Source organism: Dysidea avara, chromosome 14 (genome assembly GCF_963678975.1).
Source record: "Dysidea avara chromosome 14, odDysAvar1.4, whole genome shotgun sequence".
Taxonomy (NCBI): domain Eukaryota; kingdom Metazoa; phylum Porifera; class Demospongiae; order Dictyoceratida; family Dysideidae; genus Dysidea; species Dysidea avara.
This window is the reverse complement of record NC_089285.1, coordinates 845,323-917,411: the sequence shown is the minus strand read 5'-3', so window position 1 is coordinate 917,411 and position 72,089 is coordinate 845,323. Positions and strand designations below refer to the sequence as shown.

The 72,089-nt window shown below is 39.1% G+C and overlaps 2 protein-coding genes and 3 long non-coding RNA genes across 6 annotated transcripts; 2 read left to right on the top strand and 3 right to left on the bottom strand.

Moving 5' to 3' along the window:
• Positions 1–13,020: 13,020 nt before the first annotated feature.
• On the bottom strand, positions 13,021–13,653 carry LOC136243927 (uncharacterized). Its single transcript, XR_010695029.1, has 3 exons — positions 13,293–13,653; positions 13,174–13,242; positions 13,021–13,128 (listed from the first exon to the last, which is right to left on the bottom strand). It is a non-coding gene; the product is annotated as an uncharacterized lncRNA (long non-coding RNA).
• A 19,430-nt stretch (positions 13,654–33,083) lies between these two features.
• On the top strand, positions 33,084–33,758 carry LOC136244840 (uncharacterized). Its single transcript, XM_066036387.1, has one exon. It carries the CDS (start codon positions 33,084–33,086, stop codon positions 33,756–33,758), a length of 675 nt encoding a protein of 224 aa, XP_065892459.1.
• Positions 33,759–41,858: 8,100 nt separating this feature from the next.
• LOC136244839 (uncharacterized) lies at positions 41,859–43,637 on the bottom strand. The gene is made up of 3 exons (XM_066036386.1): positions 43,493–43,637; positions 43,161–43,430; positions 41,859–42,268 (listed from the first exon to the last, which is right to left on the bottom strand). The coding sequence occupies exons 1-3, from the start codon at positions 43,635–43,637 to the stop codon at positions 41,859–41,861; spliced, it is 825 nt and encodes a 274-aa protein (XP_065892458.1).
• Positions 43,638–52,550: 8,913 nt separating this feature from the next.
• On the bottom strand, positions 52,551–54,259 carry LOC136244514 (uncharacterized). Its single transcript, XR_010695365.1, has 3 exons — positions 54,107–54,259; positions 52,667–53,954; positions 52,551–52,606 (listed from the first exon to the last, which is right to left on the bottom strand). It is a non-coding gene; the product is annotated as an uncharacterized lncRNA (long non-coding RNA).
• Positions 54,260–62,125: 7,866 nt separating this feature from the next.
• Positions 62,126–67,979, top strand: LOC136245019 (uncharacterized). 2 transcript variants are annotated; one of them, XR_010695694.1, is made up of 5 exons: positions 62,126–62,261; positions 62,355–62,401; positions 63,512–63,783; positions 65,937–66,087; positions 67,527–67,979. It is a non-coding gene; the product is annotated as an uncharacterized lncRNA (long non-coding RNA). The 2 variants fall into 2 exon arrangements; XR_010695693.1 differs by having other exon boundaries at positions 62,164–62,401.
• Positions 67,980–72,089: the final 4,110 nt, after the last annotated feature.

The following is a 72,089-nucleotide window of genomic DNA, read 5'->3' as shown; positions in this document are numbered from 1 at the left end:
TCTACAGGGTGATTTGTTTGTAGCTGAATTCTCTACAGGGTGACTTGTTTCTAGCTGATCTCTGTACAGGGTGACTTGTTCCTAGCTGAACTCTCTACAGGTGATTTGTTTGCAGCTGAACTCTCTTACATGGTGGTTTCTTTGTAGCTGAACTCTCTACAAGGTGACTTCTAGCTGATCTCTCTACAAGATGACTTGTTTCTAACTGAACTCTCTACAGTGTGATCTGTTCATAGTGGAACTTTCTACTGGGTGATTTGTTTGCAGCTGAACTCTTTGCACGATTGTTTCTTTGTAACTGAACTCTCTACAAGGTAACTTCTTCTAGCTGATCTCTCTACAGGGCAATTTGTTTGAGCTGAACTCTCTATTAAGTACCTTCTTCTGGCTGATCTGACTACAGGGTGACTTATTTGTAGCTGAATTCCCTACAGAATAACTTACAATGTAATATAATTGAATAAATTATAAATGCAGCTGAATGCTTTATTAGGGTGACTGTTCTATTAGAGTATCTCGATCTCGCATTTGCTACACGTAGTTGCGTTTCGAATCATAACTCAGTGGTTTGTAATCCGATTCTTCTGTACTACTGCAAGGTCTTTCTATGATGATTATTCCAGCTACATACTGATTTTCAGCTCATTGCTCTAAGCGGTTTGCCTGATAGACACGAAAACTAATAGTATTTTTATTCATAAAAATCGATCGCGTAATTTTGACACAAGTTGAGTTTTGTGTCATATCTCTGTGGTCTTTATCCCGATTCCTTTCAAACCACAAAAATGCACTCCTACGATGGTTGCTCCATCTACATAGCAATTTTCAACTGATTCCTCAAAGGAGTTTACCCTGTAGGCGTGACAGACCTTCGACCTTATTTTACGCAAATAATCGGTCATAACTCCGTGAATGTTCATTGGATTCCTACCAAAATTGGTACAAAGATCCGCCTTAATGAGCCCTTTAAGTGTGCCAAATTTCAGCCCGATCCGAGCACGCATTTGTGTTTTATGGCGGATTTTGCGAAGTGTGCGAAATGAAGTAGAAGAAGAAAAAAACGAAGAAATTAAAACGAAATTTTGTTCGCTCGTATCTCGGAAATGAGCAATTTTCTTCAAATTTGGTGTGTAGACTCCCCTTGCTGGCCAGCACCTCTCTAGCAAATTTGGTTCCAATCGGATAAGAGATCACAGAGCTACATAAGTGTGAAAATTGCGTTTTCTTTCTTCCTGTTAATATACTCACGGGTGGCACGCCGGCTTCTTGGGCCGCACGACACACTACCGTGTGTCTTGATATTACGTAATATTAGATTCATTACAGTAACTATATTACTTAGGTAACGCGTTACATTTGCAAGTAAAGTAACTTGAGTTATATTACCTGTTTTTATAGCGTATTTCGTTATATTACTTTGTTACCACAAAAGTAATAATATTACGTAACGCGTTACTCCCAACACTGAATATCTCCTCATGACAATACTAAGAAGCCATTTATTGTGAGCCAAACGTCTATAGAAAACTATGGCCTCTTTCCCCATTCCCCAGTAGTGGGGGGTAAAAAAAGCCTGCTCTATTTCTCCAAAGAAGGGTATTCCCATTGTCAATATATATTGGCCGCAACATACATCAGCAAACTAGATGAGGAAAACTGATAATGCAGTTGTATCAAATGGGCATCAGCATTTCTTATGATCACTGGTGATTCTGGGGGAGGGGGGGGGATGGCCCCCTGCTGAAAAATTAACATTTATAATTTATTAGCATAAATTTTAAACTGCTTTCAAGCCTTTAAATTGCAAAATCCTGTAGCAGAAATTCTGCTTATATTACAGACAAACAATAATAGTTATGCAGTGCCATACTTGGCCCCCCTGTAGGTCAGGTCTAGAACCACCACTGCAAATGATAGGGTGATAGGCCCTGAGGACCTTAATGCTCATACGTAATCGATATGAACAGGATGGAGTTGTATTGCCTGCCTGTTTCAAGAAAGGATTATTTACTGTTGGTGCCATGGTGCCATTGATAATTTGGATTATAATCCTTCCTCGACCACTTCTCAATCTTCGTTTCATGAACTGGAATTAGTCTTTTCCAATGAAACATAACCCTGGCATTGATAAACCACGTACATCATTGATTGCCAGACTCTGCAATTAGGAAATATAGCCTCCCAGTTAGCTATGAAGTTGTTCCTGTTGTTGCTTTGAAACCTAACAACATTGTTGGATCAAGGCTTAGCTGTACTGCGGGAAAAATGCAGACCCATCTTGATGAAGCATTCACAAAACAGAAGTCATGGACTGATCATGCTCTAGGTCTATTAACAAAGGAAGGCCTTTATTAAAGATGACAAAATGGCTTGGGATGCATACCATGCCTTACACCAGCTTTCAGCAGAAGATCCTCCAAGTATGTGTGTACTTCTTCCATGAAAAAGCAGCTACTCCCTCAATGATTAAGCATGGAATGGATATTCAGAGACAGACAATTGCTTATCTAAATCTAGGTCAAATCCCTGTGACTACTTTTGACCAGCCTCTTTGCTATTGCTAAACATGTACAATGGAAATGGCCAACTACACAAGGTGAGAATATGCATGTTGTGATGCTTCTGGGACTACATACAGAAATGGCCCTTAGATGTTTTGGAAGGCCCTGGCTGGACAACAGCATTGACAGAAGCTGAAATAATCTCTATTTGATTCCCTTTTGAATGTAGCACACTTTGCACGAAACAGACACGCTCACCAGGTGACCATCAAAGCTCTTCAAAAACTTCCAACAATAAGCTTACTTACAATCAAACACTGATATTCCATTTTTAGCATGGAGACATAAAATGTGTGGAAGTAGTCCTATTGTTCCGGGACTTCATTATAACATATGAAATGCTAATTCTTAAAAGTGCAAGAAAAAATTAGGAATTTTCCATATGAGTAGGGACTGCAGCAATAAAAAGCACTGAAACAAGCCAATGAGACAAAACACAACTGAATGATTGCATTTTAATCCCTACTTTAACCCGGCAGGTTAAAGTTGCAATCATTACATTTTAATCCCTACATTAACCTGGCAGGTTAAAGTAGGGATTAAAATGCAATCATTCAGTTGTGTTTTGTCTCAGTGGCTTGTTTCAGTACTTTTTATTAGGTTAAAGTAGGGATTAAAATGCAATAATTCAGTTGTGTTTTGTCTCAGCGGCTTGTTTCAGTGCTTTTTATTGCTTCAGTCCCTACTCATATAGAAAATTCATAATTTTTTCTTGCACTTGTTTGTGTACTTTTTTTTGTAAATTTTATAGAATAACATATCAAAAATAGTTTGTACATTTATGACCTTTTTTATTTTTCCAACAATAACCAGTTATCCGCACATTTTCTCGTAGTCATATTACTGCAACTGGACTGGAAATGTCACTGAGGCCAAAGCGTTGTGTTTCTAGGCCAAACTACACTACACTAGTTGATGTAAAGATCCCTAAGAGGACGAGGATGAACTATGTCCATCGCGAGAGGGAAGTGGGGCATGACCTTGGGCATGATCGGCTGTACAGGCTTGAAATTGTAGAAGAGGATGTTGACGACCCATCTCGTGTAAAGGTATTGCCGATTGTTGAGAGTTTAAACAATAAATTAATGTAGACTCGGTATAAGTCTTGTGTGGAAAATACATATAACCACGTGTGGTCGTGGTATTGCAAATATTCAGAAATATCCGACTTGTCCTTAGTGTTAATGGCTTGTAAAAGACTTATTTCAATGGACATTAAATTATTGTTGCTTGCAGTGTGTATCTGTTTGTAACGACGATGAAGCATTTCGCATAGAGCACCTCCTCCAAAGCAGTAGTATACACCGTCCAGGGACATCATGACTGGTTTACTAGCTGCAACAGAACTACAGTGCTCCTTACAAAAGTGTATCCATTTTTGCCTGAGCTCCGTTAACACTGGGTGAACACTCTCTTCGAGATTGATATCTGTCAACAAGTACTGTTCTTCCAGCAAAAACGCGCTACAAAAGGATAACCATCTTAGTTGAAACTCAAGCTGGGAATTTTTCTCTTTCTTGCATTCAATGCCACAAATTTATCACGATGAAACTCTACTAACTCCTGTAGCAACTGCTGTTCATCACACAATTCTAATTGGTAAGCTAAAATGAGTTGTGAGAATTACTGTTAACTATGCACACGCTACAGGTAATTTTACGACCATACTGGCAGAAAGCTGGATGTGTATCAGGTCAAAGTTTGACAGTGGGAAGCAAATCAATAGAGTCCAGAGCAGTTCCTGGTAAGCCTGTTGTGCTGCAATTTGGGACCATCTTGGGGACCAGAGGCATGTGAGAAAGCTATTGGCACTCCACCTGATGTTTTCATGGTTACTGGACAGAATGATGTACAACACTGTGAGAAGGATAGGAAGTGGAAGGCAAAAGAATGGAGGAAACGAGCAAAATACAGTGCAGCATCTGTTGATAACAGTATAAGCTCACAAACAGCATACTCCAGGTAATGCAAAAGTTTACAGTTATTGCAATATCCTATCCTGAAGTGGAAGGCTAAAGAATGGAGAAAGTGGATGGCTAAAGAATGGAGGAAACAAGCAAAATACAGTACAGCATCTGTTGATAACAGTATAAGCTCAGGAAGAGCATACTCCAGGTAAAGCAAAAGTTTACAGTTATTGCAATATCCTATCCTAAAGGAAGTGGAAGGCTAAAGAATGGAGGAAACAAGCAAAATACAGTACAGCTGCTGTTGATAACAGTATAAATTCACGAAGAGCATACTCCAGGTAATGCAAAAGTTTACAGTTATTGCAGAATATACATACCAGTTAATGGGAACACACATTTTACCATGTACCATACTAATTCACGTAAAATATATAATAGTTATGCGGGCACAATGTGGAGTCTATGAAATTTATAAACCCGAAGGCCAGGGCTGTAGCGCATGAGCGAAGCGAGGGCGCTACTAAGGGCCTGAGGGTTTATAGATTTCATAGACTCCACATTGTGCCCGTGTAACTGCTTTAGACTCTATTTCACATTACACTCAGATTACTTACCTCATCCACGGCTGTTTCTGCTGTAGGCTCGGCAAAACAGGCTGGTTTTCTTGCGATAATACTAGCGCCACCGCAACTACGCGTACTCACGTGACAAAATAATTGCGCTCGTTAAACCACTACACGTGAACAATGCATAGTGATTGGATGAACCTAGATATTGAGCCCTGATGGCGTGAAGTATATTAGAAAACAAGGTGGAGTATATGAGATGTATTACCCACCCAAAACAGCCTAAATAGAGTCTAACTATTTGTTATCACTTTATTTATTACTGATACTTAACTTCTTCAAGAACCCTTGAACTGAAACAATGTCAACGTGGTGTTTCTAAATATAGATTTGCACACAAATTACGTAAAAAATATTTTCCTATTATATTCAGTAAGTAGCAGGTATCCCGTAACCTAAAGCGATAATGATTCAGAAGTTGATTTGATGGAGTTCCCTTCAGGATCAATTCAGCGACTTTATGGCGAGAATTGGTAGTCAGGATCAAAGAGGCTCTACATCCAGTAGAAAAGGTCTTGTTGTTAGAGATGCACTTCACTCCAAGGCTGGGAGTTCAAGGGTGCAAGTTTACACAATACTACACACTTTGACGACTTGCTTGGAGCCAAGCAAGTGAAGTTACAGGTGAAGTTTAGTTTACAAGTGACGAAGAGGAAAATAGACTATCAGCTTAAACGTGATGGCACAATGTAATAGGTCTGCAAAAGGTTTTCAGTTAGTATTTTAATTTGTACATGGCGATGGCACTTTAGAACAGTGGAGTGGCATCATTGGACATACACATAATTAGTGTACTTGTAATATACCTCTGTTGTAATAAAACAAAATACATAAACAAAAAAATCAGGTACAGTGTTAATTACAACACACATGTAATGTCTCTGTTACTATGGTTTTTGTTTACATGTTTTTGCATTGTGACTGATTTGCTTACAAATTCTACAAACATGACTTAACTTTTGTCAACCATAGCTATTGTTTTCCAATTTTTCTAATCTGTTCTGCTTAAGAATAATTTGCTTTAGACACTCTTTATCATGGTGATTAGTGCTACGAAAATAATATTTTGTAACATTGTAATTTAACTTCTCTAATCCCTGTTGGCATTGTCCCATGGACCACTAGAAACTCGGACAAGTAGATGTATATATGGGGTATTTGGTAAACTTCTTTATATAGTTTCAACCAGAGGTGGTATGAATTTGAAATATCACATGTGACATTTTTCCAGTTAATCGAACAGTTTGATACATATTGAAAAAGTTGGTCGGCAGCCTGAGGAACAGCTGGAAAAAGAGTTAGGATAGATATTTTAGAATACACTTTAACTTTCTCTGGACCTGTCAGATCTCTCCATTTTGTCTCTTTAGTGCAAAACTTTGGCGGATCGTCTAAAATAGGAGATTGGTGAGGAAAACATTAGCAAATTCATTTTTGTTGTCGTAGAAATCATCTGTATCAGCCAGAATACCATCGTTGCAATCAGGGCAGTAAATCTTTGGAAATCTGTGCACAGTGACACTATAAAGAACAGTTATCTTTATATTCCTGTGAAAAGAATTCATGTTGTATGTGCTTACTGTGAGCTTAATGTAGTAATAACAATTGTCCCTGAAGACGAGTTTATAGCGATACCACTTGCTGCAAAGTTTGGTTGATGTAATTATGCTTACTTAAACTATACACTATTAACATGACATAAACACTTTTAGTTAGTAATTGTAGCTGCAAAAGTGGTATAAAATTGTGTGTGTGTACCATTAACTCACATTATAGTTACTGGAATCAAGTTCAATTATTTCTTTGACAGTACCAAGATAAGTATAGCGCTAGGTCGGCTGAAAGCATGAGTTGATGTGCAGTTCGCAGCAAGGTTATCCATCCGTTCTGTCAATTCAGAATTATTTCAGCATGATCAAAACTTTTATGGAAAATGATACCCAGAGTTTATGTCACTCTGCTTAGATTGTGGTGAGCAAGACGTGGGTAATACTTGACATATTGTACTTTTTGATGTCATTTAGTGTATACTTACGTCCATCAGTTATGGGTGTGGCTTTTCCAAAGTCAAGCGACATTATTTGAACTTCAAATATATTAGAGCCATAACATTGTTACATTTTAAATCATAATGCAAGTACCGCATTGCTTCAACAAGTTGTACAAAAAGTAATACTACTGTATTCTGATTGTACATTACAGACTTTGTTAAAACATCATTGAGAGTGACAGACAATGTAGGCACCCTACCTGAGACTTTGGGCTACTCAGACCTAATCTTCTGTGACAGTAATGTAAGAGACTTTTTTGACAGCAACTTTATATCCTTGATACAATTGCAACTTGACAACGGCAAATGATCCTCTGCCAATATAGGTTTTGCTATAAATTCTCCATTTGGGTTGACTGGATCATTCAATAAGCTAAGGTCCATTTTGTACACTTTCACCTAAAACTATGGCAATCCTCCTGGTAGCCTGCACCTCTTCCCTGTTGCATACACTCTTTTCATTGTTGCAACTTCCAACGTCATCTTTCCCGGCATGATCTAACCATGTTCTTGTGCAGAGTCAATTTATTTTCCGCTTCTGCTCGTAATTTAGATTCCAGCTGCAGGGTATTAGCCATTAGAATCTTGCTTGACTCAGATTGCCGCTTTCTGTCCTTTTGTTCGTTCCTCATTCTTCGTTTCTCGTGGAGAGCATTATGCCTGGAACATTATGTTGATACTTGCGGATTGTCACTAGCTTTATCATCTCCATTAGCCAATTGCAAACTCTTTAACTGCACCATATATAGAAAATTCTATCTATAGTTAGCATTCTACAGTAGGGGACTTTACGTATGTTGTACAGGTATTGTTTTGCTAATTGACTGCTAAATGACAGCTACTAAGTTACAAATTTCACTGCCCTTGCTGTTATCAAACTTGTTGCCAGCTGGTAGTTACACATTTAATTTGTTCTTGCCCCTCTCTGTGTGGTTGTGCATGTAACTGGCAACTAGACTTGTTTTGTTTTAAACATGTAAACATGATAGTAATTACGATATGTTTGGTTTTTACCATTACAAAGGTCATCGTAAAACTATTACATTACAATGGTCTTTACAAAACCAAATGTAAACTTTTTAGTCACCTACTGTATATTGATATGCATCACTTAGTGCGGTTTGTATTTATGCGATACTTATACTAAGTGTAGTAAAAGATGAATGGTCCTGGTCCTGTGATCGCGGTACTACTGTACTTTCCATTCCACCTATGCACAGTGGATGCTCTGGAAGGTAAGGAATTTGGGTAAAATGTGTGAAAATTTGGCACACATAGCTTCAACCATTGGCGAGCTACAACACACTAAATACTTAAAACCGGCATTTCTCGATACTTTTAAATAGGCAATAAGCCCGGTTTTCTCAGACTGGGTCACATATATTGATTATGTGTGATCATAACTTAAATCTCCATTTAGTTCATATATACATGTATTTGTTGAGTATAAGGGTTTTCAATGTTTCAGGGTATTATGGTAGGTAGTTTTAAGTTGGAATTACAGCATTGCACACATTCTGTTGCTTCTATTCACCAGTTTATAGGCTTATCCTCACATTTTTATGCCCACAGGGGTACCATTTCTTGGATGACATAATCCTTCTAACACTATTGTTGGCTTAATATGAAGTATAAGCTTTGTCTTTGAGTTGATGATGATGTTTTGTATACTTTATTAAAATCGTAAGCTAATTAAGATAACAGCCTGTGCTATAGACTATATTTTGTGGTGAAGGCTAGCTAATTGTCGGTGTTTATGTTGTAGAGTGTTTGATCAATGCAATATAATAGGTAACGAAAAGCATTGTGAATTGGAGCAAGATAAGTTGGAAGATGAAGATGGAAAAGAAGGTAACCAGTCACCAATGACAAGAAGTTTTTGTTTGGCACTGGTGCTTTTGTAGATGATACTTTCGATGAAAATGCTAGGAAAAGACGAAAAGATACATGTATTCAGGGACCAGTGGAAAAGAAGTCTAGTTAGCCTATAATGCAATAACAAGGAATACTGGATTTGTATTTATTGTTTTTGTAGAAGGTGATAAGCAGTCTAAGGCACATGTACAAGAGAAGCAAAACAAAGCGTGTAAACTTTTAAAGGTGTGTTAGAATACTATATTGCATGGATTCACTTGTATTCTTTAGAATGCTAATGCAGATAAGCAATTAAAGGATAAGACAAATATTGAAGGGGTAGTCCAAACTATGCTGTAAAATGTTTTAATGCTATAAATTATAGGATGACGACTTCATAGTTTATGTAGGAGATAAGCCTAAAAGAACTACTCAAGTGAGATGGATATTGTTGAAACATCCCAGTGTTTATTGCATCATTGCTGATATAGAACTCAGACAAAGAAAATCTAATTAAGAGGTCAGACAAAAGTCTTCAAGATGAAAATTCAGAGAAAAGGGTTCAAGATGAAAAGGATGTTCCTCAAGATGAAAAGGATGCTTGTGACACCAATATATTGGTGAGTTTCATATGACATGCACTCAACGTGTTCTATGTCTGAACTACACTGCCTCAATAGTGTAGTTTCTGTGAGGTGTCATGTCTTGTTCCAGCTGCTTGGGAGCCTTCCCTGCTTTAGCATTTATTTTGTATTCAAAAACCTTTCAACATCTTTTGTATTGCATAGCTATTGCCAAGCATATCAGACAGTTGTTGTTTGTGGGTAGGACAGCTGTCTACATTAGGATTTCAGCATAGTTTATGTTGAGGCTTTTAATGCTAAATTTAATGGGAAAATGTGTTTTATTTAGGGGTGGTCGACTACTTTCAGATAAATGATTACAATTGAAATAGCATCTAGCTACACTGGTTGTTGCTTTTGTTTTGTACCTGCAGAAGATGTTGTTGTGGGTTAAGGAATACTATTGGGTATGGGAAGCTGGATAGTGTGGGTACTAATTTTTTTTTTACACTACAGAGTTGTGGTAGTTGTGGGTTGCCCTTTGTGAAAACCTGTCTCTGCAGAGTGTACCCAAATCTCCTGACTCCAGTCCGCACAGAATATAGTGAAAATACCCTACAGACTAGTACTGCTGTTGCCACTGCCAGTGGTATGGTTTTGTATGAACACATCAAAGATAGCCAAGGACAAGTTGTTTCTACACTACATTATATACGTGCATAATTTTATATACAAATTAAATAGAATGATTTGGTAGAGAAGGTGCCAAGGAAGCATTTCTAAAATACAAAGACATGAAAATTAATTCAATAGGGAACTAACTAATGAAATAATCTTGGGATGTGTTAAACTCACATTCAAGTAGTTATGAATAAATAAGTGTATGGAAGAAAGTGTAACAGCCAATGTGCCTAATAAAAGTGCAATCAAAAGCCAAAAAACAAAAAAAAAATCACCACTCCAGTGTTTGTACCTTCCCTGGAATAAAGGTTTGTGTTACATGACACAACCATAAACACAACCCACTGAGACACCAGAAATGCCCACAATTATCCCCAATGTTACCATAGAAATTAACAACAAATATTATTAATGCCTACTCACACAAATGTAATCATAGACTCAGTCTTAAATTGTTCACTAAGCCCTCTACCATTGTAAGTCCAGTCAAGCCTTATAGATGCATTGTTGCATTGTTGGCTACAATGCAAATAATGATTAGATAGCTTTCCAAACTGTCCATTACTCTAATCTTTAAATCATGTGTGGAATTCTGGATTTCAAATTGCATGATAACTACAGATTAAACCTACTGTTATTTACAGGTATTAGCTTTTCAACTCATTGTCATCATGGTATTCCAGGTTGTGATAAACTGTATAATTTTTTTTGCATTCTTGATTGCAACTCCAGATTCATATATTAAATCAGTAAAATCCTTGTGTATACTTGTGCACTATGGAAAATATAGCACTCAGGTGTGGTCTCTAGCTCAGTTGGCTTAACTTTCCATAGTGCACTTGCTGCCAGTGCTTTAATTAATATACATCCAAACAGAATTGTATGTTTATTTTCCATAATATGCCAAACTTGGGCTTTGTTCCAAGTGTGTTCCTTGTATGGTATATTGTGTGTGTGCATCCACAGCCATCTAGCCAGCCCACTGAGACTGGAGTGACCATATACCACTACTACCAACAGGCAATTGGAAACAGCGGAAATGGGAATTCGAATCTTCACATTAATGTATTATAGAGTAAAACCCTTGTTTTGTGGCCACCTCTTGAAAGACCACCTTCTTACAAAGTCCAGCAAGATCACATTGTAGTAGATGGCTAAGGTATACAGACTAGTGCTGAAATGATTATTTGGTTATTTGACTATTCGGTCAGTATGACATTATTTGATTCATTAGCACACTATTCATATAATTGTTAGCACTTTGTACACTGTATTCAGATGGAAAAACCAGCTGAAACTTAAGATTGTGAATGAAGTAATGTATATATGGGTTTTCAATACAGGTGGCTACTAAGACAGGTTTCTTGTATTGAAAGGGTCAGTGAAAAAAGGGGTAACCCACATTTGAATTTAAAAGTGGGCATTAATAGAAGTTGCAGTCAATGTTGAATCACCACCTGACACAAATTTTAATTTGAGATTTCTTGAAGCAATTCAATTGTTTTTATTTACAAAATGACAACTCAAAGTGTGGGTTACCTACTTGTTCCACTGACTACCTAAATTATAATACTAGCCACATCATGATCTAGCTAGTAACAAAAGCACATACTTTTACAATTGTGAATGGGTTTTGGAAAACCATCTTATGGGAACATGCAAAATTTGCAGGAAAGAAAGCCAAGTGATTTGTCACCATTTGATCACTCACAGAATTCAATGCATTACTACGTATGTGAAAGTTATATTAGATAGTAAATTGACCAAATCTCTGGAATTTGAACCCTTCATGATTATCAAACTGATATTTTAAAACATCAATAAATACCCACTACCTTATTTTAATGAAAATTGGCTATACATTCCAAAAAGTATGGTGTTTTACATTTATAAATTTACAAGACATAATTGTGGTAACTCTCATGCATGAAAAAACAATTTCACTTGGCTATGGTAGACTTCACCCTCATCAGAGTTGGGGAAGTTACTTCATGAAAGTAATATATTACATATTACTTTTATATCAGTATAATATATTACAGTTACATATTACTTAGAATAAATAGTAACTTAATAATATTACATATTGAGTTACTAACTTAATAATATTAGCTACAAATATTAAGTTACTAATGCTAAGTTACTTTTTTATTAAGATAGCTAAGTTAAAGTTAACATATAAACCACGTGCAGTCACGTGATGCACATCAGTCATGCGTACGTGCAACACCCACCATTATAGAAGAAAGGTTAATGGATTAAGGTGATTAATTAATAGTGGAATGGATGATTGGCAGTAAAATCCATTTATAATGCGTTACTTCTTCATCTTTACTCGTAGTATCACTCGTTACATCGCGGTAAAGTTACTCGTTACTTTTCGCTTCCAGCTACTTGTTACGTAATAATATTACTTGTTTCGTTACTAGTAACGAATTGTAGTTTCCAAAAGTAACTTAAAGTTATATTACTGCATTTCCAAAAGTAACGCATTATATTACTCAGAATCGTGAATTGTAATATATATTACGTAACGCGTTATATTATGTAACGCATTATATTACGTAACGCGTCACCCCATCTCTGACCCTCATCATCAAACACCTCGCAAATGAAAAGTACAGTGAAGATGGACATCAGGAACTTGAGTGTGTGACAACTGTACCATAACCATTTTGCACAGAATGCCCCAGCCCCATCCTTAATTTTCTTCCTTCCAAAATACTTCACTCTCTTTAGTGCCAAAGATTGTCGAACCCATATTATTATAGTTATCAATTTTTAATTTCATGAAAATCTACATTACAAGGCATCCAAACACAATAACAGTACATCATTGCAGTCCCAGATGGAGTGATCAAGACTGACGACAATCACATCACACTATATAGAGGAACAAATTAAACATAAAAATAGTTGTATGCTTACCTCCAAGCACTGATAGACTTGTGTAGATGTACACGTCTGTTGTGTATTGCTTCACTGATTATAACATGTCTAGAAAAATATTTATATTGCACTACTTCAATGTCAAATGATCAACATACGTATTTATTTTATTCAGTCCATCTGAAACAAGAAAGAGAAGATGTAGTGTAACCATATATGGTAGTTCCTGAGTGTTATGTACAACTGTACACACACTCATCCCTCTGGTGGAATTCAACTGCTAATGAAATAATACATTTATCTACACATATACTGCATGAACACTTAACAATGGCAGATCCAAGATGAAATGCCCCCCTCCTCCTTCAATCTCTCATCTTGTGGTGGAGCCAGGTACACTTCTGATATAATAGCTATTAACTTTATGCCAGGCCAAGAAGCTCATGAAAATCTGCACATTTTTCAACAAATTCACCTGAAACCAAAGTGAAACTAACTGTGAAATTGTCGGCACCTAGCACCTTCGTGTGTATTAAGTGCCTCTAAAATAGTTATCGTGTTGCAGTTGTTTAAGACATTTAAGCCTTTTAAACAGCTTTTAAGACTTCACAACCATCTGAAAAGAACAAAATGGCAAATATAAACAGCAAGACACGCTAAAAGGTGATAATTTGCTGCTTCAAAAATGCAGCACTGAACTAGAGAATTTGGCTCTCTCCAACTTAACCTGTTTGTGCCCCTCCTCTTGCCAACTCCTGGATCTGCCCCTGCATAATACACTGTACCTCATACTACCACTTAATCGATAGATTTTGCATTGATAACTAGTAAAAATGAATACTGATCATCATCTCTTACACTATGCTGCATTCCTGTGCCATGAGTACCAACTTCTGTAACTTTTTGTGGCATGGTTCAGTTGAGTCGGTCACAGCACAGCTGTCATAGTTGTCTTACCAGCATATAATATATCAGTGTAGCTAGCTTACTAACAACAGAAGAAAATGCAGGATTATACCATTTTGTATTCAAACCTCAATGTGTTGAGTGGCTGTCCAGTCCCAACAATAGCGCTTTGTACAACTTGAAACGGATAATGCCATTCCAGTACAGGCATCATCTTGTCACTGATTCAGCTTAGGTGTCAGCACATTATAGACTTCTCTTGACTTCTGTAAAGAATCCTCCTCTACATTCTGTGATACAAAGGGTAAGCAAAGGAATGCAGTCACATGCAAGCAAAGTAAACAGAACTCATGAATATTAATACATTATTTCACAGTGCATTGCTATTTGAAAAGGAGCATTAGCCATTATTGTGCACTGAATAAGCATAGTAGTAAACTTAGTCCCTTTCACATTACATTGACTGCACGCTGCATATCATACTTAATAAGTGCACAATCAATGTTACCGGGGCTCGCCACGGGGAGGCTGCTACCATGAACCCCATAAAAGGGACAAATTGCAGCAAGCTGGGTATCATCCCATAAAGGAGTCTTCAACCTTTACGAGTTGATAATGCCCAGGGCTGTTCCTAGATTAAACATTAAGAACAAAAATAAAACAAAAGTAAACAATAATTTCAAGCTTGAGATCAACTCTGAAGATTACTCATGTAAAACCTTAACAAAGCTGACCTCAAGGTTTGTGTAAGTAAATACAGCACCAAAAAAAAAATTAAGTATTAAATGCATTTCTATAGTAACGGCTGGTCTGACATAATTCACACAAACTAAACACACATTTAAGAGAAGCTATAAGAGGGCATGCTGTACTAGCATAATAAGAATGCAAAGAATTTTCAATGCCAAATAATTAGTTGATTCTTTTGAGTTTTTCCTTAGAGCAGTTAGTTTACATGTAATGCAGAATGACATGAAAGTTTGACACGTTGCACTCATGATCCTGGCCAGTCCTCAATCTGACTTGTACCAGCAGCTATGGCTGTACCCTCAAAAAGTGAAAGTTGTAGAAGTGATGGGTGCAAAGAAGGTTAAATCTTCCTTTGCAATTAGTCTACATCATACCTTTATTACCAACACACCATACATAATAAACTACAGCAATAATAATTTCAAGCTCTGAAGATTACAAAGTTGACCACAAGGTTTGCTAAAGTAAATACAGTAACAAAAAATATGTAAGTATTTAATACATTTGCATAGCAATGGTTGGTCTGAAATAATTCTCACAAACTAAACAACACATTTAAGAGAAGCTATGAGGGCATAGCATAATAAGAATGCAAAGAATTTTCAATATCAAATAATACAGGAGCTGCAATGTTACAGGAGCTGCACATAGATATTTCGACAGCGAATACATAATAATAGTCAGCCTGGTAGGTCCTCAAGAGCAAGGATAACAAAAAGAAACTCATAGAAAACAGAATAAATTTATTTATAAAGCTAAGTAAAATTGTCAAGCATCAGGCATATGCTACAAGGAGAAATTAGCTAAAGGATTAAATGGGTCCAGATAGATTATCGCTAAATGACAGAAAAAAGTTCAGGTGAAGATGACACAATTCATTGCCACAAGTTGCCTTGGCAAGCTGAAAGTATTTTATCATAGTTCATGTCAATATGCACATGTGCAGTCACCAACACGTAAGCCAAAATAAACATCCCCATCTTGCAGTGGTTACAGAACTAGATAGGCTGGTGAAGGAGGCAGACAATAAAAGGGCAAAGAAGAAAACTGACAAGCAATTTTCAGCTAGAGGAAGGGTAGAAAGCATTCCATCACAACTTCCCGTACCGGTTAGTGCACCAGATTGGGAATACAAAGCAGACTGGGTTATGCCTAGTAGTGATGATGTGGGCGATTCTCCATCAGCTTCAACTGCCCCAATAACAGAGTTGACATCCATCACATCACAAATACCAGTAAAAGCAGAAAACAATATGGAGACAGATTTTTTTCAGGTGATGAGTTTTCATCATCAGACCCTGAGTAATGCATGATTGACAGTTTTATAGGGATGGTCCACAATTTTCAGCCATTTCGCAAGCGTACAGTTGTACGCTAGGGGGAAGGGGTAAAATCACTTTTAAAAAATGCTGATCATGTGAGATGGTGAGAAATCCAATTGCAGTGAATGATAAGGCTCTAGTGAACCCCATACAGCTATTCAGTGTCCAAGTAAACAGTGGGCTAAGTGAGCTTATGCTGTTAATGCATGGGCCCAAGCCAACACATGTGCAGTGTAGGGCTAGCTACCAATGAAATGAGGCTTTTTAAGCTGAAAGAAAGACAAAGATAAAGCTCATTGAATCATGCTTCAAACTACAGATAAGACAGTTATCAGCGTCATAACATGTACTACAGGCTTATATACTTTTATAACAGCACTTACTTTCTCTTTAGTCTTAGTCTATAGCAATTAACACTGATAAACGATTACAATTGAATAACATGTAACCATGCTGCTTGTTGCTTTTGTTTATTACCTGCAGAAGTGTTGCTGTGGGTTTAGGAATACTGTAGGCTGGATTATGTGGGTACTAATTTGTTTACATTACATAGTTGTGGGTTGCCCATACAGAAAACCCGTCTCTGCAGTATATACCCTCATCTCCTGACTCCAGTCCACTTCAGGCTATGGTGAACAGGACACTTCCAATTATTCATGCAGAAGGTCAGAACATCCAGGCTTTGCCAATATAATACTGTTCTTCTATTTGCTGACTCCTGGTAAGCCATTACCCTCCATTGTACCCTTGTGAGTACTTGACATTGTACTCCATTATTATATTATGCAATGCATGTTTAGTATTAAATTTTGTTTATTTAAATATTGAGTTAATGTAGGAGTAGTGGCATGGAAACGAGCTTTGCTATAAATAAAATATACGAAATTATTTCACGTCTAACGTACACGTGCTTCTTAACGCAACATGCGGTGAACCAAGAGTTCAAAAGTCATGGCACCAACAGACCACATGCTTGTCAGCATGAGTGACAGCGATGATGTTTTGTATGTTGACGATCACCTGAATAGGAGAAGAGTATGAGTTAGAAGAGGAGTACGATTCGTAAGATGAGGATGAACTTCAAGGAGAAGGTGATAATACTACAGTACAGCCGAAAAGAAAACTTAACAAGCAGGAGAAGTTGAAACTGACATCAGCTATAAGTGCATTAGACAAATACAAAGTACACAGTGGCATAGTAAAGATTATATCAGGTATATATTATGGCTTGTTAGCCTTATGAGGTTTATGAACTCCTGCTTCCATAAAGCTATAGCTAGCTTTCTTTAACAATTTTTTCCGTTCTCCAGTGTGACCAAGATGCTAGAGACTTTAGATTTACAGAGTCTCCAAACCAGAAGGAACATAGCCAACTCATTATTATGTATAAAATAATCAATAGAAATTTACACATTCCCTCCATTCTCTGATCCCCAATCAACGCGATTCAAGAAGTGGATACTTTATCCAATTACAAACTAGAATACTCATATAAATTTTCCTTTTTCCCCTCTACTGTTAAGTAATGGAACTCCCTCCCCCCCACTGTAATTAACTCCACTGCACTTAATCAGTTTTGTAATATTATTAATACCTGTGTATTATAGAGAGTTTTCATCGCGTGAGTAAACTTACGTAATTTATGAAATTCGCCATATTGGAGCACCACAATTACAACTACGAGTAACCTCGAGAATAACAAGGGTTCAGTGTGTGGTATTCGGTTGTACAAACCGTACAGATCCTCGTCCTGGCAGTAACCAAGATAAAAATATATATTTTCATAGAATACCAGCAGTTCATGACAGAGAAGGAAAGGAAGACTACGAGTTGAGGAAACGACGGCGAGACGGTTATCTTGCCGCTATTCATAGAGAAGACCTTGATTTTCCTGCGCTACATAAGTACAGGATTTGTTCGAAACATTTTGTATCTGGAATGCCTGCAGATTTGTATGACCAAACAAGCCCCAGTTGGCTACCAACCTCATAAGGATAGTAACAGATATTACTTTGAGAGCAGTGGTTGAGAGGTATGAACGAGTACGGGAAAGAGACCAAAGACAAATTGTGAACATGGCTAATGAAATTAATACAATCATTAGTGGAGAGGTGGAGCTGATTGCAACTGAACAAATCGAAATTGCACACCAATATTTCAAGGCAAAGGAGACAAGTGATTGTGAGTGCTCCAGCAAAGTAACCTTGTTGGAGAAGGAGCTTGCTGATAGTAAAGAAGCTATCAAATCTTTAAGCGAGCAATTGGAACTAATGAATGAGAAACATTTACAAGGTCCTTTTACTGAAGAAATTCTGCTCAATGCAAATGATGACGCCATAAACTTGTACACCGCCTTACCTAACTTTACAATATTGAAGGCTGTGTTTGATCATGTGTTCAATCGACTTTTGAAATATTCATAGACCAGCCATTAAATTTATCAGCACGTGCTAGTACTTGGTCCAATTACAAACACCATAACACAGCCAAAGTGTTACTTGGAATTGCACCTCAGGATCAGAATGTTGGGGAGATCGAGTGAGCGACAAGCATCTCACTGAACACAGTGGCATTTTAAAGAAATTATTACATGGCGATATAGTTTTAGCAGATAGAGGGTTTAACATAGCTGAGTCAGTAGCTCTATCGTTGGGAGTGAAATACCTAAATGACAGCAACACAATAATACTACACACCCTTTCATTATACATGCGTTACAGTCTTGTGCAAGCAGCATTTCTCACCCTTCCAGTTGTAACAAATTTTCCAACAGCCTTGTATATCACTACTTCTTTTACCCAGCCACACACAAATTGATTGTATGCCTCGAGTCCCTTTCTTGCTACAAACTGTTCTGTTGTTATAAAACTAGTCCTAAGCACCAAATACAACAACAAGTAACAAGCGTTCACAGGAGGACAATCGTCACTCCGTTCTAGACGTTCAAGCGTAGTGGTACAGAAAGGATCGATTCCACCAATTATTCTGACCTTGTCTAAGTAACGAGACTTTGCTTCATCTGGTAAACTACTTGTATACGACGACAAAATAATACTTGCTGCTCCAGACATTATAAAAGCATTGTTCCACAAGTAAAGCGGCAGTGGTGCTCCAATATGGCGGATTAAACAAACTAAGGCATTGTTCCACGAGTAAAGTGGCAGTGGTGCTCCAATATGGCGGGTTAAACAAATTACGTAATTTTTGCTCACGCGATGAAAACTCTCTATAATCTAAACCAAAACAGCCAAACTGTAAAAAAAGAGTGCGTCCTTCAAAAAAAGGCCACGATGAAAAAAGATGTGAAATCCAAGGTGGCAGTCATGAAATGGCTGTGATGGTAGGTTAATGGCAAAAATTTTAATTACGACAATTGATATCACAGTATAATTCATACACAAATACATTCATACACAAATACTGACTGTATTTATTCCGTCAATGTTTAGGAGTTCGAACTAATAGTCCAAAAATTCTACTTTGGCTCAAACAAAATCAGACCACAGCCCTCAGTATTGAATACCATTTGAGTCATTTATAGATTTGAGGTTCGTTTTGTCTTGTTATAAGGAGTTTTTTAAAATAGTTGTTCCAATACTGAATAAAGATGGGGTTAGAATATGTAGTACTGGAACACTATTTTTGCTGTGTGAGGTGAATTTGGTGCCGCCTCAAAAATTTTAATTACAATTCAGCGTTGCCTCCTCCACTAGGATTCGGCACCAAATTCACCTAAATTGTAGTAATTAAAATTTTTGCCATTAACCTACCATCACAGCCATTTCTTGGCCGCCACCTTGGATTTCACATCTTTTTTCATCCTGGCCTTTTTGAGGGCCACTCTTTTTTTATAGCTTGGCTGTTTTAGTTTAGATATCAGGTTATTTGTTTGTAGCTGATCCCTATAGGGTAACTTGTATCTAGCTGATATCTCTACAGGGTGACTTGTTTGTAGCTGATCTCTCTACAGGGTGATTTGTTTGTAGCTGAATTCTCAACGGAGTGATTTGTTTCTCTACATGGTGGTTTCTTTGTAGCTGAACTCTCTACAAGTTGACTTCCTCTAATTGAACTCTCTACAGGGTGATCTTTCGTAGCTGAACTCTCTACAGGGTGACTTGCTTGCAGCTGAATTATCTATAAGATTAACTGTTTGTAGCTGAACTTCCTACAGAATAACTTGCAATGTTATATAATTCTATAATGAATTAAGTTATAAACGTAGCTGAATGCTCTATTAGGGTGACTGTTCTATTAGAGTATCTCTATCTCGCATTTGCTACACGTAGTTGGCTTTCGAATCATAACTCAGCAGTATGTAATCCGATTCTTCTGTACTACTGCAACGACTTTCTATGATGATTATTCCAGCTACACACCGATTTTCAATTCATTATTTATTCATAAAAATTGATCGTGTAATTGTAACACAAGTTGAGTTTTGTGTCATGTCTCGATGGCCTTTATCTCAATTCTTTTCAAACTACAAAAAGGCACTCCTACGATGACTACTCCATCTACATAGCAGTTTTCAGCTCATTCCTTCAAGGGGTTTACCATGTAGCCATGACAGACCTGTGACCTTTTTAACGTGAATAATCAGTCATAACTCCACGAATGTTCATTAGATTCCTACCAAAGTTTGTACTGAAATCCACCTTAATGAGCGCTTAAGTGTGCCAAATTGCAGCTTTTGCAAAGTGTGCGAAAAGAAGTAGAAAACCCAAATTTTGGATATTTGTATCTTAGCTTCTTCAAATTTGGAATGTAGACTCCCCTACCGTGCGGGCACTTGTGCAGCAAATTTAGTTTCAATCGGATAAGGGATCACAGAGCTACAAAGGTGTGAAAATCACGTTTACTTTCTTCCTGTTAATATACTCACGGTGATCTCCTTTGATTTCTGCACAGTAACAAATATAATGTAATAATAATGGCACTGAACAAGGCTGTGCTAGCTGACTTCAGGTAAATTATGGCCCTAGCAATCTGCTAACTCTTGTTAATACCAACTTAACAGTAAATTAGCCACAGTAATATATTTTCAGAATTTCATTTCAGGTAGATCATAACAAAATCATTCAGATTCTGTTTGTAGCTACTCAGTATACAAGCTAAAATGCCATTAGTTGGTCATTACCTGTGATCCTGTAGCTACTGTCTGCTCCATTTTGCAGCATGAAAGTTGTATAATGTCCGCAGTGTGTTAGTTCATCCTTGCTGTAGTGAGTGTCATATTGCAAGCCAATAAAAATTAATGCAGTTGCATTCTGTAAAGTTGTGCCATTAGCTAAGCTGATAATGAAATTATAATTTCTGCATTACAGTGTGATACACATGTAGCTATTGAATACAGCTGTTAAGCAACTATAAGTACATAAGTAACTAGAATATTTTTCATTCTAAAGTATCTACTGCTACCATCTAGTTGAAAACATAATACATTCCGACATTGTTACTTCGAAAATAGTCATCAGTGTGCAGTTACATGTAGTAACTTATGTGGCCTTATTTTGTTCTAGGGGGAATCAGAGGACAATGCAACACTGCAATTACTGCACTACAGCGAGTGAGAACAAACCTGAACATGCACAGGAATACTGGAATTGGAAGAGGATATAGCCTGTTGTTTTTAAAGAGGAAATGTTCTGACAGCTTGGGTCAAAAATGAAACTATCCAATAGATGGACACATTGATATCCTGTTCAAATTATGAGCAAGACGTGTTAGTGGAGGCTGGTCTAGGGGAGAAAAAGGTCACATTCCCCAATCTTGATAGTTTGAGTGAAGAGTTTCAATTGGCTCTGAATGAATCTTTTCCAAAGCTCAAGGATGCTGGGGGTTATACTTTTGGAAAATGCAAGGAAAATTCCAAGCACATTGAGAAATTATCGCTGTAGTCCTTGCAGTAGCCAAGATTAGTATGTGACACGAGTTGGAAATGCTAGGACATATATTATACCGATGCAAAGAAACCTTGACCTCAGTGCAATCATAATGAATGACTCAAAGCTAAATGTGAGCAGTGGCGAAGCTATCATTGAGACAACCAAGGCGTAGCTATCATTGAGGCAACCGAGGCAGCTGCCTCAGTAAAAATGCTCAACAACAGTCTTTGGCACACTGGATTTTCTACTCAAACATTGCATTACTGCACCACACATAACAGAATCTATGGCTGTAGTACTAAGCAGGGCTGGAGCCCATGATGACTCAACTCAGCGCTGGACCACTTTTCAGCTACTCTGTTGAGTTCAGTTGTAAAAAGATCGCGGATACTCTAATAGAGCAGTCGTCGTAATATACTCTAATTTCAAAAGTGCCAATGAGTCAACTGCATGGTATTGCATTGAGCTATTTGATCATGCATATGCTACTACAATCAAAAATATAGCCTCCTCACGCCATCTCAAAGCATATGTTTTCAAAATTTTCCTTGAGGGAGCATGCCTCCAGACTCCCTAGCTTGACATGCTTAACACATACAGTTGAGCATCACATGAAAGAAATAATCTCTGACTTAAACATCAGATCAATAAAAAGTATAGTGTGCATGGCTATGACCTCCATTGCAGTCCATGGATGACCTGACCACTCAAAATATCTCCAGAGTAAGCCGTGTTGAATGTAATTAAACTATGACATAAAACCCAACCTGTGTCACAATTACACAATCGATTTTTACGAATAAAAGGAACTATTAGTTTTCATGCCTACCAGGCAAACCGCTAAGAGCAATGAGCTGAACATCGGTGTGTAGCTGGAATAATCAACATAGAAAGTCCTTGCAGTAGTACAGAAGAATCGGATTACAAACCACTGAATTATGATTCGAAACCCAACTATGTGTAGCAAATGCGAGATAGAGATACTCTAATAGAACAGTCACTCTAATAGAGCATTCGGCTATTTACCATTAAAGTATTATATTACATTGCAAGTTATTCTGTAAGAAGTTCAGCTACAAACAGTTAATCTTATAGACAATTCAGCTACAAACAAGTCACCCTGTAGAGAGATCAGCTAGAAGAATTCATCTTGTAGAGAGTTCAGCTACAAAGAACCATCCTGTAGAGAGTTCAGCTGCAAACAATTCACCCTGTAGAGAGATCAGCTAGAAAAAAAGAATTTACCTTGTAGAGAGTTCAGATACAAATGTAGAGAGTTCAGATGCAGACAAATCACCCTGTAGAGAGTTCAGCTAGAAGAAGTCACCTTGTAGAGAGTTCAGCTACAAAGAAACCACCATGTAGAGAGTACAGCTGCAAACAAATCATTCTGTAGAGAGTTCAACTACAAACAAATCACTCTGATATACTTATAACTGTTTGGACGGGTAATCGGTAACAAGCAACTTACAACTTGGAGGATCCCACCGAGATAAACGAGCAGCGGCTGGCCAGCACACGCGCCGTCGGGAGGCACGTGATAGTGTGCGTAATTTGAGAGCAGACAAGGAACGTCTGCAAGCAGAGGTCGATGCTCTGCATGGGTTGTTGGGTGAGACGTGTAAAGACAAGGCGGGTCAAATAACTGCCGGGATAGCAAAGCTAGAATTAGCGTCAGCGAAAAATGCCTCGACGAAGAGTGAGACTGAGGTGAAGCCAAAACCTGTTGATATAGACACCCATGTCCAGTGATTCGTCGAGTTCAGAAGACGAAGAAGGGGTAGAGCAGTCTACACCAACTGGCTCAACCCATCCTAAAGGATTGAAGGAGCTGGGGTTTAGAGTTGACAAGTTTAGTGGAAATACAAGAGAAGCTGACTTTGAAGTCTGGCTTGAAGACTTCCTGGAGGCAACCGGTGATTGTGGTTAGACTGATGTAGACCGAGCTAAGTGGTTCTCCTGGTTCCTAACTGGTCCTGCAAAGTCAACTTGGCAGCGAACCCTGAAGTCAGAGCAGAAGGGGTCATGGAAACAGATAGTGAGGATCCGAGGACCACATATCAGCGATGTCACGAACTTCAATATGAGCAGTTCAATCTGTGCAAGGATTAGTAGATGCAATGAGGGACTATCAAAGGATGGCTCCCCAGAAGTTGACGGATGCAGCTTTAGAATCAATATTGTGGAATAAAGTCCCCCTCAAGCTGCAAAGAGAAGTGAAGAAAATCACTGACGGTTCCGTTCAAGAGTTGTTACAGAAGCTACTACGTGCTTGTAAGAAATGATTTTTCATTGAGCAGAACTTACCCTTGTGAAATGTCTCTGAAAGAAGTAACAGTCATTAAGGTTAGATTCACTATATTTATTAATCACATATATAGTACAAAAATAATTCTATATATATTTGTTTTGTAGAAGGAAGATTTCAAGTTGAGTGTAATTACGGATGAGCTGTGCCTTCCACCACAGGGTGTTGTCACGGTTTGAGAGTGGGATTGGATAGAAGATAGTAGCGATGCTGCAATCACTCATGTTTCAGAGACTGAAGCATCAATCACTCATGTTTCCGAGACTTCCTTGGCAGCAACAAGCTTAAGTGACTCTGATGAAACCAACTGTTCTACAGAGAACCTTCAACCTGGCCGTCAGACATCAACAGTAACTTTTAAATGTATTGGCACACAACATGATAAACATGCACAGGACACCCTTGAGGTAGTTAGCAACCACTTGGATGAAGGAAAAGAAGTACCCGTTAACATATACCCTGAACTGACCAACCCACGTGACACTAAGGCTGTAGCATTTAAATGTTGGATAGAAAATGATTGGCACAGGATAGGCTATGTGAGGCTCGAGATGAAGTAAATGATGCTCTCCAAAATGGAAAGATACTTGAAGTAAAATTTTCCTGGGAAAGATATCTATTAAACTGGGTACGATCTGGTCCAGGATGGTATGCTGGTATCAATATTACTATAGCAGGACAGTGGAGTACAACAGTTCACTGTTCCGCAATTTCAAGATGACATCGTTGATACTTTTTTGTTTTTAGTTTTGTGTTAATGTACTGCATGCATAAGAATGTTCAAATAATACAACAGAACTATGAGGTGGGGGAGGAAGTTCCAGTGGCACATTGTGGAACTGGGGCCTGACTGAGAGGCTACCTCTGACTGGCATGGTAGCACGCCTTGGCCCAAATGCAGCAGGTTGTTCTCGTCTAGGAACACGTTTCTTCTTTGGTGCCTTCTTTGGTGGTAAGTCAAAGTTAGGTAATGGTCCTTCATAAAAACGAGTATGAGAAGTATGATAAAAGAATGGAAGGTCAGGGTCAACTCGTTTCACGAACTCTGCAAAAACTATGAATTTCAAACTTGACTTCCTTGGTTGAAAATTTTCGTCCAATAGCATCTCTCATGGTACTGAAAAAACACTCAACGTCATCAGTGCTACTAGCCCGGGGATGTTCAGTTGGTCGCTTGGCATCATAACACTCTCGTCTATGTCGTTCCCTTCCTTCAATATTAGTGATCAATGCGATAGAGTATCCTTTTAAAATCCCAGTACATCTTTCAAGCTCCTGGACAAATAACAAACAGAATGAATACAATATAATATTATATAGAAAATATTTATTGGTACTGAGCAGTCAGTCAGTACTGTATGTTTAGGAAAAAAGACACATTTACATAAGACAATTCGTTTTACACATGCTTGATCAATGTTATATGTAAACAATCTGTGATTTTTTTCTTAAAATTCATACCTGTTGACTTCCAGCAAAGCAAAATTGTATGATTCTTTGTGCCAAGGCATTGAATCATCTAGAATCATATTCAACAGATTGTAGTTGTACTTTGAACGTGTCAAACTTGAGAGACCACGTTCATCACTAGCTCTTCTCCAATTACAGATAGTCTCTATGTAAGTTGCCTCTACATTATAACCTTTCTTCTTCATAAATTCTACCAACTGGGTGGAAAACAGATGCTCTGCATCTACTACAGACTGCTTCCGTGCTCCTGTAAGTGCTGGGTATGTCAAACCAGAAGTAGGATCACGGAGAGCTTCAGTATATCGTTCTAGTTTAATCTTCGCTGGTCCTCCACTTCTGGTGTGACTAGCAATACGCTGCGTTAAATAATACAGAAATGATGACTGCTAAATTAATTACACCAGTACCTTGATTAAATGAGCCTCATCTTCCCGCTCATAAAAGATGGTCTACCCAAAGGGCAGCCATCTATTGAAGAATCATTCGGAAAGATGATGCCTCTTGTACATAGTTCCACAAGATGGAAGAAATTGACTTCTGCTGTTTGCCAGTTTCTGGCAAGAGATCTTGTTCCAATTGATACAGTGAATGACACTGGTTTTCGGAACATGCTGAAGGTGTTTGAGCCCAGGTACACTCTTCCGGACCGAACCACGTTCAGTAGGCATTATTTGCCATCTTTATACCAGAAACAAAAAGCTATAGTAAGTGAACAAATGGCATCTGGGCTAAAATATTTTTCAATAACAACTGATTGCTGGACTTCCAGAGCACAGCACAGTTTTATGAGGTTGACAGTTCATTACATTTCTGCCGAATAGACTTTACAGTCTCACATGCTTGAGACAGGAGAAATTACTACTGAGCATACTGCAGTTAATTTATCAAGTTATTTAGAAGAATGTCTTGACCAGTGGAATTTGCAGTCCACACAAGTCAGTGCAGTTGTCACTGACAATGCCTCGAACATTAGTGCTGCTATCAGTAGATTGGAATGGCAACACTTTGGCTGTTTCAGCCGTACACTGCAGTTGGGTGTACAGAAGGCTATATCTTTGAGAGATGTATCTAGAGCTTTAGGTCGTGCAAGAAAACTTGTTGGACATTTTCACTCCTCAGTCAAATCTACTAACATTCTCAGGCAAAAGCAGCAGGACCTATGACATAATCAACACAAATTAATACAGGTAATTATATAGAAACAGTGTGACAATGGATGTTACACCCAAAAAAACTACAAATAACAATTTTAGCACTTCTGAAATGTTTTATTAGGGGACTTCTGCAATTTCAAGTCACACTATTCCTTAACAGTAGAGACCCTCGGTTCAAATCATAATCATTTTTACCAGAGGCAGAGAGGAGGTTTATCAGATCATTGGTGGAAGAGGAAGCAGTAGAATTAAGGCAGGCAAGCAGGGTTCTGCCCAGGAATTCCAGAGTGGTAGCCTAAAGTTAATGTGAACTGACATGGTGTGCGTTATATTAGAGTATATTGCTTGTGCACCAGTGATATATGTAAGAATTGTACTGGTCGGATTTAAGGAGGTACTGGTCGCTTTTGAGAGGTACTGGTCGTTTTGAACCACTGCCGACCAGTGTGGGCAGAACCCTGGGCAAGTAGTGAGGATGCATCTGAATCAAGTATAACAGAATGTGGAAAACAGAAAAAAAAGCCCAAGAAAGGTCTCTATTCTTTACTAGAAGATTTAATGGACTCGCCATCTGTGACATCAGATAATTCACAAGAGGCTGCCAAAAAGGAAACCCAACAATATCTCATTTTAGATGCCACCTCATCAGATAATCCAATTGATCCAGTTAAGTGGTGGAAAACCTACTCTGTGCAGCTACCTTTTTTATCTTCACTAGCACGGAAGTACTTATGTATTCCAGCTACTTCTGTACCCTCGGAGAGGGCATTCAGTGTTAGTGGTAACATCATCACCTCAAAACGGTCTTGCCTACATCCAGAAAATGCTGAGATGTTAACGTTTTTGGCCTCTAATCTAAAAAAAAACTTTACAATCATGTAGGACACACCATACTACTGTACACAATGTCACGTATGAAGTTTTTACTTTTAATTATTATCGTGATAATCGAGATAATTGGCCTTAGTATCGAGATAATGATTTTTTCATTATCGCACAGCTCTAGGTCTAACTATATGAGGCTAGCATACTTACAACCAGTTTCCCAAATATTTGATTTTAAAAGGGAGAATACCTAAGTCCAGTAGTCCAGTCCACCAGTCCAGTCCACTAGTCCAGTCCAGTCCACTAGTCCAGTCCAGTGATTGTATACAACCGCTTTATGCCTATCTTTGTGATGATTGTAGGTATCACTAATCCTTTCACTAGGTCCAAATCTGGCCTCTGCTCTGGCACGTGATATATTTCCCGCTGTTCACCTTCGTAACCAAGTCCATTCAAAGTTGATTAATGCTAGAAACACTTGTTTACTACTAAACAAAAAACTAGAAAGTCACATATTTTATAGATTTGAGCACCATAAACTATAAATATTTATCATGCGAGTACCATTCCTATATTGAGTTGACAAAAAGTTTTCGATTGTGGATTTGAGTTTTGTTTACAGGCAAAAACCTTGAGAACTCGATCCAGAGCGTGACCTTGAGAAATTAGCACCTGACTGTGAGACCTTGAGAAAAGGTCCAAAAACTTGAGTCTCACGGTGAAACTGTGAGAGTTGAGAGGTATGGTTTTCTAAACTCTCTGACACACTAAACTGTCGAATTAAGCATTACCAACATGGGACATGTGGAGAGACACTTTGAGAATATACTACAATCATATGGGATAAAAACTTTAATGTAACACTCCTGACCTGGTATCTTATTTTACTATAGGGTAAAAATTGTCTGCTACATAGTTATTTTTAAGGCATTGCAATGAAAATTAGTTAGTGTCAGTGATGTCATTTGGTTTTTCTCAATTTAATAGGTTTTGCTTTTTCTACGTATTTTTACATTGGCACGACTTCGTGATTGGGTCCTACAATGACGAAAGTAGTTAGCAGGTTTCTATACATATCACACAAAGGAGAGCCATTTCAGCAGTGTGTAACAGTAATAATTTGTTTGCAATGGTTTAAAGCGGTTTTTAATTAATTGTTTTTTTCTCTTAAATTAAAAAAAATTAGGTCAATAAAAATGACATGCTTTTGTATACATGCTCATACGTACGTACATTATTATGCTGTAAGCTCTACAGTATCTCACCATGAAATATCTTCGCTACTACACAAAGTTGCTTCACAACCGAAACACCCTAAACTATTAGAATAGAAACGTAAGTAGTCTAAATCAGACCAAATTAAAAAAACAGAACACAACAAAATATAAATATAAAGGGGGAATACATATTAAAATAGCCATGCTAACCAGTTGTAGGATCTATCAGACAACGTGGCATGTCACATGCATGGGCGGGCGGATAATTAATCTGACAGTCGGTGAATCACTAATGCTGGCTGATTGGACAATAAATACATGCACCATTAGTTAGAAAAATTGAGCTATTTCATAAACTTTAAGGCTGCTTAAATTAACAACATGGGCTTTCGCCCCACCCCTCCATCCCCACCCACACACCCCCACGGTCATCACTCCCTATATTCAGAAATAAAATTAAGGATTTTTAGATTAACTGTTGTGATGAAAAAAATAATATGCTTGCACACACACACTCACACACATACGTACCACTGCACAACACACAATATCAGTGGTTGCTACTTATAGTGCTTTAATAGTGTTAATAGCCTGTGGTTAATTAACGTGGTTAGCCGCAGAGCCTTAGCTGTGCTATGGAATGTAACTTAGGTTGGATATACAAATGGTAGAATAAAAACGAAATCATACTGTAATGGTGTGTGGCTTTATGAGGGTGTTTTGCGTACAAATGTACATGACCCTATTTATACAGAGTTGTTTGGTAATGGGTGGGTTACAATGCAGTTGTCATTAAGAGCTCTGAAGAATCTTTTGAGAAAAGGCTAATTGCAAATTCACAAAGGTAGAGTTGCAAAGTTCAATTAAGTCTAGGTTTTTGAGAAAGTATCGGGATAAGACAAAAGGTTCAAACTACCATGATAACATTTTAAGCCATAGTACTAACATGTTATTGTATGAGGAAGAGGCTGTGCAAAAACATTTAAAACACATTTGAATTATAAATAGTACATGCTTACACACAAAATAGTAAACCGATATAGTTTGTTACATTAACTCATTTTGATCACAGGAAACTTCTACACTGACATCCAGCTGCAGCATCATCAATAAAGGAGACACCAGGTGGACATCCGAGATGATCTGCAGTATAGCTTTAGTCCAGCTTTAGCTGGGATAGTGCTTTTCCTAAAATCTGTTGAATTTCTGAAGAGCCAACAGATACTTTCAAGTTACATGTCAACAAGGAAAACAATGAATTGAAGAAAGTCAACACCAAGATCAACCAACACATTGATACATTGACATACCTCCTGATAAAGCATGATGTATCCATGGAGTTTTATCATGAAATGTTCATGCAATTTAAAGACCTTCAAAGATCCTACAAGGTGAATGGGTGAAATATTATGACACAATTCTACAATTATTTACACGTTACAGTGAGTGCAGTTCAACTTCAAGGATATTCTTGAAACAATGGCCAAGAAAGAGGTGCAACATATTCAAAAACACATCACCTTTTAAACCATAATAGAAGCAGATAAATTCAAAATCCCATGCATAGATCGAGGAAAATAAGGATTACTACAATGATAACATCGTAATGGTCAAAGTGTCTGGCGATGTGGCAAAATACAGCCAAACCTCCAGCTTTTGCTTATTATCGTTTACTTTCATTCGGGATGGAGGCAACCTCAGTAGCTTAGGTAATCATCATACCTTGGTGAACATAAAAATAATTGTATGATGTTGAATAGACATGCATTCCATAGCAACTATAAAAGCTCACAAAAGCTATGAAGTCTTTCATGATGGATTTGCAGATGTATTTGCATCCATCAATCAACTGATTGCAAGTCCACAAATAACAGCCGATGGAAAGAATTACAGAGTGAAGATTGTATTCTGTGCTGACTACAAGGTGCATATAGGCCTGTAACAAAAAGTGTCATCACCTTTTCTTGTAGTTCTTATTTTGCTCATGATGGGAATGAAAGCAGCGAATTCCAAACATTCCTGCATATGGTGCACCATCTGTGAAAGTGATAGGTAAGCATAAATCCATGCCTATTTTGTGTATATACAGTAATATCTCACTGCTTATGTTCATTTGCTCACCCAAACTTTTGTAAGTAGGGTCAAAAGAAATACTGAAATACCCATAAGGTATTCAGATAGTAAAATTGGTGCTTGAGTACTTGTAAGATCACATGATTCATGTTTACATGATATACGTATTTACTACACATCACATCATTGCTGTTACCAAGTACTATAAATCCATGATTGTTTCAGTACTTTTAAAGCATAATTTTGCATAGCCATTACAAGGGCATGGAATTTTCTATTACTTACACATATATTTAACCCTTCACTCTCATGTTAACCCTTGCAGGCATAAAATTAGTAAAACAGCCAAGAAACGGATCTTACAGTCCATAAAAACTAGTGCCGCAAACGGAGAAGTAGGATGTAAAAATGCACCCCTACTCAATCTGGAGCCTAATGGCATTTGTGATGAGCTCCATCTATTGCTGAGGGTGATGGATATCCTCATCCAGGCTTTGATAAATACCGCTAAAGTTTATGATGCCAATGAAGCACACAGACTTGGGCAGTGCTTTATCAAAGCAATGGAGGGGCCACTGATCCAGAGTCTTGTGAAGACAATCAGTGAGTGTGGGGTGCATTTTTATGTTTGGGAGGAAAAATGGAAGATGAACTACAATGGCCATCTATAATGGGACCTGCTAAGAAAAAAAATTCTATAATGCTTGCCACCAGAGATGGACAAGTACCAGCCATCAGGTATGGTAACAGACATTAAAACTCTGGAATGTAAGTATCATCTGTTATATAATGCAAGTATCATCTTTTACATAATGATCAATTACCTTAATTGATTAGAATTTCAGCACTATCTACTCAAATATATCATCTCGAACACCATCTGTACTTCTGATCAGCTACAAGAAGAGGTAAGTGGACACTTGCAAATGTTTTTGACTGTGTGCACATTTTTTATTAGGGAATAAAATGGATACAATCATTTATAGACTTCAGTAAAAACTATCGATCTTCTGATGGCTATGACCCTGAAAAGGTTTTGCCATACATTCATCTGATGGTGAAACACTTCCCGACAATGATGGGAATATATGGCAATACAATTTTCATGCCAAGGTATACTACCTACTAATACAATTATATACATACCAGTAAATTACATAGATCGAAAAAAAGAATGACGATGCTAAGGAAGACATTTTTTCATGGCAGTAATAAATGGGATCCAGCCACTGATATGTCAAAAAGAGGATTCCAAAAGACATTGTGAAGGAGAAGGAAATGGCCTTTTGAGTAAGCATCTCTTCTCACAGAAGAAACAAAGCACAGTACCTTTGACAGGGAGCTATTAGCAATTTACCTATCTATCAAGCATTTTCAGTATTTCATAGAAGATCATGATTTTTACATCCTTACCGACCACAAGCCAGTAACATTTGCCTTATAGTCTAATCATAGTCACAGTCCATGCAACTCAGACACCTAGAGTTCATTTCTCAATTCACAAGTAATATTCGTCATATCATGGGCCCAGATAATAGTGTCACACTCATCAAGGGCCAGATAATAGTGTTGTCACGGGTGGAGACCAATGCAATCACACAGTACAGTCCTCAGTAGTAGACTTCAAGGACATCGCTGCTGAACAACAAAGCTTACTCAGCTGAGACAGACTTTGTCACTCATTAGAGCCATACCAATTCCTTGTACTGATTCCACATGATATGACAACAGGAGTACCACGCCCATATGTACCATGTAAGTTTCGAAGAAATGTGTTTTACTCTTTGCATTCTCTAGGACAGCCCAGCTACACAGAAGTTAGTCACGACACATTACGTACGGCCAGATGTTAACAACATTGTTTGTCAGTGGGCATGATCATGCCCAGAAGTCAAAAGTCCATCATCACACACACCACTAAACACATTCTCCATACCTGATATGCGATTTGACCATGTTCACATTGATACTGTTGGACCACTCCCAGTTTCTCAAGGTAACAGTTACATTCTTACTTGAATTAACCGCTTTACTAGATGGCCCCATTACAGACATTACAGCTAAAAAAAGTGGCACAGGAATTTATCCACATTTGGATCTCACGCTTTGGAGTTCCATCCTCAGTAACAACTGATAGGGAACAACAATGGGAGTCAGCATTGTGGTCATCACCGATGCAATTGCTGGGCTGTAAACGCATTCGCACCACTCCTTATCACCCAATAGCTAATGGTACGATTAAACATTTTCGTCAGTTGAAATGCATTTTAAAATCATACCCTAACTCAGCCAATTGGACAACAGAACTATCCATGGCCTTACTGGGTATTCGAACTACAGTGAAACAAGACTTTCATTGTACTCTATCAGAGCTTGTTTATGGTACCACTCTACGAATCCCAGGCGAATTTGTTGCCACCACTACAGTACTTTCAACTGATCAATTAAGCTATACCACCGAGTTGAAAACTGTGAAGCACCCATACCACCATGTCAGCAGCAGCATGCAACAATATGTCAATGTCAGTGAACTTCTTCAAACTTACACTCATGTGTTTGTGCAGCACGATGTCATTAGAAAACCTCCCCAAACACCATATGATGGCCCTTACGAAGTCCTTATTCGTAACAAGAAACATCAAAGGACAAAAGGAAGTAGTTTCCATGGATCAATTGAAGCCAGCTTTCATAGACCTCACTACATATCCTGAGTCAGCCTCACTAACTTCTACTATTTTAGAACCATCTTCTAATCTGAAAAGCCATCACACAACCACCTGCTCTGGCCGACAAGTGCGATGGCATGTTCATCTTTCACTTTGTTATTTGGGGGGGGGGGGGGGGGGGGCATTGTAGCAACTCATATGATTGAAATTTATTGATTATATTGGGACATTAATTAGAACTAATGTAAATGGACTTTTGTGTTTTACGTGATTTGTTGATTAATCATTCAATACTTACAGTGGTATGAAGTTGGCATTCAAGAATCATGAAGGAAGATTCCAAGGATTAGTCGTCAAAAACCTAGTACAGACATGCCAACTCTCACGCATTAGGCGTGAGTCTCACTCTTTGGCTAGTAATCACATGCTATCACGCCTAACCCTCTGTTTATCACTCTTTCACCTTAGTTCTCGCGCATTTCTCATGCCTGATCTGCTTCGTAAGTAGTCCTGTGCTTAAAATTGGACAGACCTGTGCTTATTTTTGTACTTTGAGCATGTAGTGACCTTTTTTTTTTGGTCTTCTTGCCAAAAATCCTGGAGCTGCACTTGAGTGTGGTCCACATTGCTGGTAGTGTTTGAGGTCACTCCTAAAATTGTTCAGAGGTTGGCATCTCTGCTAGTAGCATATAATACTATGTAACTGACTGATATTGTCATCCAGTTTACAACTACTACTGCGTGAATTGCAATGGTTTGATTTAAGTCACACGTTTGAGCACGTAGATTACAAATGGTATCTCTTTAAAGTTTAAAAAGTTTCATAGCAGTCACCATTATCCCTTTACTAAGGCCAAGCAAAGTTGATCACCAATTTCCCGTTTCTGCCTACATGCCTTAATAGACGTGCCACAAAAATTTCATTATATGGCTATTTCCTCTGCATAGATTTTCAAATATTCACAATAATTTCATTATTGTAATAGTGAGTTTATTATAGTGTTGTCTTCAAGGCTTTAGCCTTCCTCCCGCATGATGTTTTTAAAAAACTTGAAACGGGAAACCATTTAAGCTTCTATGGCCTAAACCCATAGAAGCTATAATATGTACATTGGAGCCATCAGAAAACATGGTTTTGTGGTTAAAATATAGGAAACCATAAACTTAATCTTTGAATACCTTCTTATTTAGAATGAATTATATACTCCTACAGTCGAGTTGTTAGAGAGCTCAGCTAGCTACCAACTAGTAGCTACATTGGTGAAACTGTTTTTGAATTAATTTACACCAGCATTCTGGTGATAAACCCAGAGGCTAAGGCACTTCCTTCCAAGTCGAAAGTAGCCTAAACTACCATAGATATTACATGCTACGTAACTACTATTGCATACTTACATACAGTGTATTCATCAAACAGTTACTGTCAAACTACTAGGCTAGTGGTAAAGTATACAGGCTGTGCTTTCAGGCGATGTTCACTGTTGAACACAATAGAATGTAACTGGATCTGCGAAAACAGGACATAATTGCATTGTTTTTCCTCGAATTCCTGTTTATTGAATATTTATAATGTACTTAGCCAAGTGTACCCACTGGCAAAGTTTCAGCTTCATTTGTCAATAACTTTGGGAGTTACAGCCTTAAAAAGTTGCGACAACAGAAAAATCAATTTGTACAGCAAGTATAGGGAAAATAAATTACAGGCACTTACAAAACTGTTGTAACTTACCAACAGATTGAGGTACGGAGTTAAAATTTTCACCATCGTGTTCGCCATGAACAGAGAATCAAGTACTGGGTACATTTTTCCTTTACTCATCCTTCTTCACTGCATACAAAGGTGAAATTAGTGAAGAAAAATTGAACGCATCCGATCACTTCAAAGTGACGTAAACAAACCCTCATAATGTACGTATGCTTGAGTCTACTGCAACAATGCAAACTCCTCTTGAGCAGGCGAATAAGATGACATCCAGCTTTTTATTGTTAGTCCCTTCCTTCACTAAGAGGGATTAAAAAAATTTGGAAATTTTTTCAGTGATACGCAAGTATTTCACCCAATGTATTCAATGCTTTATACTGTAAATTTAACTAGGCTTGTGCGATTATGTCCCTTTTTTGCAGATCCAGTCACAAATTATAACATACACTGATCAAACAAAGTTTTCGCTAATATTGTTGTCATAGTTAATAAAATCACTGATCATCCTCATGATCATCATTGTTTGTCCACCTCTGATGGTAGCATGTACGAATAAGTGCACATAGATGTATGATGAGTGGAGCACATCAAAACAGCCAAGCTGTAAAATAGAGTGCGGCCCCAAAAATGGCCAGGATGAAAAAAGGTGTAAAATCCAAGGTGGCATGCCATCAGTAACTAAAATAATCCTACAGCATCGATCGTTATCGGTGCAATATAGCATCGACTTGATGTAATATAGCATTGACTCGATGTAATATAACACCGAGTTGATGTAATATAGCATCGAGCTGCCATGTAATATAACACCGAGTCGATGTAATATAGCATCGAGCTGCCATGAAGTGCATTTATTTGCACAATATGTTTTCCTTGGCAGAATTAATTCAGCTTTGCAAGAGTTTGGTGGAGGTTGGAACAGTCATGGAATTAGAACTGAACATGGTATGACACCAAACCAGCTGTTTATTGTAGGAGTACTACAGCTTCGACAGATGAATCTTACAGCTTTTGATTTCTTCAAAAGTGTCAATGATAATTATGGGATTAAAGCAGATGATACAATTGATGATGATGATGATGAAGAAGGAGTATCAATTCCTCGTTCCTCGATACAGCTAAAATAAGAGGTTTGCGGTCACAGATAAATCTTCAAAGAGATGATGGCAAATATGGAATTAATCACTATCAACAAGTTGTACTCAGTTATTACAAACAACTTAAAATTGTCAATGCCTACAAATTGCCTAATATACTGTACTGCATGTATACTGAAAGTAGCCTAATGACAATGCCAAAAAAAGAAAAAAACCTGACGTTATCAAAATCAACATAGTTTATAAAGTATAGAGTTACTTGTTACATAACATCCATGATCCATGCGACATCACTTTGCAATATGGAATGAAAATCGTTGGTAAAATCTGGGTAGGTCACATATGTTGTAGGAATGGCTATTGTACAGGTATAAGTTTTACTGGAAATAGCTCGTCGAAGCCCTGTTGCTGCATTGAAAATCACAGTGATGTCATCGGGCAGCATAACACTACAGCCTGTCACAAATCGGAGAAAATCTTGCAGATCCTCAGACTTTAAACTTCCCGTGAACTTTATTAGGTAACCATACACCCTTTCTTCTGCTCTATTCATGGCATCTGGCTCTGCAAAGTGAATAGAGCTTTTCTACAGAATACCCTTCCCAAAATCTCCGGTGATTATGTGGCAATCCTCCATTCATAGCATATACAGCTCCAACAGCTTTTACGGTCAATTCATGTCGACCGACTTCAATTACTAGACGCCTTAAATTGTTAGGTGTAGGTGCATCACGACAACCAAACCGAGTCATTAAATTTATGAGTTTACTCTCCAATTCAGGATTAAAACGTTTGCTACCTGGATTAGCCTTGCATGCTATGAATGCTTCCTTTAGTACTTCACAATCATATGTAACAAGCTAGTCTAAAAATGCTTCCACAATCACTTTGTCGCTGATCTTTGTAGCTGGCCCTAACAAAACAGCTGTACTGGAAGTGTAGTTGCTTCCAGTTTGGTTGCCTTGTTTATCTTAGTTAGCAGTGAGGTAGTTTGGGTAGTAAGCTCTTTCTCCTAGAAAGATAACAAAAATGCATATTTCTACATGTGTACATTGCCACAGGCCCTAAGGTGAGGTATTAACAAATAATTAAGATGCAAACTGAATGGGTGTGTTATAACTGATTTGTGGTATCAGGAATGCACAGATCAAAGGTGCCCATTTGTAACATGCAAAGAACAAGAAAGCAAGGCTGTTGCTGAATACTGGGTTCAAGGAACAATTTTACATTATTCATGGAGTTAATATTGTTAGCTAGTTTAGTCATTGTTACCGCATTTCCCATAAACAAGCGTACAGTGTATCAACCACTACATACTGCTTTACATCATTTAGATAGGCTGACTCAATCCAGTGGTAGCACTGCTTCCCTTTCATTGAGATAAATACAAACTGAAGCTGTAGATCAGCTTGATGTATATATGGGCCAAATTCATTGAGTATTGTGATTTCCCTCTGTTGGTCTGGTGTATGGTTTTCTTTGAACTAATTAGTGGCTAGACTGTGGGCCAAAAAAGGGTCCTACCTCACCCAATACCTCCCTGTAAAAAATTCCCAGTGGCCATTTTATTTTTGAGATATAAACAAAAACATAATTGCAGATATCGTTCATGATGTAGCAACTCACCGAAGGTTCAGCTCCATTAGTCACTTCAGCTCCACCTCCCTTGGTCACTTCAACATTAATAATGGATTGTGACTCAATCTTCTCTTGTATATCCCACTCAGCACGTTTCACCTATGTATAAGCAGTTATTACGTTATAAACATATACAACTCATATAGCTGGTACACGAGTATGCAGCAAAGATTTTTACGAGAAAACAGAATGCAACCATACCTGGATAACAAGGTGGTCCTCATCATTAATTAGGTCTGAAAATGACTCTAGAATGCTGGCTCTTAACTGCTCCACGTCCAAAACTCCATCCTCTGAGCGAAAATAAATAGCCCTCCTGTTCACTCCAAGGCAAACCAAAACTGTTTTCTCTCCCATAGCTTAGCAGAGACTGAGAGTGATAACTGATGCGAAAACACTGCTGTTAACATGTACGGTTTACTCACATGAGAACGTAGCATGGCAGATTATCACGTGACAGGTATATGCTGTGTTGTCACCTTGGTTACCACTCTGATAACTGATTACTTGTAAAGTACTGTATCTATTGGGCGAGAAAATCTTGGTTTGCATTCAGTGTGTCGGATCATTTTGTTGTGTTCAGATTACGGACGTGGAGAAATTAAGAGCCAAACTTTAGAGTCGTTACCAGATCTAATTAATGCTTCTGCCAGCACAGGTTGTTGGCAGACCATCAGTAGAGCTACACTTGTATTGTAAAGCATTAATAATAGTCTCTGAATAATATAATGAAATGAGTCACATGATAATTCACTTAGTTACTTAATTCACTGTAAACTAACACATGAAACCTGATAAAATGCAGCTACCTAACTACGTAGTTGCTGCTCCTGACTACAACTACCATCCTCCAGTTTTATGGTGAGTCTCAGGTAATCTCCATCAATAACTTCATTAACATCTGTTACGTCAAGAAAAATATCCCATTCCTTTGACCATCTTTGCAAAATATAAATTCTTTTTCTCAATCCTAAACGTCTCTCACGAGGGCAAGAAAAGTATGCCAGCATCCCTTCATTTCCTGCCAGTAATCCGATTTCACACTCTACTGTGACCACCAGCTCATCCCGACTTAAACATAGTACTTTTCGCTGTCCTGAACTGTTAATCTCAAACAGTACCTCCATTTCCATGGTCTGACCATAGTCTATTATCTATGGTCTGACTCTAGCTCAATAGCACGTGCTGAATCCAGGCCAGCAGCTGCAAGCAGCTAATCTGCAATAGCAACGCAACTAACTGTTTATGTGCCAGAGAAAATAATTTAAGCAATGGTTATTTCCTTCGGAAATAAGCTTATTAGCGGAGGAAATAAAGCGGATTTTTGTTACAAACGGCATTCAACAATGGAAAGGAGCAATAATTGAAATAGACCACGTTCAGCAAAATGAGTCACGTGATTCAGGACTTATAATAGTATAGTATGCATTATACTAAAGTATAACATGAGTATAATACAGGGTTTATATTAAGGCTTATTTGTATTCAATAAGCCACTGGAAATACCATCTTATATCCCACATTTTTCACAGTGTAGGCTAAGCGAGTAGACAAATTGGGTAAGAAGCGACTGTAGTAGTTAACTATCCCAAGGATTAATCTTAACTCAGCTTGGTTCTGTGGAGCAGGTGAATCTTGAACAGCCTTCACCTTCTCCTGCGTTGGATGGAGACCAGACTCATCAATGATGTGTCCAAGGTACTCAACCTTTGGAAGCAGGAACACACATTTAGATTTGTTCAACTTAAAGCCTGAGTTTTCTAAAATTTGCAGCACTTTATAAAGGCGTTCTAAGTGTTCCTCCATAGTGCTTCCCTGTATGAGAAGATTGTCGAGGTATACTGAGACACCCTGACAACCTTGCAATAAAGTCTCCATGCATCGCTGGAAAATTGCAGGTGCAGCTGATACACCAAAGGGAAGTCTATTGTACTTAAACAGCCCCTTGTGGGTGTTCACTGTGACATATTGTTTGCAGGCTTCATCTAATGGCAATTGGAGGTAAGCTTGGGAAATGTCTAACTTAGAGAAATATTTTCCTCCTGCTAAAGCTGAAAACAAATCCTCCACTCTGGGTAGTGGGTATGAATCTACCTTGATTGCCTGATTTACCGTTACACGGTAGTCACCACAGATATGAATACGACCATTTTGCTTCATTACTGGCACTATGGGTGCAGCCCAGTCTGAGTGACTAACTGGAAAGATAATTCCAGGAGCTTCTAGGGATTCCAGCTCAGCGTCAACTTTGCCTTTTAAAGCAAAAGGAATGCTTCTGGCTTTGAAAAACTTGGGTGGGACACTTTGGTCAACTTGTAATTTGACTTTCACATCTGTTAGCATACCAAGCCCATCCTTAAATAGTAACGCATGTTTGTCTAACACTTTATCTAATTTGCTTGGTGCCACTATGGTGTGAATGTCTAATTGGTTAATATTAAGCTTACTTAGCCAGTCTCTACCTAACAAGTTTGGTCCCTTCCCTTCCACAACATGAACAGTTAGGTGTAGCATTTCTCACCATACTTCACTTCTACAGTGGTGCTCCCCAACATCTTCACAGCTTCACCAGTGTAGGTTCTCAAATTGACTAACCAGCGATCGACTTGCCAGTTGACAACATCTTTCAAGATATCCTTAGTGTGAGCTAGCATGGACGAACTTGTTTTCAGTGCCGCGGGACGCAATAATTATAATTAAGCACACGCTGAAAAAAATTCTAATCGGTAAGCCTTTCTCCAGAAGTAAAGGTCTTGCCACAAAAGACTATACTATAAATAGATTACTCCTTGAATTCACACTAAGGATATCTTGTCAACTGGCGAGTTGATCACTGGTTAACTATTGCTGATATACATTCCCTACAGCATTACTATACTCCAGGGTATGGAATAAGTGTTGTAAATTAATAAATTACAACGAAATTATTAAGACAGTTATCGCATACTCCACTGCTCATATTCAGCATTTAGTAGTGGGCTTAGGACCTTTGGCTTGCGAGACTCAATAAATTTAACCACAGAATGTGCAAAAACCAAAAATATGCCATTCCAGTCCAGTGAATGGACACACCCTTGCTGAATGGCGGTGGTGCTGATGCCTTTGCTGCAGCTTCCAAAATTGCTGCTAGTTCGTGGACCTTCTTGTACGTGACATCCTTTTCAGCCAGGAGTCGGTGTTGAATTCCTTCGTGATTTATGCCATAAACAAAGCGATCTCGTAGCATAGTAGATAAGGAATCTCCAAAGTCGCAGTACTCTGATAATGTGCGTAGCACAACTACGTACGCAGTGATGGTCTCTCCCTTCACCTGGGCGCGATTGTAGAACTTGAATCTCTGCTCTATAGGTGACGGTTTCGGGTCAAAGTGAGCTGTTAGGATAGCAATTAAGTCTTTATATTTGATTCCCTTCCTTGCTTCAGCGTCTACCAAACTTCGAATAGTCCCATACACTGTAGGTCCACTGTTAGACATCAATATCGCGACCTTCTTGGCGTCATCCTCAACGCCATTTGCCACTAGATAATAGTCGAGACGCTCAACATAGCTGCTCCACTCTTCTTTCTCTGGGTCGAAAGGTGAAACAGAACCATGAGTAGCCATTCTTCCAGTTTACCTCGTTGCCAATATGTCGTGTATCACTATCTGATAATCTAATAGATATCTACCTAACAAGTTCGGTCCCTTCCCTTCCACCACATGAACAGTCAGGTGTAGCATTTTTTATTCTCACCATACTTCACTTCTACAGTGGTGCTCCCCAACATCTTCACAGCTTCACCAGTGTAGGTTCTCAAATTGACTACAGGTTGCTCAAGGGCAGCTTGCCCATTCTGTGCAATGAGATCATAGGAAGCCTCATTGATCAAAGTCAGTGATGCTCCAGTATCTAGTTCCATCCTGACAGGAACATTGTTTAGCTCAAGCTGTATCAGTATTGGGTCATGGGTTTCACTTTTTAGAGTGAACAATCCATATGAAGAGTCCTCTGTGTCTGGGAGGTCTGGGATTTCCTCCAAGTAGTGGTGAGATTTCTTGCCACTGTGGTGAGAATTTTCTTCTGGTTTGGACTTACACACCTTTGCAATGTGTCCAGTCTTGTGACATCGGTGGAATTCTGCAGTCCAGAACTTGCACTAGGATGCTAAGTGTCTGTCTCCACAAAGGTAGCAAGTTTTGATCTGGGGCCCATCTGGTGGCTTGGCCCGTGTTGAGTTGGTCATGTAATTTACAAATGGCTCTATTTGCTGAGTGGGTGTATCCATTCACTGGACTGGACTAATGGACTGGTATATTTTTGGTTTTTACACATTCTGTGGTTAAAATTTATTGAGTCTCACAAGTCAAGGGTCCTGAAGGAACCTACAGCCCACTACTAAATGTTGAATATGAGTATGAATAGAGTATGCGATAACTGTCTTTTAATATTTTTGTGGTGATTTATTGTGTCCTACAACACTTATTCCCTACCCTGGTGTACAGTAATGCTGTAGGGAATGTATATCAATAATAATTAACCAGCAATCGACTTGCCAGTTGACAGCATCTTTCAAGATATCCTTAGTGTGAGCTCAGGAATTGAGCTAGCATGGACGAACTTGTTTTCAGTGCCGCGGAACGCAATAATTATAATTAAGCACACGCTGAAAAAAATTCTAATTGGTAAGCCTTTCTCCAGAAGTAAAGGTCTTGCCACAAAAGACTATACTATATATAACTTGCTCCTTGAATTCACACTAAGGATATCTTGTCAACTGGCGAGTTGATCACTGGTTAACTATTGCTGATATACATTCCCTACAGCATTAGTATACTCCAGGGTATGGAATAAGTGTTGTAAATTAATAAATTACAACGAAATTATTAAGACAGTTATCGCATACTCTACTGCTCATATTCAGCATTTAGTAGTGGGCTTAGGACCTTTGGCTTGCGAGACTCTATAAATTTTAACCACAGAATGTGCAAAAACCAAAAATATGCCATTCCAGTCCAGTGAATGGATACACCCTTGCTGAATGGCGGTGGTGCTGATGTCTTTGCTGCAGCTTCCAAAATTACTGCTAGTTCGTGGACCTTCTTGTACGTGACATCCTTTTCAGCCAGGAGTCGGCGTTGAATTCCTTCGTGATTTATGCCATAAACAAAGCGATCTCGTAGCATAGTAGATAAGGAATCTCCAAAGTCGCAGTACTCAGATAACGTGCGTAGCACAGCTACGTACGCAGTGATGGTCTCTCCCTTCACATGGGCGCGATTGTAGAACTTGAATCTCTGCACTATAGGATAGCAATTAAGTCTTTATATTTGATTCCCTTCCTTGCTTCAGCGTCTACCAAACTTCGAATAGTCCCATACACTGTAGGTACACTGTTAGACATCAATATCGCGACCTTCTTGGCGTCATCCTCAACGCCATTTGCCACTAGATAATAGCACTCTTCTTTCTCTGGGTCAAAAGGTGAAACAGAACCATGAGTAGCCATTCTTCCAGTTTATCTCGTCGCCAATATGTCGTGTATCACTATCTGATAATCTAATAGCTGTCGCTTGCACGCGAACGACCACAGTTAATATAGTTAATAACTCAATAGATATATCAGGAATAACATAGACTACAACTCTCTACAGGGTGATTTGTTTGTAGCTGAATTCTCTACAAGATGGTGTGTTTCTAGCTGTCTCTCTACAGGGTGACTTGTTTGCAGCTGAAATCTCTACATGGTGGTTTCTTTGCAGCTGAACTCTCTACAAGGTGACTTCTTCTAGCTGATCTCTCTACAGGGTGATTTGTTTGTAGCTGAACTATCCACAGGGTGATTTGTTTGTACCTGAACTCTCTACAAGGTGATGTCTTCTAGCTGATCTTTCTACTGGATGACTTGTTTCTACTACAGGGTGACTTTTTTCTAGCTGAAATCTCTAGAGTGTGATCTGTTAAGTTTGTAGCAGAGCTCTCTCTTGTTTCTAGCTGATCTCTCTATAGAGTTATAACTTGTTTGTATAGCTGAACTCTTTACAGGGTGGTTTTTTGATTGGTTGCTGTACTGACTTGTTTGAACTACAGAGTGACTTGTTAGTAGCTGAACTCTTTACAGACTGACTTACTTGTAACTGTGGAATAATCATCATAGAAAGTCCTTGCAGTAGTACAGAAGAATTGGATTACAAACCACTGAGTTATGATTCCAAAGCGAACTACATGTAGCAAATGCGAGATCGAAATACTCTAATAGAACAGTCACCCTAATAGAGCATTCAGCTATGTTTATAACCTACTCCATTATAGAATTGTATTACATTGCAAGTTATTCTGTAGGGAATTCAGCTACAAACAGTTAATTTTATACACAATTCAGCTACAACTTTGATAGATGCATTAGTTATAGCTAATAGTGCTTTAAAGTTGTTCATTAGTTGTTTTTTTGGTTTATGGCTGTGGGGCGTCTCACGTCCGGGGGGAGGGGCTGGGGCCCCGCGTGTTGATTTATCAGAAGATTATGAAGCTGGTGTTAGTGCTGAAAATTTAACACCCCATCAGCTGTTAATAGAGAGGGTCATTATCAAAACGTTTAAACACTACCATACACCACTTGATATCAGTGATACCATTAGAGACAGTTTTCGCTTAAAGCTATGGAAAATGGGCAAACTGTTCAGGGGTCTAAAGGTCAGCAAGCCCAACTAGCAAAATGGAAAGGAGATGACGATATTTGGAAGTTGACGGTTGGTGAAGTTGAAATAAATGACCAAATCCTTCGTAGAAAATGCTCTCTTAAAGACTTTGAAGAGGAGACATCAAAGCAAATGTGCCTAGAAAGGAAAGTTAAAGTACTTGAGACTACGGTAAAGCAGCAAAGTTCCATCATTAGTAGGAGTGGACTTCAAGTAAGAACAGCAAGGAGAAAGCTTTTTACTGAATGCTCACGTCAGCAACAGCACAATCGTAAAAAACAGATGGTTGACAGAGTTAGCAATTCTGTAAATATCTGTCAAGCTGAAGGGTATGATTTGTGGTCCATTGAAATAAAATCTAGAGACACTGGTGAGTGTGATACATTCGCCATAAGAGAACAAACCATAGTGCCCAAAAGGAAGAGTATTGCAGAAAGTGATAAGTTACATGCATCACTCTTGGTTAAGGACAAATATGCTGTGTCCAATGAAGCTTACCATGAGCTAAGCATAATGTAGGACCTTCCATCCTTGAGTGAAGTTAGAAAATTAACAAAATCCATGAACTCTACATTAAAAATTACCAATTACCCAAACAGTGTGTGTGGTGTGCAGCAAAGCATCCGAGAATGGATTTTACAACGTTTAAAATATTTCATCCATAAAAATTCTGATCAAGGTGTCAGTACTCCAGACACTATTAGAATTAAGCTCACCGGTGATGGTACCCAGATTGGGAGAGAATCGAAAGTAGTTAATATTGCTTTCACTATTCTTGACGAAGGTGAAAATGCACAATCGGTTAATGGTAATTATAGCGTTGCAATAGTGAAAATAGAGGAATCATATGAAGACCTAGCTAATGCTCTCCAAGATATTAGCAGAGAAGCAAAAGACTTGGAAATGTTAGCAGTTGATGACAGGGTGTATAAAATACAATTTTTTCTCGGTGGTGATTTGAAGTTCTTGGCTATTGTATTGACGCTGCTAATGCAGACCATGCTTGCGTGTGGTGCGAGTGCCCAAAAAGCAGCAGGTCAAGCATGGAAGAACGGTGGTCACTAATAAATAAAGAAAAAGGGGCCAGAACCATTCAGAGAATAACAGAAAAATCTAAACTAGGAAAAAGGAATAAAAACCGACATAACTGTAGCCACGAGCCCTTATTCCATTTATACCCATCGAAAGAGTGGTTGTAGACTCACTCCATATGTTTCTTCGCATATCCGACCACTTGCTGATACGCGATTTAAGAATCCATGACACAGAGAATACATTTGAGGAGACGTATGAGAAGTTTTAAAATGCAAAGTTTGTTTCTAATGGAAGCAATCCAAGGATAATAAAGAATCCCAGTATCGTGATTTAACCGGTCCAGAAAAAATCTGTGTTTTTGAAAATATCAACATTCCTTTGTTATTTCCAATGCTACCTAATAAAGAGAAACTTCAAGCACTATGGGTTACTTTTCAAGCACTATGGGTTACTTTCTTTGATCTTATGAAAGACATTGATAAAAAGGATTGTGATGCTGATAAAATTGATGTTGAAACAAAATCTTGGATGTCTTCATTTCCTTATATCAAAAAAAAAAGATGTTACTCCCTACATGCATTGTTTTGCAATGTACACTTGTGAATTTGTTCGGCTTTATGGTAATATCGTTACTTTTACACAACAAGATCAGATGGAAGCGTACATTCTATATTATATAACAGTATGGACAAGTGTATGTAAAAAAGACCAGGTCATACCTGTACATTTTTCGTCATGTAAATTTTGAGCAGAGACCATAAAATGTGTGTACACAAATTTAACAGTTAAATATGTCACTATCTTTACCAAATGTTGTACTGTTACCATACCCCTCTGTAAAATTGAAGTGAAGATAGTAGTAACCTGTATCAATCTTCAACTTAGAGATGGTTATCGTATCGTCACTATTGCCACTAGAAGTAGGCACATGTTCTCTTGACATAGAACACCACAGAGTTTAGATTAACGTACCCGTAATCACCTTGGCTATTTAGTCCACGAAAAAGCCAATTTTTACCTAGCAGTGAATCTAAATCTCTGTAGTGGTGAATCCTATAGTACTGAACTCCACCAACTCTGCTCTTAGGATATCCAGCTACCTTCAATCCCCCATTAAACATCAAAATGTCAATTGGTATCTTTATCTCTTGGGGGATCTGGTTCGGCTGCAAATCAAAGATTTTTTGACTTGGATCCTTAGGTTATCATAAAAGGAATACGGACGGTAAACCTCAGTTGGCGGTTGCTCTTCGCTATGACAAGGCTCTAATGATTCCGCACTTCTTGTTGCTGTAGTAGTAGGTGCAATGTCTTCAACTTCCGCAATATCTTTCCACTCGTCATATCTTGTGGCGTAGCCAATATAGTGCACCTTCACCCTACGCTGGTCTTGAGACATCTCCATAATCCGTATTGGATACAACTTATCGATGTCAGTTCCTGCTATCGATGTCAGTTCCTGCTACCCTATATCTAATTTCAACAAATCTCTGTAAATAGCAATGTTTCCTTTCAATTTCCTAGATCTTTTTACCACACCGGCCATTTTCCCTACGAAGTACACAGAGTCAATTACGATAGTATATGAAGTTGCACTTAAACGGCTTCATTTGACAAAATGTACAAGGGAGTTTTGATATGGGTATCAAAACACCACACACTCATGATCATTCAATGTGAAACTTGCTACTAACTATCAAACTACAGCTGTATATTAGTTATACATCAAGACAGTAAAATGCTGACTGTTGTTTCACTTCTTTCCTCCTGCTGTGTAGTTTCAGCATGTTCAGTAAGAGACTCAGAAGATGTTATGGTTGGTGGCTAAAAGTTTAAAAGCAATGTTACATTGGACACAGTATTCATTGATAACAATATTAGCCTAGATTTCTTGCTCCTTCTCATGTAACTATGGCATATCAACTATATTATATTCCCAGATGTAATGCCTTTGATGTGTCTGCCCATACAACAATTCAGCACACCTTGTATCTAATTTATAAACACTTCATCCACAGGACTGTGGCGCTCAGGTGTCATGTTTACAAATCAGAAACAAACCTCAAGTAACATGTGTCAGAGTAACATTTGTACGTAACTGCAAGAATTAGCATCAAGACACATGGTAGTGTCAAGGAATTAACATGCCATATATTGATAGGAACTAAGAAAAAAGATGATTTTTACACTTATGTGGATTGCATCATACCTTTTTTTAACAATTGTGTATTACTAGCACCCCAGTGCTCAATATAACATCGCTTACATGATCTGTCAAAATGACAGACCAACCTGCAACATGCATGGTCGGTCATTGGTACATAATAATATGTATTTTACATTTTTCACATTTTTTTCACATTGGCTTATATTTGATAGGTCATAATGTCAGACCATTTTTAATTTGGTCAGTCATTGTGGGTTTTGGGTCAGAAAATGACAGGTGACAGGCTGTTATTTTGAGCTCTGCACCCTTCACCTTTGGTGTACAGATTAATTGTCTTGAAATTTGGCATGCTTTAAGGTCACTAATTAAGATGGCATACTTCAGGGTCATTATTTAATATACCAAGTTTTGTGCAAAGTTGATAATAGCCATAAGCACTATAGACGATTAAAGGGTTGACCTACTTGTTGTGCTTACAGTGTAAACCACTTACAGGAATAACTTGAAAATCCTTTTGTGCATAAGTTAGCCATCACAGCTCAAATCTTTTGTAGTTTATAAGAAATTGCAGGAACTGCTTATGTATCCACATGTTTACGTAGAAAATCTACCTAGACCAAACTTAAGGATCGAAGTACTCTAATAGAATATATAGTTATCCATGTTTTTCTTTATGATGAAAATGCTTTTCCAGGGCTTGAACCAGTAATGTACTTACAACTCTTTTATCCCTGACATTGTGGTCAAATCAGTTTAACTCTACTTAACGATAAAAGTTTATTCTCAACTAATGGAAAATCTTAAATGATAATTGCTGGTATATAATTGCAGAATAATCAGCTAAATTCTGATATGAATATTAATGGAGTGAAACCTTTGAGATGTACACCCTCAGATAGCATGCAGAGTATTGGTAATAAGTGCTGGTAATAAGTGCAACAATAACAGGTCTCTTGGAATAATGGAGGTTTGCACATTTTCAATAATAATATTGACCAGAAATCAGCCTCACAATACTGGAAAGAAGATGTTTTACATACATATGTACACCTTGTAACTTTAACGTATTGTAGTCTCCACGATGGATGCATATATAGTGTTAATTGAGTGTGAAAATACATAAATTCATTAAACAAGTAAACCTCCCACCATTACCTTGAGCATCAGCTGTAGTGTATGCTTCTGCTGATTCAGGAAGAAGTACACCTACTTGTGACAGGAGGTCCTCAAGAGCTTTGTGTGCACTAGCATCAAGGTTTTTATCAAGGTTTGAAATCTTATCTATATGCATATAAAAGATTGCTTAAATCTTCTGGAAAGAACTTTTGTCATCCATGGCATTCCATGCATAAGTATCATGACTAACATAAATATCATCATTGCATAAGTTTATTATAGTGGCAATACAAAGTTACATATTTGATTGTTTGTTCAATTCTTTTTTGCAGGTCAGAATCACCATCATTTGTGTTCCTAGTAAATTTTCTGCGCACAAGGCTTGAAGGAATTCCTCCGGAGAAATGATCTGATGTGTTCATCGCATATGACAACATCTGCAACATTGAGAAGATGAAAGTAACAATAAAAGAGCTTCCATTCCCAGAACCATACAGTGAAATGTGGCATAAAGTTTCAAAGATAATAGATACATTTCACCTAAAACATCATAAGAGAGAATAGAGCCATCACTTATGCAATCCTAAAAGGCTCAAAGAAACACATCCATCCTATAACACCCATGCATGTGAGCATGGCTTGGTAAATTTCACAAGATATTGTCTTCTATGCCAAAGGCGCATAACAACTTCTTTCTTCATCATTTGGTGAAGCGAAGAAATGAGTACAATGCACACTGCTAACTTACTGGAAGAAAGCCGGTGCTGCCTAATTGTAAACATGCTGCAACATAGAATTGAACATTAGAATTAGATACTCAAACCATGCACATTATTTAACTTATAACTAATGATTTTACTGCTGTATCTGCATATTTCTTCAGTTAATTTAGAGCATAATTATGAAACATATATGTGACCGAATTTGACAAAACAAGGCTTCGACGCACAAGCCATAAATTCGAGATGAACAAAACAAAAATCGTACTTTAAAAAAAAAAATTATTTTATTCCATATAAGCAAAGGTATATATAAAACACGTCTTTCTGTGATGTTTCATAGCGTTTAGATACACACAGTGATAGTTATAAGCGTATAATCATTAACTCACACGGAAGAAATCGGATGAAGAACAAATCGGCCGATTTGTTGCTGAAGGCGGGAAAGAACAGCCATGGCTGCCAAGGAGATTGTATCCCTTCTCCATACGCTCACCAGCGACGAGTTTATTCGTTGCGACTCTTCTGACAACAGGGAGATGGAGGCGATTGTCGCCGAGTATTTCACCGGAAATGACGTTTACACCGATAATGAATCTAGTACTGACACCTCTGACAGTAAGCGGAAATGATTTGCATTGTGGATGTAGTTAATATACACAGGTAGTGAAGAAGATAGCGAGGCCAATGAAGATTTTGCAGAAAAGTCTGAAGATGCTGCGTTGTCCTCTCAGTATGAAGAACATAGAGAAGATCCCAGCACAGACTATGGTGAAGGTCCTAGCTACAATGAAGAATGGAATGTCGATGACACTAACTTATGTGATCCAGGTCTGAATTAACATGCACGCAATAACAAATTGTAGAGTTCTAATTAATGCATGTGCAATTCAGTTAAACAATCATGCACATTACTACGTCACAGCAAGTATACAATGTTGGTTTGTAAGTCAGCATGACACTGCATGTGCCCCAGTTTCTGTCTTAGCATGAAGCTTAACACGTACAGTGGAACCTCTCTATTCTGGGCACCCTAGGATTGTGCTACAGTGTCTCTTGTCGTAATTTAGAGCCAAAATGTACACTGTTGTACATTTAAAATAAAAGTAAGTTACAATGTCCTGACTATCAAGGTGTCCATGTCCCTTTTTGAGAGGTTCCACAGTATACCACTCTTGTGTATTAAAAAATTTATTGTGACAAAAACCTATCAACAAAACCTTACTCCTTTTTTCCTAAATAACACACTTTGACCAACGTATTGTGCTTTAAAACACAAACGCATGGTGAATGGAATGCTTATTAAAAGCCCCTGTGCTGTGCACTACACTAGGACAGAAATATTTTCTGGGTAATTTAACATTCTCATTGTTTTAACAGTGTTATTTGAGGGAGACTTTATGGAGCCAGAGACATTCCAGGATGGGATGGCTCAATCTTCTGCTGCACACACCCACGGCCAGTCACCTGCACAACAGTTTCCAGTAGTTCAGGTGAACCAACTCCAAGCTGAGGTTTCTACAGTACATGACATCACTGAATCACGTGACGTTCAAAAGAGTAGGCTGTTTGTACTACATACCTGTGGATGCAAGTTGGTGAAGCCTGATTCCAGCCCATGCAGTAGTCTGTTTCCTGTAGAGGAGTATGTCCAAACAAGCTTAAGCTAGCTTCCTGACACATCAAGAACTTGATATGTTTCTGATGGGGTTTATCGAGTCTTCTGCACTGATCCAGGATAGTATCATAGATGGTCGCCATAGCAATCCTACAAAAAAGAGGAAAAGAATTACCATGAAGTACAAACACCATGGTATAGATGTTTGTCAAAAAACTTTTCTATTTTTGCACTCAGTTGGAAAAGATAAGCTACACAGAGTGAAGAAACATTACATCAACAATGGACTAGAGCCCCGTGTTCATAAAAACACGAAACGTGCACCAAAACATGCTGCCCCATATTCTGCAAAGGTACATGTGGTCAAGTTCCTTCAAAATTATGCTGAGGAGAATGCTCTCTTGCTCCCTGGGAGGATACCAGGATACATAAGGGACGACATCAAACTCCTGCCGTCAATTGTATGACATGTTATAGTTTACATTCCAATTAGTACACATTGAAATGCTAATGTAGTTAAAGGACTTGTATTGGGCAATGTGTGTATTCAAAATTAGCACTGTACACCTAGAAAGTTTTGCAGTATGTAGATTTCACGGCTATGCGCCATATCATTTTTCACACTTTAATTTCACGGATGTATGTTAACTGCATTTTAAACATCATGTAAAAATCGATTACCTGTCAGTCAAAGACGATTTGAAACATTTTGTCCTAGGCCACATGGCTATAAAGAAACTGGATTGAGGCTTACTTCAAGCATCACAGTACCACCAGAAAGCCAAAACAAGAGAAGCAGTGTCATAGCGGCAATCCCTGTGAGGATGCATTAATGTGAGAATGATAAGTTCAAACATCCCTGTAGAGTGTGATATCAGTAGCATCAAGTTATGTTGCGGCCATTGTTTCACTACATGTGTTGCGAATCACATAGAGTGAATGTGTATATGTCAGACTACAAATTTTCACATGATAAAATTCACAGTAGCTTTCCTTACTATGACCTGACAATTACATACCATCAAAATTTCCAGGTACACAGTAACAATTAACCTGTCACCTTAAAAATTTCCAAGTGATATCTTAGTAAATGGGAAGGTGTAAGCCCAGCAGTGCAGCGTATTTCTACACATAACACCATAAACACATGTACAGTGTATTTACATAATTATCATTGCTGCATACCATATAACAGACGATCTGGAAGCATTATAAGAAGTCCTGCTCATCCGTTGGGGTACAAGGCATGGCCTACCCAACGCTCTGCAAATACTGGCGATCTCTTGTCCCACACATTGTGGTAGGCCGACCAATGAGTGATCTGTGTTGGACTTGTCAGCAAAATAATTCCAGTATTTTAAAAACAGTCAATAGACCAGCAAATGAGAAAACTATGGTGAGTAGTGACACAGAAATGAAAATCTTGCATAAACATGTATCCTATTCACAGGCCATTACAGCAGCAGAGAATCACTTAACTGCCGTGGCATTAGAAAGAACCTTCTACCGAGACATTTCTAAGAAGAGCCATACAAATTTAAAAGCCTACTACACTGTTGAAGATAAATTTCAGCCTCCACCATTTGGCACTATCAGCCGGCCAATGCTACTTCCTACAACAGTTCACTACAGCTTTGATATGGCTCAGCAAGTTTGTGTGTAACAGCTTAGTTTTGGTTACATTTACATTGGCACTTAAATCCACTACCCTTGTGATCCGATGCAGCCCGGTCCAATCTATTTCCTTACACCAAGGAAATGTGCAATCTTTGGAGTTTGCTGCGAGGCGGCACCCAGACAAGTAAGTGCTAATTATTCTACACAGCAGAAGCCATTAATCTCTTTAACAGGTGAACTATCTGATAGATGAAGCATGCAATGTTGGGAAGGGGTCAAATGCCATTATATCAATGTTGCACCATTTTTTTGAGTACCACAGTTTTGGTGAGACCCACCTACATCTGCATGCAGATAACTGCTTTGGCCAAAACAAGAACAGATACGTCATGGCATACTTAATGTGGAGGGTATTGACCGGGCTGCATAAAGAAATCACAATTTCCTTTTTACTTGTTGGCCACACAAAATTTGCACCAGACTGGTGCTTTGGCCTTTTTAAACGACTATTTAAGAGGACAAAAGTTAGTAGCCTGGAGGAAATTGCAGCAGTTGTTAACCAGTCTTCTACAGTCAACTATCCTCAGCTTGTCGGAGGCTACAATGATACCACGGCTGTTACTTTTTATAATTGGAGTGGTCTTTTTGATTCAAATCAATGGCCCTGAAGGGTATTACAAAGTACCACCATTTTCGGTTTGCCGCTGGTCAACCTGGATCTGTGTTTATAAAGGCTTCCAGTGATGATACTGAAAAAGAGATCAATCTACTCTCGGATAAATCTTGGAGACCATCACAGCATAATCTACCACCAGTCATTGATCCACCTGGTCTCTCGTTAGAGCGACAGTGGTACCTGTATAACAAAATAAGAGACTTTTGTTCAGAGGACACTAAAGACATGGTGTGTCCACAACCATCTACCCCTTTACAATAATTAACTGTTTGTACTATTGACATGTTTGTACTATCACTTTATGGTGAATTGTTACAATGTATTCTACTCACCTTTTTGATTTAGCCACTGCTTGAGGTCGCTGTAGCCTTGTGAGATGGGTGCACGTGTTCACACAATCTTGTTAACAGTGACGGTTGTTTAATAAAGAATACACGTCATAAATCACTTCATTCTAGGCATGTCTAAAAGAAGTATAAGCAATAATATAATTAATGCACACCACATCATAAACAAGCATGCTACATGTAATATGATCCACAGCACTTATAGGGTAACACTATCTCACCTTTTACACGATAAAGGATGGAACATGAAGGTATTAGTACAAGAATCAGTAACACAGCCTTGTGAGATGGGTGCACGTGTTCACACAATCTTGGTTAACAGTGATGGTTGTTTAATAAAGAATACACGTCATAAATCGCTTCATTCTAGGCATGTCTGAAAGAAGTAAGTATAAGCAATAATAAATTAATGCACACCACATCATAAACAAGCATGCTACGTGTAATATGGCCCACAGCACTTATAGGGTAACACTATCTCACCTTTTACACGATTAAAGGATGGAGCACGAAGGTATTAGTACAAGAATCAGTAACACGTGTACGGATGACTCTTTTCTCTGATCATTAACGTGATTATGTACTCCATATAGTCACGTTTATTATCGGTGATATTTACTGGTGATTTGTTGCTGTGATGGGTGCCGATTTGTTAACAACGAATGTACGGGAATGGATAGAAATCACTTTTAGTCATAATACAAATTACGAGAATCCTCCTAGCGGGACAACGGAAAGTTGCATCGTCTTGAAACTTGGAACATAGGTGCGTAGTGTTATTTACAACTGTTTTGTGCAATAAAAAAAATTTTATCTTTGTGCGTCGAAGCCTTGTGTTGTCAAATTCGGTCACATATCAAGACACACGGTAGTGTGTCGTGCAGCCCAAGAAGCCGGCGCGTAACACCCGTGAGCATATTGACAGGAAGAAAGAAAACGCAATTTTCGCACCTCCGTAGCTCTGTGCTTCCTTTATGAAACAAGACGATTTTTGCTGTGGACATGCCCCCAAACTGCAGCACTCCACATTCCAAATTTGAGCAAAATCGCTTCACGCGTTCCCGAGATATGCGACTTCAAAAATTGGCTAAGTTTCTTCGTTTTTTTTCTTCTTATTTTTCTTTTTCTTGTTGCACACTTATAAAAACTGCTATAAAACGTGAACGCCACATCCGATTGCCTTGAAATTTGGCACACAGAAGGGGGATATAAAGGCACATCTCGGTACCAACTTTGGCTGGAATACGATAAACAGGCAAAGAGTTATGCGCGATTATTCACGAAAAATAGCACCAATATGTTGTCACGCCTACAGGGTAAACCGCGTATGGGAAGAAGCTGAAAATCGGTGGGTGAATAGGTTAACTATTGAACCTCAAACCTTTTGTGGTTTGAAAGAAATCGAGCTAATAACCAGGAAGATACAACGAAAAAACCCAACACTGTGTAACAATTAAGCAATCGAGATTAGCTAATTAAAAAACGATTGCTTGCCATGCCTACCAGATAAACCGCTTGGGGTAATGCTTTGAAAATCGTTGTACAGATGGAGTAATCATCTTAGAAAGGCTCATCAATGGTGTAGAAGAATCAGACTTAAAACCACGGAGTTATAACACGAAATCCAACTTGCTGCAGCAAGTGCAAGATCGAGATACTCTAATAGAGCAGTCATCCTAATAGAGCAGTCACCCTGAAGAGAATTCAAGAGATCAGCTAGAAACAAGAAACCTGTATAGAGATCAGCTACACACAAGTCACGCTGTAGAGAGATCAGCTAGAAGAAGTTACCATGTAGGGAGTTCATGCAACTATGGAAAGAGATAGTTTAGCTAGAAGAAATCACCTTGCAGAGAGTTCAGCTACAAAGAAACCATCATGTAGAGAGTTCAGCTACAAACAAATCTCCCTGTAGAGAGATCAGCTAGAAGAAGTTAACTTGTAGAGAGTTCAGCTTCAAACAAATCACCCTGTAGAAAGATCAGCTAGAAGAAGTCACCTTGTAGAGAGTTCAGTTACAAAGAAACCACCATGTAGAGAACTCAGCTACAAACTAGTGACCTTGTAGAGACATCAGCTAGAAGAAGTTACCTTGTAGAGAGTTCAGCTACAAAGAAACCATCATGTAGAGAGTTCAGCTACAAACAAATCTCCCTGTAGAGAGATTAGCTAGAAGTTACCTTGTAGAGAGTTCAGCTACAAAGAAACCATCATGTAGAGAGTTCAGCTACAAACAAATCTCCCTGTAGAGAGATTAGCTAGAAGTTACCTTGTAGAGAGTTCAGCTACAAAGAAACCATCATGTAGAGAGTTCAGCTACAAACAAATCTCCCTGTAGAGAGATCAGCTAGAAGAAGTTACCTTGTAGAGAGTTCAGCTTCAAACAAATCACCCTGTAGAAAGATCAGCTAGAAGAGGTCACCTTGTAGAGAGTTCAGTTACAAAGAAACCACCATGTAGCTCAGCTACAAACTAGTGACATTGTAGAGACATCAGTTATAAGAAGTTACCTTTTAGAGAGTTCAGCTACAAAGAGACCATTCTGTAAAGAGTTCAGCTGCAAACAAATCACCTGTACAGAATTCAGCTACGAACAAATCACCCTGTAGAGAGAGATCAGCTAGAAGAAGTTTCCTTGTAGAGAGTTAGCTACAAGCAAATCACTCTGTAGAAAGATTAGCTAGAAGAAGTCACCTTGTAGAGAGTTCAGCTACAAAGAAACCACCATGTAGAGAGTTCAGCTGCAAAGAAATCACCCTGTAGAAAATGCAGCCACAAACAAATTGCCCTGTAGAAAGATCAGTTAGAAGAAGTTACCTTTTAGAGAGTTCAGCTACAAAGAAACCACCCTGTAGAGAGATCAGCTAGAAGAAGTTACCTTGTAGATCGTTCAGCTACAAACAAATCTCCCTGTAGAGAGATCAGCTAGAAGAAGTTACCTTGTAGATAGTTCAGCTGCAAAGAAACCATCATTTAGAAAGTTCAGCTTCAAACAAATCTCCCTGTAGAGAGATCAGCTAGAAGAAGTTACCTTGTAGAGAGTGAAGCTACAAACAAATCATCCTATTGAAAGATCAGCTAGAAGTCACCTTGTAGAAAGTTCAGTTACAAAGAAACCACCATGTAGAGAGTTCAGCTACAAACTAGTCACCTTGTAGAGACATCAGCTAGAAAAGTTACCTTGTAGAGAGTTCAGCTACAAAGATACCATTCTGTAAAGAGCTCAGCTGCAAACAAATCACCTGTACAGAATTCAGCTACAAACAAATCACCCTGTAGAGAGATCAGCTAGAAGAAATTACCTTGTAGATAGTTCAGCTATAAACAAATCACCCTGTAGAAAGATCAGTTACTTTGTAGAGAGTTCAGCTACAAAGAAACAGTAAAGAGCTCAGCTGCAAACAAACCACCTGTACAGAATTCAGCTACAAACAAATCTCCCTGTAGAGAGATCAGCTAGAAGAAATTACCTCGTAGAGAGTTCAGCTAAAAACAAATCACCTGTAGAGAGTTCAGCTACAAACAAATCTCCCTGTAGAGAGATCAGCTAGAAGAAGTTACCTTGTAGAGAGTGAATCTACAAACAAATCACCCTATTGAAAAATCAGCTAGAAGAAGTCACCTTGTAGAAAGTTCAGTTACAAAAAGAAACCACCATGTAGAGAGTTCGGCTACAAACTAGTCACCTTGTAGAGACATCAGCTAGAAAAGTTACCTTGTAGAGAGTTCAGCTACAAAGAAACCATTCTGTAAAGAGTTCAGCTACAAACAAACCATCATGTAGAGAGTTCAGCTGCAAACAAATCACCCTGTAGTGAGTTCAGCTACGAAAGGATCACCCTGTAGAGAGTTCAGCTAGAAACAAGTCATCCTGTAGAGAGATCAGCTAGAAGAAGCTACCTTGTAGAGAGTTCAGCTACAAAGAAAGCACCATGTAGAGAGTTCAGCTGCAAACAAAATCGAATTGTAGAGTTTAGCTACCAAGAAATCACCCTGTAGAGAGTTCAGCTAGAAACAAGTTATCCTGTAAAGAGATCAGCTAGAAGAGGTTACCTTGTAGAGTGTTCAGCTTTGAACAAACCATCATGTAGAAAGTTCAGCTGCAAACAAATCACCCTACAGAGAGTGCAGCTATGAGAAGATCGCCCTATAGAGAGTTCAGCTAGAAGAAGTCACCTTGTAGAGAATTCAGCTGCAAAGAAACCACCATGTAGATAGTTCAGCTGTAAACAAATCATCCTGTAGAGAGTTCAGCTACAAACAGATCACCCAGTAGAGTTCAGCTAGAAACAAGTCACCCTGCAGAGAGATCAGCTAGAAACAAGTCATCCTGTAGAGAGACCAGCTAGAACAAATCACTTTGTATGTAGAAAGTTCAGCTCCAAAAAAAATCACCCTGTAGATACGTCAGCTACAAACAAATCTCCCTGTAGAGAGATCAGCTAGAAGAAGTTACCTTGTGGAGAGTTCAGCTACTAAGAAACCATCATGTAGAGAGTTCAGCTGCAAACAGATCACCTGTAGAGAGTTCAGCTACAAACAAATCTCCCTGTAGAAAGGTCAGCTAGAAGAAGTCACCTTGTAGAGAGTTCAACAATTCTCCCTGTAGAGAGATCAGCTAGAAGAAGTTACCTTGTGGAGAGTTCAGCTACAAAGAAACTATCATGTAGAGAGTTCAGCTGCAAACAAATCACCTGTAGAGAGTTCAGCTACAAACAAATCTCTCTGTAGAGAGATCAGCTAGAAGAAGTTACCTTGTAGAGAGTTCAGCTACAAAGAAACCATCATGTAGAGAGTTCAGCTACAAACAAATCTCCCTGTAGAAAGGTCAGCTAGAAGCAGTCACCTTGTAGAGAATTCAGCTACAAAGTACCATCATGTAGAGAGTTCAGCTGCAAACAAATCACCTGTATAGAGTTCAGCTACAAACAAATCTCCCTGTAGAGAGATCAGCTAGAAGAAGTTACCTTGTAGAGAGTTCAGCTACAAAGAAACCATCATGTAGAGAGTTCAGCTACAAAGTACCATCATGTAGAGAATTCAGCTGCAAACAAATCACCTTGTAGAGTGTTCAGCTACAAACAATTCTCCCTGTAGAGAGATCAGCTAGAAGAAGTTACCTTGTGGAGAGTTCAGCTACAAAGAAACTATCATGTAGAGAGTTCAGCTGCAAACAAATCACCTGTAGAGAGTTCAGCTACAAACAAATCTCTCTGTAGAGAGATCAGCTAGAAGAAGTTACCTTGTAGAGAGTTCAGCTACAAAGAAACCATCATGTAGAGAGTTCAGCTACAAACAAATCTCCCTGTAGAAAGGTCAGCTAGAAGCAGTCACCTTGTAGAGAGTTCAGCTACAAAGTACCATCATGTAGAGAGTTCAGCTGCAAACAAATCACCTGTATAGAGTTCAGCTACAAACAAATCTCCCTGTAGAGAGATCAGCTAGAAGAAGTTACCTTGTAGAGAGTTCAGCTACAAAGAAACCATCATGTAGAGAGTTCAGCTACAAAGTACCATCATGTAGAGAATTCAGCTGCAAACAAATCACCTTGTAGAGTGTTCAGCTACAAACAATTCTCCCTGTAGAGAGATCAGCTAGAAGAAGTTACCTTGTGGAGAGTTCAGCTACAAAGAAACTATCATGTAGAGAGTTCAGCTGCAAACAAATCACCTGTAGAGAGTTCAGCTACAAACAAATCTCTCTGTAGAGAGATCAGCTAGAAGAAGTTACCTTGTAGAGAGTTCAGCTACAAAGAAACCATCATGTAGAGAGTTCAGCTACAAACAAATCTCCCTGTAGAAAGGTCAGCTAGAAGCAGTCACCTTGTAGAGAATTCAGCTACAAAGTACCATCATGTAGAGAGTTCAGCTGCAAACAAATCACCTGTATAGAGTTCAGCTACAAACAAATCTCCCTGTAGAGAGATCAGCTAGAAGAAGTTACCTTGTAGAGAGTTCAGCTACAAAGAAACCATCATGTAGAGAGTTCAGCTACAAAGTACCATCATGTAGAGAATTCAGCTGCAAACAAATCACCTTGTAGAGTGTTCAGCTACAAAGAAACTATCATGTAGAGAGTTCAGCTGCAAACAAATCACCTGTAGAGAGTTCAGCTACAAACAAATCTCTCTGTAGAGAGATCAGCTAGAAGAAGTTACCTTGTAGAGAGTTCAGCTACAAAGAAACCATCATGTAGAGAGTTCAGCTACAAACAAATCTCCCTGTAGAAAGGTCAGCTAGAAGCAGTCACCTTGTAGAGAGTTCAGCTACAAAGTACCATCATGTAGAGAGTTCAGCTGCAAACAAATCACCTGTATAGAGTTCAGCTACAAACAAATCTCCCTGTAGAGAGATCAGCTAGAAGAAGTTACCTTGTAGAGAGTTCAGCTACAAAGAAACCATCATGTAGAGAGTTCAGCTACAAAGTACCATCATGTAGAGAATTCAGCTGCAAACAAATCTCCCTTTAGAGAGATCAGCTAGAAGAAGTTTCCTTGTAGAGAGTTCAGCTACAAACAAATCACCCTGTAGAAAGATCAGCTAGAAGAAGTTACCTTGTGGACAGTTCAGCTACAAAGAAACCATCATGTAGAGAGTTCAGCTACAAACAAATCACCCTGTAGAAAGATCAGCTAGGAGAAATTACCTTGTAGAGAGTTCAGTTACAAAGAAACCACCATGTAGAGAGTTCAGCTGCAAAGAAATCACCCTGTGGAAAATTCAGCCACAAATAAATTGCCCTGTAGAAAGATCAGTTAGAAGAAGTTACCTTGTAGAGAGTTCAGCTACAAAGAAACCATTCTGTAAAGAGCTCAGCTGCAAACAAATCACCTGCACAGAATTCAGCTACAAACAAATCACCCTATAGAAAGATCAGCTAGAAGAGGTTACCTTGTAGATTGTTCAGCTACAAACAATTCACCCTGTAGAGAGAGCAGCAAGAAGAAGTCACTTTGTAGAGTGTTCAGTTACAAAGAAACCACCATGGAGAGTTCTGTAATAAATATATGTATTAGATATATAATTTGTACATTTACTGATAAAATCAAAAATATTTTAAGTACATCTGCTTCATCTTTTCTTCTTCCTGTGGTAAAGAAGAAAAGACAGGTTTAAGAAGTCCCAGAGCCGGCCTATGGCTGGCTTTGGGGTATACAAATACAAAAAGAAGTGAAATCTAACCCAAAACAGCCAAGCTGTAAAAAAAGTGTGCGGCCCTCAAAAAGGCTATGGTGAAAAAAGATGTGAAATCCAAGGTGGCGGCCAAGAAATGGCTGTGATGGTAGGTTAATGGTAAAAATTTTAATAACGGCAATTTAAGTGAATTTTTTGCCAAGACCAAGAGGCAATTGTCGTTATTAAAATTTTTACCATTAACCTATCATCACAGTCATTTCTTGGTCGCCACCTTGGATTTCACATCTTTTTTCACCATAGCCTTTTTGAGGTCCGCACACTTTTTTTACAGCTTGGCTGTTTTGGGTTAGATACAAGTATACAGAAAAATTTGGAATTTTCAACTAGAGTAGGGACCATAGCACATCGATAAAAAGTATAGAAACAAGCCGGAGTAGTGGACGATCTTAAATCACAGTTAAACAATAAGAAGTGTCATATCCCTACTGTGCATTAGATACCACGGTCGAGTGTTTGTTTCGTTATTTTGGGGGGGCGTAGCTGTGAAATGAGGGGCTGCGTCGAGTTGTGGAGCTATGAGAAGAAGTGCAAAACTGCGGGTGGGCAGTGGTAAAACAGTTAAAGGTAACGGGGTAGCTGTACCTGTTGAATGGCTTGATATTTTTCCTGTAGGTTTTGAGGAGTACGGTTAGTATATAGGCGACAAATACCAGCGACGGTTGAGTTAATACGAGAAAGGTAGTTAAGGAGAAACGGGCGAAACCGGTTTTTGGAGGGGGAAAGGGGGTGGGTGACGTATGGCGCAAGAGGGAAAGGGGGCGTGGTGCGCATGTGTGGTGAACACGTGTGTAGTTTAAAAATGTTGGATCACGAGATCAAAGGAAGAAGGTCTCCGTGTGTATATAGTGTAACATAAGTGTAGTATAGTATTAGGGTCTTGTCAATCATTGGCGTATGGTGATGGTAGCTTGGGGCATTCGTCCATGTGTTCTCCTTCGATAAAAGTGAGGGGATAGGCTGTGTGTGTTTATACAGCGGGCTTTAAATGGGGGATTTGAGTTGATTTAGTGTTATTGTGTTTTGTTTTCTTTATGTAGTGTTTCTGCCTTATATAATTCAACCCTCTTCCGTTCCTTGAAACAAGGTGAGGAGATAATGTGTGTTTTTGTGGTGTGCTTTGAATGGGGATCTATTCTACAAGGTGTTACTGTTTGTTTTGCCTAATGTAATTGATGTCATTTTCATCCTTAGAAGGATGTTGGATTATATCAGTTGGGAACTCTCTCTAGTAGATGTCCCGTTGTACCAGTTAGGAACTCACTCTAGTAGTTGACCCGTTATACCAGTTAGGAACTCACTCTAGTAATTCTTAAGTTAGCTGTAGGGTATGGGTTGAGCCTATGTTAGAGGGATTGGGTTGGCTAAGTGTGTAAATTAGGTGCTTTTAGTGGCTTACCCATTCTGCGAATTAGGAGAGGCGCAAAAGATACTGGACTCCCTCTAGTGGTTGGCCCCCTATACCAGTTAGGAGCTCACTCTAGTAGTTGGCCCGTTATACCAGTTAGGAACTCACTCTAGTAGTTAACCCGTTATACCAGTTAGGAACTCACTCTAGTAGTTGACACGTTATACCAGTTAGGAACTCACTCTAGTAATTCTTAATTTAGCTGTAGGGTATGGGTTAAGCCTTTGTTAGAGGGATTGGGTTGGCTAAGTGTGTGAATTAGGTGCTTTTAGTGGTTTACTCATTCTGCGAATTAGGAGAGGCGCAAAAGATACTGGACTCCCTCTAGTGGTTGGCCCCCTATACCAGTTAGGAGCTCACTCTATTTAGTTGGTCCGTTATACCAGTTAGGAACTCACTCTAGTAGTTGACCCGTTATACCAGTTAGGAACTCACTCTAGTAATTCTTAAGTTAGCTGTAGGGTATGGGTTAAGCCTATGTTAGAGGGATTGGGTTGGCTAAGTGTGTAAATTAGGTGCTTTTAGTGGCTTACCCATTTTGCGAATTAGGAGAGGTACAAAAGATACTGAACTCCCTCTAGTGGTTGCCCCGTTATACCAGTTGGGAAGCTCCCTCTAGTTGTTTGCCCAGTGCACGGAGTAGGAACTCACTCTAGTGGTTGACCTATTTTCCAGATTGGGAGAAATGTGTAGTGGCTCTCTGAGGTAGGGGTAGGTTTGGGTTGGGTTTATATTTCGTTGTATATGGAACTGAAAGTGTATTACTTATGGTTATGTATTTCCCTGTAGCTTATCTTACTCCCAGTGTACTGTGGGATTCCAAGGAGCTGCATTATTCCCGAGTTTCCTTCCTTCCTTCCTTCCTTGCAACCCTCTTCCTTCCCTAGGGTGATTCCTCTGCATTTTGGAAAAGTTTGGAGTAGCATTCGCTGTTACTGATCTTGTTCAGTGGTTTCAAACATGGACAATTTATGGTCTATGCAAGGAGTTCTGCAGAAAGCCTATTATGACCTCTTAAGGAGAGTCTGCCTACTCGCCATTAAGGAGCTTGTCTTGTTACGGTGAGTTGCAGTAGTCAGTATTTGTTATTGTGTTGGGCTAAAAGTGGGGATTTTTAGTTATATTGTATATATATATGTATACTGTGTGACGGTAGTGCGAATGGGAGATACTTCATAGTTTATCGGGTGTTGAGAGATATGATGATACAATTGAATAACAGTGTGTAGGAGGTGAGGGGAAACATTGTGCCTCTCTATTGCAGACAGGGTGTTGAATCAGTCAGACATTGAGTCTGTGTGGGTACTGACATTGTATTCTTTGTACCCAGACATTGCGTCTGTCGTCAGTGTGTGCTGGGACGGAGGTCTCCAGCGGTTGGATGTACATTGTGGTTGGGAGTCATGTAGTGGGTATGGAACGGGAGGGCAGGTTGTTGAATTTTTGCCATATTGATAAGTTGCAAGTGTTCCGCAAATGAACGTCTTAGGGTTGTGTGTGTATGGTCAATGAATTGGATGTTGCACTGTTTACATGTTACTAGGTAGATGACATTTGTGCTGAGACAATGCAACTGTTCTCTAATAGGATGGGACCTGTTTGTGTTGGAACTTTTGGCAAGTGTGTCGAGGGGTGGTAGTTTGGCTTTAAACAAGTGGGTCTTAATGCTTCTGTTGGTACGGGGTGCAAACATGGGGGTGGATCTGACTTTGTTAGAGAGACTGTTCATTCTTCTTATTTTGGGCCAGTATTTTCTGATGATTTGGGTGGCTTTTAGAGTAGTGGGGGTGTATCTTGCTGAGAATACAGTTCTGGAGGAGGCTTTCTTGACAGTAGTCTTATTAAGTAGTAGGTCTCTGTCTTTGAAATGTATTTTGTTGATGAATTTTTTAATGTAGTTAAGCAAATAGCCTCTTCTAGTCATTTGTGTTGTATATTTGTTCACAAAATGACTGAACGTCTCTCTCCTTGAATTGGTTCTGAGTAGACGTTTTGTTTCTCCTATGATGATACCCTTTTTGGTGCTCTCTGGATGGTAGGATTGGGCCTGCACTTGCAGTTGAGGGTTGGTGGGCTTAATGTGGGTTTGAAGGTCGAGATTGTGTGTGGTGGAAAATTGGGGCCCTTATAGATGTCAACATCAAGGAATGTGATTCTTTCTCTGTTGTATTCTGCTGTGAATTTGATTGTGGGGTGGGCTTGGTTCAAGTCCCTGATAAAGTTTAGTAGGTTAGCTTCCGTGTCATCTGTTATTATGAGTACATCATCAATGTATCTCTTGTAAAAACAGATGTTGAGGGATGATTTTGAAAGAATATTGTGTTCTATGAAGATGTTTGCATAGGCTACAGCCATCTTTGTACCCATGGCGACACCATTGATTTGTTTGTACACCTGATTGTTAAATTCAAAGGTGTTGTTTTGCAGGACCAACTCTATGAATGTGACAAGTGCCTCTGTTGGAGGTTGCTCATATTGTAGGTTTTCTGTGGTGAGAAGGGCATGTCTGCATGCCTCAACTCCCTCTTTGAGGTATACACGTGTATAAAGATTTAACATCCACAGTAACCAGCCAGCTGTCCTCTGGGACGCTGAGTGAGCATAGGTTGTTGATGAGTTGGTTAGTGTCCTGGAGATAGGATGGTAGGGTACGCATGGAGTGTTGTAGCCAGTAGTCTAAGAACTGGGATAGGTTCTCAGTAGGGCTGTTGCAACTAGACACGATTGGGCGGATTCTCATTGGATTTTTGTGTATTTTCAAAAGGGAGTAGAATCGTGCTAGTCTGACCGTTTCCGGTGGCAGACAAAACCTATACATCTCTTCAGTTAGGAAGCCCTTTGTTTTGAATTGATTGAGAAGTGATTTGTTCACAGAAGTGCCCTGTTGGGTCTCCCTCTAGTTGGTTGTAGGTGAGGGGGTCTTGGAGATGGCCTTCATTGTTTTTAATGTAGTCCCATCTGTTCTGTATGACTATCGAACTGCCCTTGTCCCCATGGTTGATCACAATGTCCTTGTTATTTTTAAGTGCTATCAGTGCTGCCCTTTCCTGTTTGGTTAGATTTGGATCTATAGTTTGTGTGGGTAGGTCCCAGAGGTCTTGCCTGATTTCATCCAAAAGGCCTTCCGTTAAAGGGGGTAGGAGGTATGTTGGTGTGTGTAAGGTGTTTTGTGGAGCCCTGAAAAATGGTGATTTTGTTGTTGTTGTTTTTGTAGGGATTGTATTGTTTGATCTCTGAAGTTTTGTGCGAAATGCATCAAAACCTGACAAAAGTTCTTTACGGCTGATGTCTCTAGCCGTTGGTATAAAGTTCAAACCCTTGGATAGAAGGGATTCTTCTGCTGCAGATAGATTGATGTCAGAGAGGTTGGTTATGATATTTGTTTTATGTTTACAAAGGGAACAGTTGTACTTATTACAGGTATATAGATAATTAGCGTGATTATTACATAGTTTGGTATATCTGCGTTTGGTCTTTAGATGATGTTTAGTCCTTATCGTTTGTGGTGGTGTTGTCGTTGGTAAGGGTGTTGGTGACGTCGCTCCCTCCTTTTGGAGGGAGTTGATGGGTTTTTTGGCCTCTTCTGGGCGGGGAGTCCACTGGTCTGGCTTTTTTGTTTATTCTATTCAGGATGGCCCTGTCTGCATCATTTCTGATGGACGTTGTAAGATCTAGTAGTTGTTGTTCAATGCTCGGTACAGTTTCTCTGTATTTGAGCACGATGTCATTGTGGGCTTGATCAGCCAGTCCCTTCGCCTTTTGTAGGATTTGTTGTTCCAGTCCATTGTGATGGTTAAATAGGATCTTAGTTAGCTCTATGCTGCATTGGTTTTGAGCTGCTTGCCACTGTGTTTGGATTTCCGGATCAATGGGCTCTGGTAGGCCCAGGGGGATGCTGATGGTACATCCCTTGGGTGTTCTGCTCTCTTGTAGTAAGGATTGGAGGTTGTGAGAGATCACGATGGTCTTGACTCTCTCCATCTGGGCTTTCCTTAGGTTGGTAGCTAAGGATTTCAGTAGGGCTTTCGCCTCATCCTCAGGTGAAGCAACACCAAACAAAGAAGCAGAGGACCCTTGGGTCCCAGCAGTACACATGTTGTTGTTTATAGAGGGGGTGGTGGCCTCGAACCTTTGAGATGGTGTGGGTTTTTTAAGCTCCAGGAGAGCATGGAGGCGGCGTTTGCCTTCCTCTTCCGGGAAAAAGTTGTTCTGGGCATGCTGGGACTCCGGTATTACGGACACATCCGGTACTACTGACAGATCTACACGTCTGAGGAAGTCTTCATCAAGTATTTTGTCGTCAGACAGGTCATAGTGTTGGTGGCTCATCCTGCTTTGGGCATGGTGGAGAAAATATTTTTATTTGGGGTGTAAATAATATAGTGTGTAGTGTAGTGTAGTGTAGTGTAGTGTAGTGTAGTGTAGTGTAGTGTAGTGTAACTGTAGTCAATGTGATAAGATTTGCTGGCAGTGTCACGAATGTGTACACTGGCAGTATATTGGCACTTAAAGTCACAACACGGTGTTTCACCCTACTTGGGTCTCGTCAGGTAACAGTACCAACAAGGTGTATATCACCTAGCATTGTAGGTGTAGAAAAATCACTTGTTGAAGTAAATGGGACGATGCCCAGGGATGTAGAGAAAAACAAAAATAAAAACCAAAAAAGCCAAAATAAAAAAAAATAAAAATTTTTTGTGTGTGTGTTGTGGTTATTGTTTGGTACGTAGTGTTACTAGAATGGTAGTTAAAAATATTGTTTTGTTTTATTTGTAAGGGTGGAAACATTCATATGTTCTAACAGGTCAAAAAAGAAAGAAAAAAAGGGGCCTAATGGACAATTAGTGTTTCTGCTCTACTGGAGGTTGTGGATGGGGAGAAAGGGGGTGGTTGTGAAGAGCAGGACTGCTAATGGAAAACTTAAAAACAATGTTGTAGGTCTTGAAGCAATAAATGTAATTATTGAAATGTTGTGGTTGTTAAACTATTTATATGTTTGCGGAAGTACCTTGAGTTTGCTCGGGATGGGGTGGGGTTCGTTGGTATCCGGTCGAGTGTTTGTTTCGTTATTTTGGGGGGGCGTAGCTGTGAAATGAGGGGCTGCGTCGAGTTGTGGAGCTATGAGAAGAAGTGCAAAACTGCGGGTGGGCAGTGGTAAAACAGTTAAAGGTAACGGGATAGCTGTACCTGTTGAATGGCTTGACATTTTTCCTGTAGGTTTTGAGGAGTACGGTTAGTATATAGGCGACAAATACCAGCGACGATTGAGTTAATACGAGAAAGGTAGTTAAGGAGAAACGGGCGAAACCGGTTTTTGGAGGGGGAAAGGGGGTGGGTGACGTATGGCGCAAGAGGGAAAGGGGGCGTGGTGCGCATGTGTGGTGAACACGTGTGTAGTTTAAAAATGTTGGATCACGAGATCAAAGGAAGAAGGTCTCCGTGTGTATATAGTGTAACATAAGTGTAGTATAGTATTAGGGTCTTGTCAATCATTGGCGTATGGTGATGGTAGCTTGGGGCATTCTAGTAAGCAGCACAGCACCGCAATGGCGATCCGGACACGTGAACTTGCAGCTTCGAGTGGCAGTGGCCCCTCCAGCTACGCGCCCATTGCACAAGCAATAGAAAAGCTATCAGATGGAGAGATGCAACGCTTGAGACGAAAATTTGAAGTAGCTTATGTAATTGCCACAAAATCTTCCCTTTCTGAAATATCCAGTATTCTGTCAACTGGATCAGCTCAAAGTTTCAACAGTGTTCAAGTTTCTCCTCCAGAACAGTTCAATTTCAATCGACCAGAACATTGGCTCAAATGGGCACAAAGATCCGAGCGTTTCCGATGTGCATCAGGCTTAACAGACAAAGACAAAGCTGTCCAGGTCCATACTCTCATATATTCTATGGGAGACAAAGCCGACGACATTCTGAAGTCCTTTAGGCTATCGGAAGATGACCTAAAGAAGTATGACACAGTCAAAGGGAAATTTGATGGCCACTTTGTAAAGAAACACAGATAATTTCATTACCGCCTTGTATGGATTAGTTGAACACTGCAACTAAGGGAATTTACAGAATGAAATTATAAGGGATCGAATTGTAGCTGGGGATACGTGACAGAAAACTATCAGAAAGGCTACAGCTAGAGGCTGAGCTGACTTTAGAAAAAGCAATCACCATAGTGAGACTGTTAAGAAGCAACAAAGCACTCTCTGTCAAGACAAACTTGGTATCAATACTGAAGCCTCTGTAGATGCAATTGGCAAATATGCTGCACCATTATAGTGGTAAGACATCACATGCCTTACTGCAGCTGTTATGTGGTTGAAGTACACCAGAGGGTTGGCAATGGTACATTTATGGTCACTCCCTTGGGTTGTAAGAATGTATACTATCTCCTGGCAACCAAGTGACTGTTATTGTTGATAGCATGCCAGCTCAGCCTTTAGGCTCCTTCTTTATGCTTTGATGGGACACTGCGTCCCGACAAATTGCATTATGGTCAGACATCTATGCAATTTGACTGGATTTTGTCCGGCGTCCGGATGTTATCATAAACTCTGAATGTGGCCACTACAAAACTCCCTGCAAGTCTACCAGACGTGTAGCAAATGTGTACCATCAGAATCCTTCAGATGATGACTCCTCCGATGACAATTTATTGGAGTTGTCACTGACCATTGTAGCCCAGCATGGACTGTGTCACTCACAATGAATGATCACAAGACTGAGTTTACTATTGATACGGGGGCTGATGTGACCGTGATTTCTGAACAGTTGTGCAAACAAATTGGGTGTCCCCATCAAGCCAGTTCATACACACTGTGCAGCCCAGACCATCAAACACTTCCAGTAGTTCGAAAGGACATTGTTACACTAACAGTTGAGACGACCACTACTTGGAAGACCAGCAATTGTGACCCGATTTTCGAAAAGGCACTTTTCTCGCACGTTTCAAAAACTCGAGAAATGAGCGATTGAATTTTTCCGAAAAAACTCTGCCACCCTATTTATTGCAGATACAGGTGCATACAAGCCTAATCTATTATACTGCAAAGTTTTAGCTTCGTGGGTGCAGTACATTTAAAGATACAATGCAAAATATTGGACCATGTACATATAAGACAAAAGACGTAACACGGAATCACATACAAATTACCCATGACGGTCTCTCACGAATAAACGATACAAGTCACGAAGAGTTTGAGGCACTTATTGGAGAATATTTTGATGATGACGAAAGTGACGTAGAGTCAGAATGCGGTAAGGAATCCATTAAATTATTTATACAATTCACACACAAATTCAACAGGATATGATGCTAATGAATATGAATACATTGATGAAGAAGCGGGTAACAGTGAAGGTATTACAACATACATAAAACAACATGATAGTACAAGTTTAAAATAGGTCTTTTGAAGAGGAGATTCGACTCAACTTTATCCCAGTGATTGATGACACACCATCACATAGAAGTGTAACGATGTCTCCTGCCAGCCCACTGCTTCAGCCGTGTCTGACAACTAGCAATAATGTATCGTCTTTTGACAGCAGTCAGGAATCTCTATCTCCAATTCACTTAGGCGGAAGTCAGCTGATTATGAGCTCTCTTGAGTCTCCATGTGTTCCACAGCAGTCAAACAGCAATGACATGGTGTCTACTGGTAGTGAGCTGATAACTAGCACTCTTGATACACCAGTCACCAACAGCAGTAGCAGTGCCCCTGGTCCATCTTCAGCAAGAAAAAGAAGAATTGATATTAGTGACAGAAACATTTCACCACAAACACCACCTGCAGGAGGTATTCTAGTAGACGAAAAGGAAAATGCACTTTGCAAAAAAATCACTGAAAATACCTGTGGTTGTAAAAATATCAATGGTATACCATGTAGCACACAGTTTAGTGCTGAGTACATCATCGAAATGAGAGCACAAGCTTATCTGCTGACACATGATGAGCTTGACATGGTCATCCTGGGGTCGTTGATGACAACAATGAACAGGAGTGAGAATATTACTGATGGTAGACACAAGCCTAAAAAGCGAGAGAGAGATTACTCTGACTACACACAACCACCTCTCAGTTTGTAGTTACCTTTGGCTTTCTCTACGGCATTGGTTTCTGTTACAAAGTAGGATCTCGCTTAGACACACTACACTCGTCACAATCTTAAGGGCAGAAGTATATGTGTATCCCTATACAGGCTATCAGTACCTATATGTGTTGATTGATACAAAGCATGTGTATATGTGTGCATGTACATGTCCATCACTGTTACACCATTCCCTCTCTTCTAAGAAGACGTCCCGTCTTTAACACAATTCAGTGCCATAAAGTCATTAAATCTGATAGGTGGCCGATGTTCTCTTCTAGGATATGTACTACTTGGGACTCCGCTATTTGGTACCACAGATGGCAGCATAGCTGTTGCTGTGTCTGCTTCATTTGGTCCAACTGGTAGTTCCTCATCATCATAGTCTATGATTTGTAAGTTCTGTCCAACAGGAGATAACTCTGTTTGCTGGGTGTCTTCTGATGGTACATTCTGCAAGTCTGTGACTTCTTGTCCATCAATTTGTTCCTTATTCAGATGGATATTCGGAGGACATAGATTTAGTCTGTCAAAGTGTACAATTTTCCTGTTTCTTCTTCCTTGCAATTGTTTGATTCTATAGTTGGCATCCGATAATTTTTTGACAACTTTGTATGGTCCAGACCATGGGTGGTATAATTTCTTATTGACCCCTCTTTTACTTAAGGGAGAATGTAGCCACAGAAAATCACCTTTCTTGTAGGGCTTCCCATGGACTTTCTTATCATATAGTTCCTTCAGTCTAAGATGGCTTGATAGTGAGTGGCTCCGTGTAAGAGCAAATGCGCTGTCAAGTTGCTTACGCAGATTGGCTGCATACTGATTTACAGAGTGTGCACTGGAGGTTGGTGCTCCATACATAACATCTGCCGGGACCCTGGCTTGCCGGCCAAACATTAGAAAAAATGGGGTGTACCCGGTTGAAGCCTGAACACTTGTATTGTAGGCCATGAAGACCTTCCTTACATGCTTCTCCCAATCTAGCAGATTGTCTTTAGCACAAGCTGCTAACATGGCTAACATTGTTTGGTTAAATCTCTCGACAAGTCCATCACTTTGGGGATGGTAAGGGGTTGTTCGAGTTTTATGAATGTGCAACAGCTTGCAAACCTCACTCAGTAGCTGTGATTCGAATTGTCTCCCCTGATCGGAATGCAGCTGTTCTGGGCAGAAAATCTCAAAAACACTTCAACTAGTTTTTCTGCTACTGTACGAGCTTCTTGGTTAGGTACTGGTATGGCTTCCATCCAACGGGAAAAATAGTCTCCAACAA

Excerpts from the sequence above, each read along its gene's own strand:
- LOC136244840 (XM_066036387.1), top strand. The coding sequence starts at position 33,084 with ATGGCCCCATTACAGACATTACAGCTAAAAAAAGTGGCACAGGAATTT.
- LOC136244839 (XM_066036386.1), bottom strand. The coding sequence starts at position 43,637 with ATGGCTACTCATGGTTCTGTTTCACCTTTTGACCCAGAGAAAGAAGAG. Across the intron at positions 43,431-43,492 it reads AGTGTATGGGACTATTCGAA|TGCAGAGATTCAAGTTCTAC; the intron begins GTTTGGTAGACG and ends GCTATCCTATAG. Across the intron at positions 42,269-43,160 it reads ACCACCGCCATTCAGCAAGG|AATTCCACCGATGTCACAAG; the intron begins GTGTATCCATTC and ends TCTGGACTGCAG.